This window comes from Humulus lupulus, chromosome 3 (genome assembly GCF_963169125.1).
Source record: "Humulus lupulus chromosome 3, drHumLupu1.1, whole genome shotgun sequence".
Taxonomy (NCBI): Eukaryota; Viridiplantae; Streptophyta; class Magnoliopsida; order Rosales; family Cannabaceae; genus Humulus; species Humulus lupulus.
This window is the reverse complement of record NC_084795.1, coordinates 116,013,519-116,082,617: the sequence shown is the minus strand read 5'-3', so window position 1 is coordinate 116,082,617 and position 69,099 is coordinate 116,013,519. Positions and strand designations below refer to the sequence as shown.

Sequence of the window (69,099 nt, the reverse complement as noted above, 5' to 3'; positions counted from 1 at the left end):
ACGGTTATCTCTACCCTCATAAACTGTCTATTTCGTTATTATGTATGAAAGGATATCCTTGGTATTTCTAGAATCATGTTTGGATTAAGCTATGATATTAGTAAGGTTATGTATGATTTTGTATGGCTATGTTAAACAGGAATATGAATGTGATATAAAACTTGTTTAGAAACTCTCTATTATGTGTTATATGATTGTTATGCCTATGTATTTGTTTGCATTTCCTTACTGGGCTTAGAAGCTCACTCCTTATATTTTATATATGCAGATAAAGCCAGGTAGAATGTTAGAGCACAAGTTGATTCCAAGCAGCAATGTGTGTATCAGTGAGGATCATATAGCTGATGGTGGTCAAAAGGGGCACGCGCATTTTTTTTTAGCATTTATTATTTTAAATAAGATATTAATAAATGTTTCTTCGTTTTGTATTACTTTATGCATTAAAAATTCTAAAGTACATTTTCCTTTTGACTGGGTACCCTATTGCATTGTTTATAATAAAATGGCAACATTTATTATTTTATTTTCAATGTTTAAATTATTATGTGATTTTATTGTATAAATGCGGGCGTTACAAGTGTTATCAGAGCCACGGCTATATCGATCCCGAACGTTCTCACGAGATACACACAATGGCTGGAATGAGGGTCAACTTGTTACTCTATAAGTATGTTTAAGTTTTAAACAATTCTTGTGTTGTTGGAAAATGTTAATTTTTTTTAGTTTGTTTCCGAAAAAAAAAAAAAAGGAGGAGGAATACTTTATTTCAAATGGCTTTAAATGCAAATGATATCAGGGAGATTAAATCTTTGAGGAGAATTCGGATACTAGACGACGTCACAGATCCATTAGAAAGAGTATATCTAAAGATAGTGAAGATACACACTAAGATGAGGCAACTAGTAGAGACTAGGTTGATATTGTTAAGGGCACATGAGAAATTTATGGTCTTATTGCATTTACTAGAAAATGAACCTATAGCCAGCCTTAGACTAAAAGTGATATGGCAAGAACTGGAGGATGAGGGGGTAGCAGAACATGAAGAATATTTGAGGCTGATAGCTCGTTTTGCAAGAACAATTAGATACACAGTAATGCAGAAAGTAATAACAGTTGATGCTAATGGAGAGCATGAGACACTGGAGCCCAGAGAGCTATTTCTTGTTGAAGAGTCACAGTATATATTGGTTAATAGTGTACCCACTACTCCTTGGCATATTCACGATCCAAATGGGGATTATTTGGAAATAACTTATGACATGCTGGAAGATGGGTCTGATCTGGAGGATTAAAAAAAAAAAAAAAAAAAAACTAGAATAAATCGTTATGCTTTAGTCTTAGTACAACCCTTTAAAGTTCCTTTATTTATATATATAAATAAAGATGTCTTTTCTTGGACGTTATTGTTTTTATTATTGTTATTATTATTATTATTGTAGTGGACGTTATGTAAAAAGTTACTTTTCAATATAAATAAAGATGCCTTTTTCTTTTATATATATTTTAATGTCTTTATTAATGTATGTTATAGTTTTGAGATCTTTAAGATTTATTTTTCTTTTTTAAAGAAAAAGGAAGAGATTTATGGATCCTGAGCCTAGAAGGTCAGTTCGCATTAACGGTCATGAAGTTGTTGGCCGAGGTGGGAGACCAGGAAGTAGAGGTAGAGGCAGAGGTAGAGGCAGAGGCAGGGGAACACCTGTTGCACCAAAAACTGAAGCGATTCCAGAAGTACGAGTTGAAGATCCTGCGCCTGGGCAAGTGGACCTGGAAAGAGAAAACAGGCGACTGAGGGAGGAACTCAGAAGGAGGGAGGAGGAACTGCAACACCATCGACAACCGGTTCCACACGTCCAAGAACAACAACAACTATACGGAGGACTACCTCTGGTCCCATACATGCAAATGTCAAACCACTCCTATGAGTTTGTAAGTGAACGATTTCGTAAGCAGCATCCACCAAATTTTGAAGGAAGTACAGATCCGATAGAGGCTGAAGAGTGGTTAAGATCCGTAGAGTCTATATTGGAACATATGAGGCTTAATGATGAGGACAAAGTGTCCTGTGCAACGAGTTTGTTAAAGAAGGATGCCCGCATATGGTGGGACGTAGTTAAACAAACCAGAAATGTGGCTACTATGACCTGGGCCGACTTCATTCAGGTCTTTAACAAGAAGTATTACAGTGCCGCAATACTTGCTACCCGAGTAGACGAATTCATAGCCTTAGTCCAAGGAAACTTCATAGTAACTGAATATGCCCAAAAGTTTGATCGGCTAGCGAAGTTTGCAGCAGATTTAGTGCCAACAGAGACACTCAGAATCCATAGGTTTATGAGAGGGTTGAAACCTATGATTGCTCGGGATGTGAAGATGACAAGCTTTGGGGTGACCACTTATGCTGAGACACTGGAAAGAGCCTTGGAAGCAGAACTCATGGAGGATCGCATATGGAAAGAGGGGGCCGCTCGGAGAGAAGCTAAGAAGGGAAATTCAGTACAAGGCGATAACAAAAGGAAGTTTCCCGAGAACAAGAGTAATGAAGCTGAAAAGAAAGGAAAGACGAATGCAAGTAACAGCAGTGGTCAGAAGCAGTATGTAGAGTATCCCCTGTGCCCTAAATGCAACAAGAATCATCCAGGAGAATGTAGGTACAAGTCACGTGCGTGCTACAAGTGTGGTCAGGAGGGTCACATAAAGAAAAACTGTCCACAGGTAACTGAGCAGAAGAAGGATGAAAAATTGGTTCCGGCTCGGGTATTTTCCCTAACTCGGGGAGAGGCAGAAACTAGCAACACGGTGGTAACAGGTCAGCTATCTATTTCTGGAAAGTTATGTACTATATTGTTCGATTCTGGAGCTACGCATTCTTCTGTTTCTATAAAGATGATAGATAGGTTAGATAAACCTTATGAATACTTTAGAGATAGATTTGTTAAGGAATTACCCTCAGGTGAGGTAATGATATCATCTAGAGGAGTGTGTGAGGCATCAGTCAGAATTGAAGATCGCGAGTTGCTAGCAAATTTAATAGAGTTGGATATAAAGGACTATGACGTGATCTTGGGCATGGATTGGCTCGCGAGACACGGGGCTACGATAGACTGCAAAAGCAAAATGGTAATCTTCAAGACTGAAGATGGAGGACAATTTGTTTTTATGGGAGACATGACAGGAGCTCGAGTACCGATTATCACGGCATTAGAAGCACAAAGGATGATTCGCAATGGGTGTCAGGCGTATTTAGCAAGTGTCGTCGATAAATCACGGGAAACACAACTTAGGCCAGAAAATTTTCACATAGTGTGTGAATTTCCTGAAGTGTTTCCAGAGGACCTACCCGGATTGCCTCCAAACTGAGAAATAGAATTCATTATTGAGCTAGCACCATAAACGAATTCGATTTCAAAGGCTCCTTACCGAATGGCACCAACGGAATTGAGGGAGTTAAAAACGCAGTTACAAGAATTACTTGATAAAGGGTTTATCCGACCAAGTTATTCTCCTTGGGGAGCGCCAGTACTGTTTGTCAAAAAGAAGGATGGGTCTATGCGCATGTGTATTGACTACCGGGAACTTAATAAAGTCACTATTAAGAACAAATACCCATTACCGCGAATAGACGACCTCTTTGATCAACTCCAAGGATCAACGATATTTTCAAAAATCGATCTACGGTCAGGATATCACCAATTAAGGGTGCGAGAAGAGGATATTCCCAAAACAGCTTTTCGGACTCGGTATGGACACTACGAGTTCTTGGTAATGTCATTTGGGTTAACAAATGCCCCAGCTGCATTCATGGACCTTATGAATCGGGTATTCAAATATTTTTTAGACAAGTTAGTGGTGGTATTCATAGACGACATCTTAATCTACTCAAAGACTGTGGTCAAACATGAGGAACACCTTCGGTTGGTACTAAACAAACTAAAAGAACATCACTTGTATGCGAAATTCAAGAAATGTGAATTCTGGTTGGAAAAGGTAACCTTTTTAGGTCACATAGTGTCTAAAGATGGAGTGGAAGTGGATCCTGCAAAAATCAAAGCTGTAAGGGATTGGCCAAAACCTAAGAACACAACAGAAGTAAGAAGCTTCTTGGGATTGGCGGGATATTATAGGAAGTTTGTTGAGGGATTCTCAAAGATAGCCACACCCTTAACAAATTTGACTCGAAAGCAGCAAAAGTTTGTTTGGGATGACAGATGTGAAGAGAGTTTCCAAACATTGAAGGATAAATTAATATCTGCGCCAGTGCTATGTGTACCCACCAATAAGGATAAGTTTGTGGTATATTGCGATGCATCCAAACAGGGTTTGGGGTGCGTGTTAATGCAAAATGAAAAGGTAGTAGCTTATGCCTCAAGACAGTTGAAGGACTACGAGCAGAGGTACCCCACTCATGATCTTGAATTAGCAGCGGTGGTTTTCGCGTTAAAGATTTGGAGGCACTATCTGTATGGAGAGAAGTGTGAAATCTACACGGACCACAAAAGCCTGAAGTACTTTTTCACCCAGAAGGAATTAAATATGAGGCAGAGGAGATGGTTGGAACTGGTGAAGGATTACGATTGCGAGATTTTATATCACCCAGGTAAAGCCAATGTTGTGGCAGATGCTTTAAGTAGACGAAGTTATGGAAATCTGTCTAACTTAAAAGGTATAGAATGGACATTACAGCAGGAGATTGTAAAAGCAGGAATCGAATTGGTAACAGGAAGTTTGGCGAATCTCACGTTGCAGTCAACTCTATTAGAACGGATTAAAGGAAAACAAGGTGAAGATGATGCCTTGCTCAAGCAGATGGCTTTGGTACAAGATAACAAGGATGGGGAGTTCTCAATGTCAAAAGGGGGCTTGCTTTGTTATAAAGCACGTGTGTGTGTGCCAAATGATGATGATATTAAGAGGTCTATAATGCAGGAGGCGCATACTACGCCCTATTCGTTACATCCAGGATCTACCAAGATGTATAATGATTTGAAAACTATGTACTGGTGGCCAGGAATGAAGAAAGATGTAGCGGAATATGTAGCCAAGTGCCTCACTTGTCAGCAAGTGAAAGCAGAACATCAAAGACCTGCTGGACCACTCCAACCGCTAGAAATTCCTGAATGGAAATGGGATGACATAGCTATGGATTTTGTAGTGGGGTTACCTAAAACGACAAAGCAATACGATTCAATTTGGGTGGTAATTGATAGACTCACCAAGTCAGCGCATTTTCTACCGGTACGAACCACATACACAGCTGAGAATTATGCAGAGTTATATGTCAGAGAAATAGTGCGACTACACGGGGTACCTAAGACAATAGTGTCTGATAGAGGCTCTGTTTTTACGTCAAAGTTTTGGGAAAGTATGCAACGTGCAATGGGTACACATCTTAAGTTGAGTACGGCATTTCATCCCCAGACAGATGGACAGTCGGAACGTACAATACAGATTTTAGAAGATATGTTGAGAGCCTGCGCTTTGGACTTCACAGGGTCTTGGAGTAAATATCTACCGTTGATAGAATTCTCTTATAATAATAGCTACCAATCTACTATAGGGATGGCACCTTATGAGATGTTGTACGGACGAAAATGTAGATCACCTTTACACTGGGATGAGGTTGGTGAAAGGCGATATTTAGGTCCGGAAGCAGTAAGAGAGGCTAGTAAAGCGATAGAAAAGATCAGGAAGCGAATGATAACTGCTCAGAGTCGACAAAAGAGCTATGCAGATTCCAAGCGAAGGGATATTGAGTTTGCAGTAGGTGATCAAGTGTTTTTGAAAGTATCGCCTATGAAGGGTGTTATGCGTTTTGGAAAAAAGGGTAAGCTATGTCCACGATATATAGGTCCATTTGAGATTCTGGACAGGGTTGGACAGGTGGCCTATCGATTAGCACTACCACCAGCACTAGCTGAGACACATAACGTGTACCATATTTCGATGTTAAGGAAATACGTGTCAGATCCATCTCACGTGCTGAACTATGATGTTTTAGAACTGAAGCAGGACTTGAGTTATGATGAACGGCCAGTACGCGTTCTAGAGAAGGGAACTAAGGAGTTAAGGTCCAAAAGTATCCCTCTAGTCAAAGTCTTGTGGAGTAATTGTTCAGATAGAGAAGCAACGTGGGAATTGGAGGAAGACGTAAAGGAACAATATCCTGAATTATTTTGGTAAGTTAAATTTCGAGGACGAAATTTCTTTAAGGAGGAAAGATTGTAATAACCAAGTTTTTATTTTAGTTTATTAGATAAATTAGTATTTATCTTAGTCTATAATTTATTTATTTATTTTTATTAATTTTCTTGGTGGGTGTATAGATTGTTAATAATAGTGATAATTGCCTAGAATGTAATATTGTTGACACACGTGTGTGTGGTGTTTATTTATTTATTTTTTTGAATAGATTAACTTGTTTTATTTTATGTATTAGATTATATGAAGATGATGAGTATGATAGTGCATGGTTGATTCGGTCAACTTTTGTGGGCTAAGATTTGAATGTTAGTTTTTTTTTAAGTTTTGGTTAACAAGGAAGTAGGGAATCAGGTTGTAGTGAGATAGTTAGTATTTAAGAGATAAAGCAAGAGACTTATTAGGTGAGTATTTTAATAAGAAAATAATAAGTGAATGATAGCATTAGCCGTACAAAATGGAGAGAAGCTAGGAAAAGTAGCTTTAGTCTTGTAAATTCAAAATAAGGGATATAATAATATCTTTGTGTGATATGTGTGTGGTCTGTTAAGATAGTTGTGGAACAAATAGTGTTAATTAAAATAATAAATAGCAGCCAATGATACGTGGAATGTATTTATGAAAGAGTCAAAGAAACTTAGTAGATGTTCTTTTGAAATTTGAATTTAAGGCAGACTTAACTACAGTAGGATTAGGAAATTTTGTTAGGATCTTCTCTATATATATAGACGAAATGGGTGCGGTTGAATGATCTAAGCTGCTGTACTTTTTCTTTCAAGATATTGATGCAATGAAAGAGTGAGAGTGTGAGAGAGGATTAGAGAATCATTTGGGATTGCACATTCTATCGAGGTTTCTAGTGGTGTTCTATCAAAAAGATAAGGTACTTTTGTGTTAATATGTTATGTATTAAAAATTATCTATTTAGCTCATCTTCTAATTAGGTTTTCTTTTTATGATTATGATTTAATTAAGGAAGTGATACTCTTAAGGTGGCGCTTCTGCTATAGCATTTTAAAAGTTTTAGTTCGCAATCACTCATATTCTCGGGATTTCGAGGTAAGGAAATTAGGTAGTTATTTATGTTAGAATATGCATGTGTGATATGATTGTATGGAATATGTATGGCTAACGTTACAGGGACAGGAGGGATTTTTACGTGAGGTAATGTGGCTCTAGTTTGCCTATTACGGTTATCTCTACCCTCATAAACTGTCTATTTCGTTATTATGTATGAAAGGATATCCTTGGTATTTCTAGAATCATGTTTGGATTAAGCTATGATATTAGTAAGGTTATGTATGATTTTGTATGGCTATGTTAAACAGGAATATGAATGTGATATAAAACTTGTTTAGAAACTCTCTATTATGTGTTATATGATTGTTATGCCTATTTATTTGTTTGCATTTCCTTACTGGGCTTAGAAGCTCACTCCTTATATTTTATATATGCAGATAAAGCCAGGTAGAATGTTAGAGTACAAGTTGATTCCAAGCAGCAATGTGTGTATCAGTGAGGATCATATAGCTGATGGTGGTCAAAAGGGGCACGCGCGTTTTTTTTTTAGCATTTATTATTTTAAATAAGATATTAATAAATGTTGCTTCGTTTTGTATTACTTTATGCATTAAAAATTCTAAAGTACATTTTCCTTTTGACTGGGTACCCTATTGCATTGTTTATAATAAAATGGCAACATTTATTATTTTATTTTCAATGTTTAAATTATTATGTGATTTTATTGTATAAATGCGGGCGTTACATTCTTAGACTTGCTGATATAATAACATGATTATATTTTATTTGGGTGATTCCACTTGTGAAGACTCATTTTGCTTTGCATGACTATAGTGGGCCTATTTAATTAATAACAATTAATAAAAAGAATGTTTAAATTCTTGTTTTTTGGACCTTGTATGGATGTTTGGGGGCCCTAGTAGTGGGAACGACATACTGGACCAAGCCCTCCTCCATACAAGCCCAATTGTTAAGGCTAATTTGCCTGAGTTGGTCTTAATTGTATAAGTTCATTATAATAGTTAAACCTAAATATTGATTAGCAACAAATTAATTCTAATTTAATTGAATTTGTTTCAATTTGACACTTTAGAATTAATAGAAAATTATAGGACATTGGTTTTAAAAATTTAATATTACAATTTTTTTTAGAGAACAATAGTGATTAATTTTCGAAAATTAATTATAAAAATATTTTTTTTAATTAAATAATGAACTTATTTTAAGAATTATATTTGATCTACATTGTTAGTTTAACAAGGTTGATAGTTTAATGGGGTCTCGAGATGCATTGATTCGTCCCCCTATGGAAGATGTTCATTTTGACAAGGTTAGACTTCAAAAGATAGATAATTATAGGTCAAATTCTAATAGACTCACTCCAATAGTGACTGCTATGACTAAATCTATGATTATCAAAATTGTGGGTCTAGCTCATAAAATAAGAAATTTCATTTTCTTATTTTGATCGAATTGTAGGTAGTTAATAATGGTGTCCTTTATCCAATGAGTTTAGGACACTATTTAACTAATGATATTTTCTTTTGACTCTCGCCAACCAGGACAAGAATATCATAGATTAGTTAAAAACCTAAAGAAATAGAGATATGACTATTTTTGGTAATTTTTCCATATCTTACATATGTTTTGGTATATGTTGTGTTATTTCTTGAAATTTTAGTGAATAGAAGTTTTATTGAGCAAATGTGATTGATTTCTATTTTATTGATAATTTGTAGTATTATTATCGTTATGTCTACTCCCATTCTTTCTCAACTTTCAATGGAGAAACTCACTTGGAGAAAACTTCCTTAAGTGGAAGCAGAACATCAACATAGTGTTGATTGGTGACAACTCCAAGTTCATCATTACTAAAGAATCCTGGAAGTTTCATCTGAATTAGCTTCCAAGACTATTAGAGAATTATACGAGTGTTGGCAGGCAGCTAACAACAAGGCACGTTACTACATGTTGACTAGTATGGTTGACACTCTCAAGACAAAGATGGAGAATGTCGAGACGACCTACGAAATCATTGATCAGCTCCAAGACATGTTTGGGGCAAAATCAGTGCAAACTCGTTTTGCGGCCACCAAGAAGTATGCCAATGCTCGAATGACACCATCTTAACATGTTCGCGATCACTTGATCAAAATGGCAAACTACTTTCAGGAAGTTGAACTGCACAGAGCAATAATAGATGAGGAGACTCAAGTCGAGTTAATCCTCAATAGTCTCTCTCCAGATATCCTGGCGTTCACTAACAACTATGTGATGAACAAACTCAACTATGGTCTGACGCAGCTCATGAACAAGCTTCAGACTTTCGAATCTATCATGGGTTGACCAAGTGAGGGAGGATAGAAGAAGACTACTGCTACTGTTGCTGATCCAGCTAAGGCTGAAGCTAACCTAGCTTCATATTGGAAAGCAAGAAATAAGAAGAAAGGTGGACATAACACCAACCCAGGCCTACAAAGGCTGCAAAGACGAGTGCACAACCAAGTGCACAGAGCCCTAAAGGGAAGAAAAAGAGGAACAAGAAAGGAAAAGGTAAGTGCTTTCATTGCAATGAGAAATGACATTGGAAACAGGATTGCCCCAAGTTTCTAGCAAGGAAAAACAAAGGTAATGAATTAGAAACATGTGTTTTAGAGCATGATAAATTTGTTGGGATTATTGATTTTGGAGCTTCTTGTATCGTGGGAGGAAGTGGATGAAGGCGGCTTAAAGCATAGAGTTAGGAATGGAGCATTTTTTGCGGTCCAAGCTAGAGGAATAGCTCGCCTCAAGTTCATAAATAAATATTTTATTTTGACTGATGTATTTTTTATTCAGAATTTTAGTAGAAATTTAATTTTAGTTTCCATGTTGCAATTAGAACGATTTGTTATGACTTTTCCAAGTTCTAATATATCTATTTCTTTCAATGGATCACAATTGTGTATTGCATGTTTGGAGAACGGGCTTTATATTATTCGACTTAAAGAACCCCTCGCGCTTAATAATGAATGATTCAAAGTAGTTAAACCTAGAACCAATAAACGTCAAAAGAATGATAGCGATAACATGACATATTTATGGCATTTGAGACTATGTCACATTGGCTATGATAGGATTCAAAGACATACAAAGGACGAGCCTTTGAGGGAACTCACCTTAGGTGAATTACTTGTCTATGAATCTTGTTTAGAAGCAAAATTGACCAAGCGTCCATTCTCTGCAAAGGGTGATAGGGCCATAGAACCACTTGGACTTGTTCATTATGATGTTTGTGGATCTTTGAATGTAAAAGTCAGGGGTTGTTTTGAGTATTTCATCAATTTCATCAAAAATGTCAATTTATTAGTTATAAAGTGTAAAATGAATTAAGTTTTAATTAATATTTTCATAGCGTTATTGTAATATATTTCAAAATTGAAAATATTAATTATAATTTAATTTGTGTTTAATTTTGCGGAATTTATTTCATTTAGGCATTAATAAAAAGCAAGAAGGAAAGAATTAGAACTGAAAATATAGTGAAAATTGTGGCATTTTGTGAGAAAATTGGCCTACAATTCAGCCCAAAGAACCCAGGCCCGCCTGGTTTTCCCTTCACTCCAGCTCACCACCTGGCACGCCTATGAAGTCCCACGCGTCCGCCTGAAGACCAAGTTTGACCGGCAAACCTGTGAGCAGCCCAACCCGCAGACCTGCGCCCTTGCCCGCTCGTGACTCGCGTCTGTCCGGCTGGAGCACCAGCCCCAACCTGCCTACTACCTTTCTGTTACCTTTAGCCCAGCCATCCATGTGGCTTGCTCCTATTGGTTGCAAATGCGTTAAAGCCCCAGCTGCCACCAGCCCACTTTGTGTGCCCATTGGGCCTTGGACCTTCCACTTTGAGCTTTAAAGCTCATATTTTTGTGTTGATTTAGAAAAATGGGCATGTTGACCATTCACAAGAATAACTAGGTTAATATTAATAATAAGATTTTATTTTTCAAAATCATATTTTGTGAGAATGATGAGAATAAAGGCCTAATCATTCTAGGAAGGTTAAGGATATGATTCCTTATGATAGTGATGTTATTTTCCTACTTTGATTTACTATGTTCTTAATATATAATGTATTTGAGTCATTTATGTTCTTTCGATCTTATCTTTATATTTGTTTGCAAATAATATATAGGATTAGTCATGCTCTTTCTATGTATTTCTAATTAGTAAAAGTAATATTGATACATAATTTTATGTCTAATCTTCTATTGCATTATTGCCCTTAGGTATTTTGTCATTTGTAGATTTTTCATAAATTAAAATTGTGGCCCTAAAGTAAAGAACTTTATAAGTCAAATAGACTTTTGTTAGAAAAGAATATTGACTTTAATGTTAGATTTTCCAAGTAAATGATAGGATATGAACTATTTACTTGTGTAGTTTTGTAAATAAATTAACTAATTAACTAACAAATATATGGATGATTCTTGAAACCTTTCTAATTTTCAACTCTTTATTTCACTTGACTTGTCTCATTTTATCATTTCACCAAAAAGACAAACAAAAAAAATATCAAATCTATTTTCATTTTCATTTCTATTTATTTCATGTTACTAACTTGTTATGTTACTTTTCTACTAATCTTTTGGTTTTAGGTTACCTCCTTGCGGATCGATCGCCTGACTTTACTACAGCTACTTCTTGGTGGTTGTCACAATGTGGGCGTTAAACAAATTTTGGCGCCGTTACCACTTAGTGATTTTTCAAAAACATATTTTATTATTAATGTTTCAGATTTATTTTGTAAACCCCATTTGTAGTTTAATTTCTTTTTAGCCATTTTCTTTTTCAATAAATAAGGACTTTTCTTTCACAATTGGTATGTGTACGCCCTGGTTTTCCCGCGGGCTGATTAGCAAGCCGAGCTACTGACTAATCGTAGTTATCTCATGAACTCCCCTAAGACCGGAGCTTCTGTCGTTAGCTCAAGGAATCCCAAAGGGCTCACCTCCATTGTCCAAGACTGGAGCAGGCCCCCTGAAGGCCGAAGGTCGGGTCCAGTATGCAGCTCGCGGTACGAGCTGGATATGGAGCAATGACCCCTTGAGAAGTAAACACACACAAGGTAAATGTGCATATATCAGGCATCACGTGTCTGATATCCCCATGACTTCTCGGACACGCAGCAGGAACGTGCATGATTCAGACACCCACGATTGGGTTGGGCCGTGCGGCCCATTACTTCCTTACCTATTGATTTGACCACACTTATGTGTCAGGTTTAGGAATTAATCATGAATGTCACAGAATTGATACGACAAGTAAGAAGATCACGGGATGACCTCCCTACCAACTTCCAGGTGCCTTCTCCTATAAATATGGAGACCGTGGGAGTTGATAGGGGTTGGAAAAATAATCTCTTCTAAGAAATACTTTGTAACCAAATACTCAGTATAGATCAATAATATTGACTAGTGAAGTAGAAGGATTTTAACCTTCGAACCACTTAAAAACCGTGTCTTGAGTCACCCCTTTTGTCCTCTAAGATCATATATCTATTTCGGTTCACATTTAGCACTAATCCTTTTCTCTCCTTCTCTTAATTACCTGTTGGCGAAGAAACGCGTCAACAGTTTGGTGCTTTCATTGAGAGGCATTTCAATTAGTGCTGCTGCAAACATCCAACTATGGTGACTACTCGGTCCAGGCATGGTAACGAGACAGAACAACATGATGGGAAGGAGGCTCATCATACCACCATCCCTGATGAACAAGTGCCTGAAGTCCAGCAGCGGCCAGGAAAACAGCCGGCGGGCCAGGACGATACTGGTAGTTCGGCGACTCGGCCGCCTAATCCGAACCCGTGTTATTATACTGCGGTGGAGATGGAGAACACTCAACTGAGGAGCCAATTAGCAACGGCCAGCCAGCAAATCAAGGGTATCCTGGCCTGACTACCCCCTCTCACAACCGACGTTAACGTTGGAGAGAGGCAAGGTGAGGCTCCTAAGTCTCGCCGGGGTAACCGGTCCAGGCATAGCCGGTCGGATAGACTTCCAGCAGCCAACTCCACCCCTTCATCACACCATCGAGATACAAACTTTGGGGAAATGCCTAGGACCAGACAACAACAATACAACCGTTCGGTTAGGACATCAACTCCTAGCTCTCAGCCATCCTCGAGGACGCCCAGGGGAAACTGAGGAAATTCTTGAAGAAGATCCGAGGAGGGCTCGCGACATCAGCATGTCCCCGACGACCGTCCGGTGCCTCGTCCAGATCGGCCGGCGCGGGACCAGCAGGTTGACAGGGCCGATAGGCCCCTACCGAACTTGATCCGTCCAGACGGAACTAGGATTGCCTCCCCCGTCAGGCATCCTCCATCTCCGATCAGATATCCGTCTCCACCTCGGCCCGTCCAGGACATCCCAGCCTATGGGAGTAGGAGGAACCTGCCATCAATTGGACCTTCCCGGCGTAGTAGGGCGCCAGGGGAAAGCTGAGGTCGTCACCGCCAAAGGCGGACTCCAAGCCTATCCAGCAGGAGCAACTGGACCGGCAGTCCCCAGAGTGATCTCTCTATAGTAGACCTGCGCCAGCGGTTGAGTTCGGCACAAAGTCACCAGAGCACCCAGGGAGGTGACCTGCGAGATCGCCTCAACTCTCACAGAGAAGACCGAGTTGGAAGCGGTGGCCAGGCTCGTTCAGGGAGGGTCCTTTCCGAAATACGCAATGGGGGAATGTCCCAAATAACCTATCTCAAGATAGGAGGGGCAATAACCCACCAAATGTGTACAATGGATCCAGAGCTGTTGAACAGCCCCGGAATAACCAAGGACATCAGGACCAAACCCTCGATCGCCTGACCCAGATGGAGGAGCTGATGAGGAAACTTCTATCAGAAAAAGAAAAAGACGAATATGATTCAGGGGACGAGATGGAACTCTTCGCCCCCAACATAGCAGCGACGGCATACCCGTCTGGTTTCCGTATGCCTCACCTGTCAAAGTTCAACGGGGACGGAGACCCCTCGGACCATTTAGGGATGTTCAACACCCTAATGATGGCCCATAATATTGGCCCAGAGCTGAGATGCTTGATCTTCCCCTCCACACTGACCGGACCTGCCAGACAGTGGTTCAAGCAAAGTAAAAAACAGTCAATCAGCTCTTGGAAGGCCTTCTCAGCCGACTTCAAAAGGGCATTCCGAGACTCTCAGGCCGCCCGTGTTCAGGCCGACTCCCTGGCCAACGTGAGACAGCTGCCCGGTGAGACTCTGAAGGCCTCCCTGAGTAGATTCGCAAACGTCGCTGCTTGGGCTAGAGACGCGGATGATAGCTCTAAGCTCATGGCCATGAGAACCGGAATCCTTGTCGGAGGAGACCTATGGAAGGATATACAGAGGAAGGGAGTCAACTCGGTCAACGAATTCCTTAACAGGGCTCAAGAGTGGATAAACTTGGAAGAAGCCGAGGCCTCATCTGTGGGAACCAGCCAAGTTCCTGATCAGCCCGCGGGAATAGGGGCGGAGGTTGTGGCAGCGACCCCAGACGTCACACAGAACAACCAGCCCGGTGGAGGCAAGAGAAAGGGCAATGGCGAAAACAGTCAGCACGGCCAAAAGAAGAATAAGTCTGCAGATAAGTTTAAGCCCATTTTCACGACGTATACCGAGCTCACTCAGTCCAGGGAGAGTATCTTTCTAGCCAACTCTACTCGAGTCCCCTGGAAGAGGCCGGAGCCACTGAAGCACCACAAAGGAAAGAGAGACACTTCCAAGTTTTGCCGTTTTCATAAAGATGTGGGCCACAATACCGACGATTGCAGGCACCTAAAAGATGAGATCGAGACTCTCATTCGAGCCGGTCCCTTGGCACAATACTCACGGAACAGGTCGGCTAGTCGACCTGCTCCAGAAGCCCCAGTCAGTCAGCCCGGGCCTCGGATAGATCAGGATGTTCCTCCTCCAGTGGTCGGAGGAGAGATATCCACCATCTCTGGAGGACCGCACATGGCTGGCACGAGCAGAGGCACCCAAAAGAGGTACGTGAATGAACTAAAGACTCACAATGGAGTGGAGTTCATCCCGGAGCAGCGCCAGTCAACGTAGCAGCGATTGGAAAGACAACCAATCATTTTTACGGAGGAAGATGCAGGCCATGTCCAGTTCCCTCACAATGATCCCTTGGTTGTAGCAGTCCAGCTCGCCAACCGGAGAGTGAGAAGGGTGCTAATAGACAACGGGAGTTTGGTGAACCTCCTATTGCGGTCCACCTTAGAGAAGATGGGTTTGACCGTCGCCGAGCTAAAGGCAACCTCCATGATGCTGTATGGTTTTTCGGGAGAAGGATCAGTGGCGATAGGGACGATCGAGCTGGTGATCACCCTAGGGGAAGAGTCTCGGACAGTCTCCAAGCTACTCGAGTTCGTGGTCATAGACTGCTCCGCTACTTACAACGCCATTTTGGGCTGGCCTACGCTCATAGCTTTCGAGGCCATCACTTCCATCCGACACCTCGCCATGAAGTTCCCCACTTCGACGGGAATCTGCACGATCCAGGGCGATCAGCTCGCTGCCAGGGAATGCTACAGCATTTCCATGAAGGGAAAATCTAAACCCGGGCAGCTGGCTATTGCCATTCTGAGTGAAGAGGAATCCTAGGAACCCTTGGCGGCTCCTGAGATTGAAAAACCTCAAAGCGCCAAAGGGGAAAATGTCGCCTTGAGTGAGGACATTGACCCCCGAGTAGGCGAAGACAGATCCGAGCTCCAGGCTATTGAGGAGCTTGAGGAGGTGAACCTTGATCCACAAAATCCATCACGGATGGTCAAGCTCGGGAAAAATCTCTGTAGCAAGAGGAAGGCGGAGCTGATTACGTTTCTACGGGCTAACTCAGATGTATTTTCCTGGTCCCACGGGGACATGGTGGGAATTAGCCCCGAGTGTCATCATGCACACGCTCCATCTGGATAAAAGCGTTCCTGCCAAGTCTCAAAAGCAAAGACGTTTAGGAACAACCCGGGCTGAAGCCCTAGAAGAAGAAGTAGCCCGGCTAAAAAAATGTGGCTTTATTCGTGAAGTAAAATTTCCAATTTGGGTCGCCAACCCCGTGCTAGTTCCAAAGCCCAACGGGAAGTGGCGAACCTGCATTGACTTCTCCGACCTGAATAAAGCCTGCCCCAAGGATTGTTTTCCATTACCAAGGATCGATCAGCTGGTGGATGCCACGGCGGGGCACGAGCTAATGTCCTTTATGGACGCGTACTCAGGCTACAATCAGATCGCGATGAATCCGGCGGACCAGGAACACACCAGCTTCATGACCCCGACAAATGTCTATTGCTACAAGGTCATGCCTTTCGGTCTGAAGAACGCCGGAGCTACCTACCAAAGATTAGTAAACAGAATGTTCGCGGACCAGATCGGAAAAAACATGGAAGTGTACGTTGATGACATGCTAGTCAAGTCAAAGACTGCCGACAACCATGTTTTCGACCTGGAAGAATGTTTTAAAATACTACGAGAATACGGCATGAGGCTCAATCCCCAGAAATGCACTTTTGGAGTCGCGTCAGGAAAATTCCTGGGGTTCATAGTCAATACCCGAGGAATCAAGGCAAACCCCGACGAGATCAGGTCACTAATCGAGCTACCTTCGCCCAGGTCGAGGAAAGATATCCAAGGCTTAACAGGGAGAGTGGCAGCACTGAACCAGTTTATTTCCAAGTCAACCAATAAGTGTTTGCCCTTCTACAACCTGCTCCGAGGAAACAAGAAGTTTGAATGGACAGTAGAGTGCGAAAGCGCATTCCTCGACCTGAAGGCGCACCTGGCTGAACCACCCGTGCTTTCCTAGCCCAAGGCAGGCGAGCGTCTTTTTCTCTACCTAGCTGTCACTGAGGATGCAGCTAGTGCCGTACTGGTACGAGAAGGAGACCAAGTTCAGAAGCCAGTCTATTACATCAGCAAGAGACTTCTCGGGGCAGAATCATGATACCCACTGATGGAAAAATTGGCGTTCTGCCTAATCACGGCCTCGTGAAAGCTCAGGCCGTACTTCCAATCCCACTCAGTACACGTCATGACCGATCAGCCTCTAAGGTTGGTTTTGCAAAATGGGCGGTCAAACTCAGCTAGTTCGAGATTTTCTACACTCCATGAACTGCTATAAAAAGTCAGGCCCTCGCCAATTTCGTGGCAGAGTGCACAGGATTCCAGGAGAATCCAGCAGAGGGCTCATCTCAGCTCACCTCACCCCAATCGTTGTGGAAGATCTTTGTAGATGGTTCATCCAACGAGAACGGCTCCGAGGCCGGAATCATTCTGATATCCCCCGAGGGACATAGATTCCACTCAGCGCTAAGGTTCGGGTTCAAGGCCTCCAACAACGAGGCGGAGTACGAAGCTTTGCTGGCCGGCCTGAGGATAGCCAGGGAGTTAAAGGCGAGCTCCGTCCAGTGCTTCAGTGACTCCCAGCTCGTGGTAAACCAGGTCCTGGGCGAATATCAGGGGCGGGGACCCAAGATGGTTGCCTATCTGGCAAAGGTAAATGTTGAGCTGTCCGCATTTGAGCGAGGATCGATCGAACAGATACCTCGGGAGCAGAACACTAACGCAGATGCTCTTGCCAAGCTCGCCACCACGGGAGAGACGGAGACCTTGGGATTGGTGCCGATAGAATTCTTGGAAAAACCAAGTATAGAAGGAGATCGGGCGGAGGTCGAAATGATTGACGCTAGGCCGACCTGGATGACCCCCATTCTTGAGTATCTCGTCGAGGGCAAGCTGCCTGAAGGACGTAACGACGCACGGTGAATCTTGTATCAAGCTCCGAGATATACGCTGGTCGATGGGGTGTTGTACTGACGTGGACATTCCCTACCTCTCCTCCTGTGCGTTCTTCCAAGTGAGGCAAAGGCCATCCTGCAGGAAGTTCACGAAGGATTCTGCGGAGACCACACTGGGGGGCAAAGCCTAGCCTTAAAGGTTCTCAGGCAAGGGTATTACTGGCCGACTCTGTCCAAAGACTCGATCTCATACGTGAAGAAGTGCGACAAGTGCCAGCGATTCGCTGCAGTTACCCGAGCTCCTCCAGTAGAGCTGAAAATGATCTCGGCCCCTTGGCCGTTTGCCATTTGGGGAATAGACTTAGTAGGCGCCCTGGCCACTGGAAAGGGTGGGGTCCGTTACGCCGTGGTAGCCATCGACTACTTTACCAAGTGGGCTGAGGCAGAGCCGTTGGCAACAATCACGTCTAAAAAGGTGCTTGACTTCGTGGTTAAAAGCATCATCTGTCGCTTCGGCCTGCCCAAGAAGATCGTCTCCGATAACGGCACTCAGTTCGACAGCGACCTGTTCATCGAGTTCTGTGAAAGACATGGGATTGTGAAAAGTTTCTCCTCCATGGCCTATCCTCAGGCTAATGGCCAGGTCGAGGCTGTCAACAAGACCTTAAAGGCGAGCCTCAAGAAAAGATTAGATGAAGCGAAGGGGGTCTGGCCAGAATAGCTCCCCCAGGTCCTATGGGCATACCGGACCTCGCATCGGAGTCCTACGGGTCATACTCCCTTTACTTTAACTTTTGGGAGTGAGGCAGTCCTCCCCGTGGAGATAAAGGTTCTTTCGCATAGAGTCCAATCTTACGACCAAGATCGAAACCACGAGCTCTTGTGCCATTACCTCGATCTGGTTGAGGAAAGGCGGGAGGATTTGCAACTCCAGCTCGCCCATTATCAGCAGAAAATAGCCTGCTACTTCAACACCAAGGTTAAAAAACGCACCTTTAGCGTAGGCGACTTGGTCCTGAGAAGAGTTTTCCTCGCCGGAAAAGATCCCAAAGATGGAGTTTTGGGACCGAACTGGGAAGGACCATACAAGGTCATCGAAGTCATCAAGGAGGGAACTTATAAGCTAGCTCGACTTGATGGAGGGGCGGTCCCGCGAACTTGGAACGCCGTCCACTTAAAGAGATATTACCAATGATTTACTTGTAAGGCCTGGAAGGCCACTTCTTATGTATTAATGAAAATCAACTTTTTATGCATATTTGCAAGTGTAATATAAAGTAACCACGAAAGACCCTTTCCCAGTTACTTGGGGGGCATATGGTACCTGGATATAACCAGGTCTCCTTAACGACTTAGATGTTGATTCTTATCGATTGATCGTTGTCTTCTTAAAAACGCGAGATATTGATAAAGGTTAACGCTAACTAAGTCCTATCCTGGTTTTAACCGGGTCATAAAACTTAGAAGTTGATTTAAATCTATTGATCGTTGTTCTTCTTAAAGAGCTCGAGATATGGATAAAAGTTAACACGAACTAAGTTTTCAAATTAAGTTCCTGGTTTTAACCAGGTCATAAAACTTAGAAGTTGATTTAAATCTATTGATCATTGTTCTTCTTAAAGAGCTCGAGATATGGATAAAAGTTAACACGAACTAAGTTTTCAAATTAAGTTCCTGGTTTTAACCGGGTCATAAAACTTAGAAGTTGATTTAAATCTGTTGATCGTTGTTCTTCTTAAAGAGCTCGAGATATGGATAAAAGTTAACACGGACTAAGTTTTCAAATTAAGTTCCTGGTTTTAACTGGGTCATAAAACTTAGAAGTTGATTTAAATCTATTGATCGTTGTTCTTCTTAAAGAGCTCGAGATATGGATAAAAGTTAACACGAACAAAGTTTTCAAATTAAGTTCCTGGTTTTAACAGGGTCATAAAACTTAGAAGTTGATTTAAATCTATTGATTGTTGTTCTTCTTAAAGAGCTCGAGATATGGATAAAAGTTAACACGAACAAAGTTTTCAAATTAAGTTCCTGGTTTTAACAGGGTCATAAAACTTAGAAGTTGATTTAAATCTATTGATCGTTGTTCTCCTTCAAGAGGTCGAAATATGGGGTAAAGTTAACGTGAACTAGGTTTTTCAATAAATTATAACCGAAATGCTTAAAAGCATAAAAGAGCGTAAATTAAAAACGTCAAGGAAAATTGTCTCGAGGTGAAAACACCTCATGTAAAGGTTACAAAAAAAAATATACTTAAAAATGTTCAAAGGCAACAAGGAAGGAACGCCCTAAGCTCCGTCAGATGGCCCCATGGAGGTCGCTGTCTCACCCTGCTCCGCCGCGCCAGAGGCTTCCCCAGTCTCCGAAGGCGGTGCCTCTTTCTCAAGGCGAGCTTGGAACTTCACCAGCAAGCGCGCCCAAAGGCTCGGTGACATGAAGGAGAAGTCAGCCTCCGGATTGTAAGCCCAACAGTGATAGAACAGATCCTGCATGGACTGCTCCGAAGTGGTCCGTTCGACCTCTAGGGCGACCTGGGCGGCCTGGATCTCAGCCTTTGCGGCCTCGAGGTCCGTCCGCGAGGTGGCAATGGAGGCTTCGAGCTCCTGAACCTTCGAGAGGGATTTCTCCAACTCGGCCTTCGCGGTCGCCAAGGCATCTTCAGTCGCCTTAGCCTCCTGAAGGGAAGCCTGATGCTCAGCTCTCATATCCCCGAGCTGAGTCTTAGCCCTGATGATGATCCGGTGGAGAGCGACGACGTCCTGCGAGAAATGAACGATAAAATTGCCTTAGAGGAAAGACAGGGCAAAGTGTAAGGGTAAGAGCTTTACAGAGAAAACATGGCAGCTTACCGTTAGGGTCATGCTCATTGAAGACTCCATCACCCCAACCGGGCTCAGTGTCTCAATGGCCCGAAGTTCCTTCTCGGTGAACTTATAGATATGGTTGACGACGTCCTTCGCCGACTCGTACACCGTTCCCCGGAATGCCTCTGGTATCTTCTCCAGGTCCTGAGGATTGACTGGGATGTGCACATCGGAAGCCACCACGACCGGAGTCCCAAGCTCCGTTCCTACGTCCTGAATAGCAGCTGGAGCTCGTGGAGGTGGTGGAGGCATTTGGCCTGCTCCTGCGGCAGGAAAAATTGCTCCCGTGTCCTGGGCTACCGGGGTTTTCTCCTTCTCCTTTCCCGAACACTTGGCGGAGGCCCCAGTGACGCTCTTGGACCCCCGGAGCCTTTTTAGTCTTGGCCCAGCCGAGGGGTTTCCCCCGAAGACTGCGCCTCGCAAACTATCCTCGGGCTGAGACATCTCTTCTGTCACAACAAAAACATGGTTAGTACAAGTTAGCAACCATACAGACAAGGACAAAGGGTTAAATATAAAAAGTGTGCGAATACTAAGGGAGCCCTACCCCCCGAGCTGGAAGAGCCTAAGACGATTATTTCCCGAACTAGTGCAAGTTCTGGGTCCAGTTCTGACTCAGGGCTAGATTCTTCTACATACTGCCTAAGCCCCGGAGCATAGATACCCCTCTGGAGTGATGGCCATGTGCGTAGGTTGGTCCCATACTCCTCAAGTAGGATCGACCTAAAGGCTAGGGTGTTATCTACTACTATGGTACCCCTAGGCCGGCTCTCTTGGTGATCCAACACGAGCCGATCCACACAATGGAGCAGGAGTGTGTTCAGGTCCGGATCGCTTCGGTGATGATGGACGAGCTGCTTAGGATTGAACCTAGCCAGCCGGGGGTCTGCAATGGCCTTATCTAGACTCCTAAACAAGTAAGGGTTACCTTGGCCAGAAGGACCCGCGGCTGCTCCGGATTGGATCCTCTCCTCGTCCATCCTCTGGGCGACCTCCAAGGTCTTCTTCCTGTTCCTCACGAGCAGAACTTCGGCCACCTCCTCCTCCTCGTCTTAATCTCCCGCGACCTCCTCCACGGTGATAGGTCTGGTGTCCCGAGCTGGGGGCGGCCCCCGGGGCCTCTTTAGGTTCAGGGTCTGATTTGGAAAAATCAGCTTGCAGAACACCATCGTCTCGTCCGTCACAAGCACGCGGTAATCCTTCTCACTGGGGGGCAAGCCCGCCAGTGTTTCGTATTGGGCCCCGAGGGTCACAGATCTCTCTGTCCTCGCGAAGATGGCTGCAAGATTAGCCTGAGTCTAAATGGGGTACGGGAGGAGCTAAAATAACACTTAAAATGCGAGCTAAGGACGGGAGAAACTTATGAGGACGATTGAAATAATGGTGCTCGCATTTCCGGAAACCAGTTGACATGAAGAACTGGTCCTTAAAGTCATTGGGATGGCTGGGCAGCTCGATAATCGCCGCCGTATTGGGAAACTGGGTTAAGTAGTAGAACCCGTCACCTCGCCCCCGCTGGTCCGGGCTGGCTTTGAGGCAGAAGAAGTATAAAATGTCTGTAGGAGTGGGGACCTCCCACTCGTGCTTCTAGAACAAATACCTCAACCCTGCCAGCAGACGGTAGGAATTGGGGGGGAGTTGAAATGGGGCCAACCCCACATAGTTAAGAAAATCAGCAAAGTACTGATCCAGTGGAAGGAAGGCCCCTGCCTTAAAATGTTCACCACTCCAGGTCGCGAACGACTCGTCGAGCGGCGCGTAGCTCCGCTCACCTTCTGAAGCAGGTCGGGCCACTACGGACGCTTTCCCCAGGGCGATGTTGTGGGAAAGGAAGATTTTGTTCATCTTCACCTGGTCGGTTATCTTCGAGACGATCCTTTCCACCTCAAAGAAGGCATCAAGGGCCACCTCGACCTCCTTCTCCACTGTCGGCCCGAAGCGGGGGATCGAGGAGCTAGGCATCGCCGCCTTCCCTTTGTCCTGCTGGGAGGCCGAGCTGCTGATGTTCTTCTATGGGAGATTTCTCTTTGGAGCCATCTAGTCGCCTAACGAACAAAAGAAAACATTTCAAAAAAGGCGACCCAAGCATGAGGAAAAAGCAATTATTATTTACACGAGCTGAGGTAAGCCCAGCCCGTGGAGAGTGGGACCACGCGGTTCGATGAACACGCGCCTGTGCTCCCAACCGATCCCCGATTACTCGGGATTCGTGTGTCAGGAGGGTCAGGATAGAATTTTCCTTGGGGGCAAATGTTCGGTAGGCAGAAAATTGCAAAACCGCTTGTGAGGCATGTTCCCTAAGCTACCCAGTTTTGCACCCAAAATTCCCAAAACTCCTACCCAGAAATTTTCCCCAGAAAAAGCATCCTGAGACCCATATTCTAAAGCGATTTCCTACAACAAATATACCCTAACCTAAAAAGGGTGTCACCCTCCATATCCACAAAACCCAGCAAACCCTTGCATGCGGCAACAGTAAATTTTTTTACCTAAGCTACAGTAACATATTTTCAAAACACACAGGGTCAGGAAACTTACAGTGTGTGGCTGGAAGGTAGACGAAGGTGTTGCGTTGGTAAGAGCTACGTCGGTGTAATAACTTCTGAAGTTTCGGAGAAATCCGTGCGCCTAAGCTTCTTGAACGCTGAAAGTGGCAGTAGCAGGGTCGAGGGTTTCGTTCTTCTGGAGATATAGAGAGAAGAAGAAGAGGAGCTTGAAGATTGAAAAATTTCAAATGAAAGGGTGGCCCATGCGTAGGGTGGCCACCCCTTTTTATATGCGTAAAGGATCACGTATAGAGGGCCGTTGGATGGCCTTGATGGGGGATCCGAGGCCCTCCACTCGAAATACGAAACGACGGCTGAGCATAGGCTAGGCCATTAAATGCGGTTCTCGTAAGACATACCATCACCACCCACGATGTTCCACGTATCAGACGCCTGCATAAAAGGTGGAATGCGAAGAGTTCATGGGGAAGTCCAAAAGCCCCTACTGTGGTCTTATATACGACGTGGTATACCACGAGCAGGAGCTTGGGGGGCAGATGTACGCCCTGGTTTTCCCGCGGGCTGATTAGCAAGCCGAGTTGCTGACTAATCGTAGTTATCTCATGAAGTCCCCTAAGACCGGAGCTTCTGTCGTTAGCTCGAGGATTCCCAAAGGTCTCGCCTCCATTGTCCAAGACTGGAGCAGGCCCCCTGAAGGCCGAAGGTCGGGCCCAGTATGCAGCTCGCGGTACGAGCTGGATATGGAGCTATGACCCCTTGAGAAGTAAACACACGCAAGGTAAACGTGCATATATCAGGCATCACGTGTTTGATATCCCCCTGACTTCTCGGACACGCAGCAGGAACGTGCATAATTCAGACACCCACGATTGGGTTGGGCCGTGCGGCCCATTACTTCCTTACCTATTGATTTGACCACACTTATGTGTCAGGTTTAGGAATTAATCATGAATGTCACAGAATTGATACGACAATTAAGAAGGTCACGGGATGACCTCCCTACCAACTTCCAGGTGCCTTCTCCTATAAATATGGAGACCCTGGGAGTTGATAGGGGTTGGAAAAATAATCTCTTGTAGGAAATACTTTGTGACCAAATACTCAGTATAGATCAATAATATTGACTAGTGGAGTAAAAGGATTTTAACCTTCGAACCACTTAAAAACCGTGTCTTGAGTCAACCCTTTTGTCCTCTAAGATCATATATCTATTTCGGTTCACATTTAGCACTAATCATTTTCTCTCCTTCTCTTAATTACCTGTTGGCGAAGAACCGCGTCAACAATATGTTATTTTTAGATATAAGAAACTATATCAAAATTTCTACTCACTTTCTTCTTAGAATTTTGTGAGAATGATGAGTATAATGGCCTAATCTTACATGATTCTATATGCTAGTGATGTTATTTTGCTACTTTGATTTACTATGTTCTTAATATAATATATTTGAGTTATTTATGTTCTTTCAATCTCATTTTTTCTTTGCTATCTTTATTTCCTTTCGCTAATAATATATAAGATTAGTCATGCTCTTTCTATGTGTTTGTAATTAGTAAAATTAATATTGATACATAATTTTATGTCTAATCTTCTATTGCATTATTGCCCTTGGGTATTTTTCCACTTTTAGATTTTTTTTCATAAATTAGCATTGTTCTCCTAATGTAAATAACTTTATAACTCAAATTTACTTTTCTTAGAAAATAATACGGACCTTAATTTTAGATTTTCCATGTAAATGTTAGGATGTAAACTATTTACTTGTGTAGTTTTGTAAATCAAGTAACTAAGTAACTAAACAAGCATGTGGATGATTCTTGCAACCTTTCTATTTTTCAACTCTTGATTACATCTTATTTATATTTCACTTATCTTGTCCCAGTTTATTATTTTACAAAATAAGACAAACAAAAAAATCTCAAATCTATTTTCATTTCTATTTATTTCATGTTGCTAACTTTTTGTGTTGCTTTTCTACTAATCTTTTGAATTTAGGTTACCTCCTTTGGGTGTTAAAATTTTTTTAGCGCCGTTGCCATGGATGTACTTTTTCTAAAGTTTTAGAAGAATTTTTACCAAGATTTAAGTAACATTATTTGTAATTTTGTTTGTTTTAATATTGTGTTAGTATAGTGTTCTTTCATTTGTATATTGTATTCTTTTTATTTACTATCTTTTAGTTAATTTGAATATTGTAAAAAAAAAACCAAAAAAAATTATTTATATATTTTTTTTCTTTTTCGGTAAAACAATAATTTTTTTATATATATACTAATATACATATATATAAATAAAAAACAAAAAAAAAAAGAGAAAAACGTAAAAAAAATATATATTTATTTTTATTTTTCTTTTCCTTTCTTTTTTGTTACATAAAAAAATTATATATATATATATATAATTTTTTTTTCATTTTAGTTAACTTTAATTTCATTTCCCTTTCTTAATTTGTTTTATTTTTATTTTATTTTTTTAGTTTAATAAATATTTGTAAAAAAAAAGACTAAGCTTATTATTTTATCTTCACTTCAATTCTCTATACTTTGTTTTTGTGATTGACTATTTTGTTGCTTTAGGTTTTTTAGTTTAGACATTTAATTCTATTTTGCCTTAGTCTTCCTTTGAATTTAGTTATTCCTTGAAAAAAAAGCATAAAATTATTCATAAAATTTCAATCATAAAACTCTTAGTATTGGGAATAATTCTGTAATATTACAAATGGTAAAAACGGATATTATTCTGTCTAGAAAGATTGGTTGTTAAATAAGGTTTGTGATAGCGCTACACCCCACACATACCTGGGAACCTCGGGGAGTTCTGTCTAAGCAAGTGTGGGTCCTTGGCAACCTTCCCCATTGACATGGGAACATTTCGAGCATATACTTTTGCACTAATACATTTTCGAACTTATTACTATAAGAAAACAATGCTTGTTCTGTCAAAATAAGCAATTTTACTCCGCTTAAAGGTTGTTTGGTCGAAAAGATTTAACTCGTGATCCATCATACTTACTCAGTATCCTCGGGGAGCTCTAGTAAGGAGTTGGAGATCACCCTAAAACCTCCAAATCAACCTGAGAACAAGTTTAACAAAAAAAAAAATTATATATATAAAAAAAAAATTTAATTCTGATTTCTGAAATGTAATGAGTCATCACGAAAATTCTAGGGAAACTTATTCCAATTCATCCACCACTCCTTCCGAAACTCTTTCCACCATTCCTGCTTCTCCACAACCTTTATTTGATAATAATCCACTTGCAACCAACCAAGATCTCTCAATGACTACCTACATCCTACTGGCACTTCCACACATTCATGCATTATATTCCCTTCGAATATGCTCGAGTTAGACTTTAAACCTGGCATGATTCAACTCTTGCCCACATTTCATGGAATGGAAAATGAAAGCCCATATGTGCATATTAGAGAATTCGAGGAAGTAGTAGCCACGTTCTTTAACCGAGCTGAAAATGTCGATTCTGTGCGATTAAAGTTTTTCCCCTTCTCCTTGAAGGACAAAGCCAAACGCTGGTTATACTCTTTGAGACCTAGGTCTATTGAAACATGGGAGGAAATGACCAAATCTTTCTTTTTGAAACACTTCCCTCGCCATAATAATAATAGTTTAAAATAAAAAATTTCCACATTTTCCAAAAAGGACAATGAAACGTTCTATTAAGTCTGGGAAAGATTCAAGGATATGTTAAATTAGTGCTCGCACCATGGCTATGAGAACTAGCATTTGGTCAGTTACTTCTATGATGGCCTCACAAGTCATGAACGCCAATTTGTAGAAATGCTATGCAATGGTGAATTCCTTGAAAAAGGGTCAGACGATGCTCTTGAATATCTCGAAGAAACTACGAAATAATCTCACACATGGATTGGTCCAAGTATTGCTGATAGTACCAACCGACTTAAACAATCTGGGACCTATCAACTTCGAGAAGAGGATAGTGTTAAGGCCTAACTTGAAGCTTTGAAAACTTAGTTTGAGGTCTTAATGACAAAAAGTGGCCAAAAACTACATATGATTGTTCAAGCGGAACCCCAAGAACCTTTCTTTGTTTGTGGAGGGACAGAGCATTTAGCTAAGGACTGTTTAGCTTTTAATGAAATGAAGGGGGTTTATGATGAGCAATGCAATGCTTTAGCAATGCAATGCCTTAGGGGCGTATAATAAATGATGGAAGAAATCAAGGAAATGAAATGTCAATTCTCAAAATTGACTAAATCCTTGGCCATTCAAGAAAAAGGCAAACTTCCTTCCCAACCTAAATTCAATGTGCAAGGCCAAAATATGGGCCAATCCTTAAATTCCAATGATCCAAATGTTAAGGAAGTAAATGCCATCACAACTAGGTGTGTTAAAACTTTGCATGAACCATCCATAAAAACCACCTCTCCCTGCACTCTAAAAGGTAATCCTGAGAATGCACCACTCAATGCTTCTCCAAAAGTACCATTTCCCCAGGCTTCGAAACCTATTGGGAAACTTCCTGATAACCGAGCAGAAATCCTTGAGCACTTGACTGTGCCAGCTTATGCCAAAATCATCAAGGATCTATGTACTGAAAAAAGGAAGCACCATGTCAAGAAGATTGCTTTATTGACTGAGCAAGCGAGTGCGGTGATTGAACAAAAGACACCATTGAAATACAAAGATCCCGGTTGTCCCACCATCTTGCCAAATTGGGACTCATGAAGTCATCCAAGCTTTACTTGATCTTGGCGCAAGTGTAAATCTCATGACTTACTCTATGTACTCGCAACTCGGTCTTGGAGAAATGAAGCAAACATCTGTTGTGCTACAGCTTGCTGACCGGTCCACCAAAAATCCTAGGGGTATTGTTGAGGATGTTTTAGGTCAAATTGAAAAGTTCTATTACCCCGTGGACTTTCTTATTTTTGATACCCAATCTGTGGTAAACATGGAGTCAAAAATTCCTATTATCCTCGGACGACCATTCCTTGCTACTGCAAATGCTTTAATCAATTGTCAGAATGACCTAATGAAGATATCGTTTGGAAATATGACTCTTGAATTCAATATCTTTCGCATCAGGAAACAACACTGAGAAGATGATGAATGTTATCAAAAATTCATGATTGACACTTTAATTCCCGAGGAGGTTCAATTGCGAAGCAACTTCAACAATCTTGATGAACTCCTCCTTCTGTCTGACAATGAAAGTCCTGGTTCTATTGAGTCTACTCTTGTAATATCAAATCACATAGACTAAGGCAATAGAAGGACTAAGATTTGGCAATCTTGCTTTGAAGAGCTACCTTGTGTGAGGGCATACCCGAAGAATTTAGCTGAAGAGGTTCCATGAGGAATTTGGAGTTGAGACCTTTATACTTTTGAGATTTTTCAATACTATTTATGTTATGACATGCGATATAAAAGAATATGGTTTGGTGCACACACACAACTCTGGAATTGAAATTGAAGTAGCTTAGACAGTAATTTCTGATTTCTTGCTGATATTTTGGAAATGCTTAGATTGTTTTTCTTGATATGACTTGATTATTCAACTTGATAATTTTTTTTTTCTCTTGAATTGCTAGGGACTAGCAATATGCTAGTTGGGGGTTGTGATAAACGCTCAAAAATGTCAATTTATTAGTTTTAAAGTGTCAAACAAATTAATTTTAAATTAATATTTTCATGGAGTTATTGTAATATATTTTATAATTGAAAATACTAATTTTAATTTAATTTGTGTTTAATTTTTAGGAAATAATTTCATTTGGGCATTAATAAAAATCAAGAAGGAAATAAATAGAACTGAAAATATAGTCAAAATTGTGGAATTTTTTAATAAAATTGGTTCACAATTCGGCCAAAAGACCCAAGGCCTACCTGGTTTTCCCTTCACCCCAGCGCGCCACCTGGCGCACCCCTAAAGTACCATGTGTCAGCCTGAAGTCCCAATTTGACCCGCGAACCTGTGAGCAGCCTAACCTGTAGACCCACGCCCCTACCCGCTCGTGACCCGCGCTTGTCCGCCTGGAGCCCCAGCCCCGACCCACCTGCTACCTTTTCCTTGCCTTTAGCCCAACCGTCCGCGTGGCTTTCTCCTATTGGTTGCGAATGGGTCCAAGCCCGAGCTGCCACCACCCACTTTCCAGCCGACTTTGTGTGCTCTTTGGGCCTTGGACCTTCCATTTTGAGTTGTAAAGCTCACATTTTGTGTTGATTTAGAAAAAATATGCATGTTTACCATTCACTAAAATAGCTAGGTTAACATTAATAATAAGATTTAATTTTTCAAAATCTTATTTTATTATTAATGTTTCAGATTTATTTTTTAAATACCATTTGTGTTTTAATTTCTTTTTAGCCCTTTTCTTCTTCTATAAATAGAGACTCTTCTTTCACATTTGGTATGTAATTTTAAGAGTAAAGAAACTATGGAAAAAATTTTACTCCTTTCTTCTCATACTTTCATCTTAGAATTTTGTGAGAATGATGAGCATAATGGCCTAACCTTCATAGGAAGGTTAGGGATGATTTCATATGCTAGTGATGTCATTTTGATACTTTGATTTACTATGTTCTTAATATAATATATTTGAGTTATTTATGTTCTTTCAATCTCATTTTTATCATTTTACCAAAAAAGACAAACAAAAAAATCTCAAATCTATTTTCATTTTCATTTCTATTTATTTCATGTTGCTAACTTTTTGTGTTGCATTTCTACTAATCTTTTGGATTTAGGTTACCTCCTTGCGGATTCACTGCCTGACTTTGGCTACAACTACCGCTTAGTGGTTGTCATAATTTGGGGGTTAACCATTGACGATTACTCCAGATACTCATGTCTTTATCTAATCCATAGGAAATCAGAAAAATTCTCAAACAAGGTGTTGATGGAAGTGGATCTACAAGAAGAAACGAGGTGTTGATGGAAAGATCAAACCTTATAAAGCTTGATTAATGGAAAAGGGTTATACCAAAAGAGAAGGCGTGGACTATGAGGAAAATTTTAGTCCAATAGTCATGCTCAAGTTCATTCGCATCCTCCCATCCATAACAATCGCTCTCGACTATGAGATTTGACAAATGGAGGTCAAGTCAGATTTTCTTAATGGGTAGCTTGACGAAGTCATTTATATGGATCAGCTAGAAGGATTTAAAGTACCTGGAAAAGAAGGAAAAGTTTGCAAGTTGAATGGGTCCATTTATGGACTTAAGCAAGCTTCTCGATCCTAGAACCTTAGGTTTGATGAGATAATCAAAACCTATGGCTTTGAACAAAATATTGATGAGCCTTGTTTACAAACTGAAGGAAAATTAAATTGTAGTATTCCTGGTTCTTTATGTAGATGATATCTTACTCGTTGGAAACAATGTTAAGAATTGGCTGAGCACTTAATTCCAGATGAAGGATTTGGGTGAAGTGAGTTATGTTCTAGGTATCAAGATTATTAAGGATAGAAAGAAAAAACTCTTAGCTCTATCTTAAGTAGCTTACATTGATAAAGTACTTGAAAGGAAGTCTTTTCTCATTACATTGATAAAGTGCTTGAAAGGAATTCCAAGAAAGAACAAACTCTTAGCTCTATCTCAATGACGAATTCCAAGAAAGGAAATCTCCCTTAACTCATGAAGAGGAAGATGCAATGAAAATAGGTTTGTACACATCTATAGTTTGAATACTGATGAATGCCATGTTGTGTACTAGACCAGATATCTGCTATGCAGTGGGAGTAGTGAGCAAGTATCAGTCAAACCCAAGATCGGAACATTGGATAACAGTTAAGCATATCCTAAAGTATTTAAAGCGGACTTGGGAATATATGTTAGTCAACAAGGGTTGTGTTTTGAACCCTGTAGGCTATGCTAATTCAAATTTTCAGACTGATGTCAATTACAAGAAGTCTACTTCTGGAATGGTGTTTACTCTTAAGGGTGGAGCTGTGATATGGAGAAGCGTAAAGTAGTCTGCGATCTCAGATTCCACCTTGGAGGCTGAGTACATAGTTGCATCTAAAGCAGCTAAGGAAATAGTCTGGCTAAAGAAGTTCTTATTCATACCTTGGTCTTATTCCAAATATGGATAAACCGCATGTGTTGTTTTGTGAGAACACAAGATCGATGACCAACTTGAAAGAACCTCGAAGTCACAAGAGGAATAAGCATATAGAAAGGAAGTATCACATAATTCAAGAATATGTGGCCAGAGGAGATGAAAAGGTTATGAAGATGGCAACTGAAGACAATCTTGTAGATCCATTTCCAAAGACATTGCTAGAAGCTACATTTGATAAACATATAAAGGAAATATGATTAGTAGAATAAAGGCATTAGTTTAAATTAGTGCAAGTGGGAGTTTGTTAGGATTTTATGCCTTAATTAAAACCCAATTTCTTTGTAATCTTATTTTATTATCAATAAAAGAATAGAAATCATTTTTTTCTTGGTCAATTGCTTTGGTCACATGTTTTATTTTCATGATTATTCGTTTAATTTAAACTTCTATTAAATCCCGAGCATATAGTTAACCATATATATAGTGACGTTATTACAGTTGAATATAAATATGATATATGTTCAAAAATAAGTTAGTCCTAAGATTAGTTAGTGCACAAGATTTACACTGTCTTGCCAATCTACGATATGATCTACTTACACATTGTAGTGTTAAGTTCTTTCTATAACATTAGCAAAGTAGATAACATCAGATGTAGTAGTTACATTTGGCTGGACCGATATTGATAGCAGATAAGATAAATAAACATATCATTGTTATATATTTTAGTCATATCATATAGTTTACCATAGGTCAATTCAATCTAAATTCTTAGTGGTTAACATTCTAATTGATTGTATTATTGGAGTTCTTTGACTTGTTCGTTACTAGCTTACCATACACACTAGCCCATACTTACATTTTCCAACTCGGTTGTATAATTGAGTGAGAGTGTTAATCATAGATATGAACATCTCTAACTTTTGGTGAAGAAGTAAAATAATGTTTTCCTTTTAGTTTGGTTGGAGGTACTAAATGATAGAGATCTCATTTCAATAATTAATATTAGTTTACTAAAATATCATTTACAATGAACTAAGTGTTTTAAGGATAAAATACAATGAGGGCTAAAATGATATTTTAGTCCCATCTCTTTATAGACCGTCTATAGATGATTGAGTGATAATTATGGTTTTAACAATGGATAACTAATAACATATCTATATTTTTTATAAAGCGTTCTATGAATTCAAGAGTGTAATTTCGAGCTTTTAGTGGAGTCACGAAGAATTAATAAGTTGGTAAATTTATTTGTTAAATTTATCATAATATATTGGAGATTGATTTCATAAGCCCATGGTCCCCACAATACCTTGGATAAAATCATCTAGATAGTCTCAATTAATTTGTTTAATTATCAATAAGACTTATTAAAGTTGACCAACTCAATTTTGGATAATATCACAGAGTTATGCAATTTAGAGTAGAAAAGAGATTTTAGGGCAGATTTATTAATTAAGACAAATTGGTGTCTAAATTAATAAATAAGTTTGAATATAGATTCAAATCATAAATAATTAATTTGATAAAGGATATAAATAATTATTTAAATAATTAATCAATAGAATATAATATGGGCCTTGAATTTAAGTCCAACGGACTTATAATTGAATGGGAAATTTTACGAGCCTATAACCCATGAGAATTTTGACGAAAGGGATGTATTTACCTATTATTTTATTGATTTTTCAATTAAATAAGTGACCTAATTGAGCCTATAAAAGGATTGCTAAGTCAAAGTTGAAAACAAGAGAATAGAACATCTAGTTTTGATTTACATGAAGGAAGGACTTATTCATTTCGCAACATATAATGTAAGTGTTCTTATCATTATCTCTGTTTAAATAATTCTTGTATGAGTAATTTCCAATAGGTTGAGAAATGTTTTCTTATATTAATTTGTTTAATATATGATTTACATGAAAATAAATAAGATCCTGTACAAGTAATTCCCAACGAGTTACTATCGGAAGTTCATCGATGGTTTCTCTAATATCACCACACCCTTGACCAACTTAACCCGCAAACACCAAAAGTTCACATGGACTGAGAAGTGTGAAGAAAGCTTTCAGACTATGAAGGATAAGTTCATCTCTGCACCTATCTTTTGTGGTTCCACAGAGGGCAGGGAGTTCATGGTCTACTGTGATGCATCTAACAGACTACGAGGTTCTTCTTGGTATAAATTGGTTGGTTAAGTATGAAGCAACCGTCGACTGTCACAAGAAGGCAGTGAAGTTTAAGCTAGACAACAAGGAGAAGTTCACCTTTGTGGGTGACACAGCAGGACTTCATACACCGATAATCTCGTCCTTAAATGCACACAACAAGCCTCACAGCGGATGCCAAGCATATCTCACAAACGTAGTGGATAAGAGAAAAGAAACTGAGCTAAGGCCTGAGGACGTTCGCGTGGTGTGTGAATTCGTGGAGGTTTTTCCAGAGGACTTACCCAGCCTACCACTAGATAGGGCAATTGAATTTGTGTTTGATTTGATTCCTTAGACTGCACCCATATCAAAGGCACCCTAAAGAATGGCACCGACGGAGCTAAAGGTACTGAAACTACAACTATATGAGTTGTTGGACAAAGGTTTCATAAGACCAAGTTATTCCCCATGGGGCTCTCCAATGTTGTTTGTTAAGAAGAAGGAAGGGAGCATGAGGATGTGTATTGATTATAGAGAACTTAACAAAGTCACAGTCATGAACAAGTACCTACAACTGCGAATCGATGACCTCTTCAACCAACTTCAGGGAGTGGTAGTATTTTCTAAAATTGACTTGAGGTCGGGGTACCATTAGTTGAAAGCGATGGTATGGGTATTACGAATTTTTGTTAATGTCTTTTGGACTCATAAATGCTCCAACAGCTTTCATGGATTTGATGAATCGATTCTTCAAGAACTTTCTGGATAAATTTGTGGTAATGTTTATTGATGACATTTTAATCTACTCTATATCTAAGGTGGAACATTAATAACACGTGAGATTGATACTAAGGAGGCTTCAAGAGTACCAATTGTATGCAAAGTTTAAGAAGTATGAATTCTAGTTAGAGAAGGTGGGATTTTTGGGCCTTATAGTGTCTAAGGTGGGAGTAGCAGTAAACCCAGCTATGATCGAGGCTATTCGAGATTGGCCTCATGTTGGGGTTTTATGCCCTAATTAAAACCCAAATTCTTTGTAATCTCATTTTATTATCAATAAAATAATAGAAATCATTTTTTGACTTGGTCAATCACTTTGCTCACATGTATTATTTTCATGATTATTTGTTTAATATAAACTTCTATTAAATCCCGAGCATATAGCTAATCTTATTTATATTGACGTAATCACAGTGGAATATAAATATGATTATATGTTCAAAATAAGTTAGTCCTAAGATTAGTCAGTGAACAGGATTTTCATTGACTTGCCAATCTACGATATGATCTACTTACACATTAGAGTGATATGTTCTTTCCAGAACATTAGCAAAGTAGATAAGATCGGATGTATTTGTTACATAGGACAGCACCAATATTGACAGTTGATAAGATAAGTAAACATATCGTTATTATTGTTATCCAAAGAATAGGAATGGATGACGTGGCAGACATTTTTAACACGTGGCTGACACTTGGCAAAGGTTCTGTTTGTCTATCGACAAGGGAGGTTCCCCTAGCTTAACATTTGGACTTTATATACAACCAGCTTGGTCGTATACTCCGTATATTTTGAGAAGATCTTATGCAATTATAACGATATCCAAGATTATCTCCCATAATTCCTGAGTATCCGATTATTTAGGAAATAATATCTGTAACAAATTTATGTAATCCTCCTTAAGCCTATAAATAGAGAAGAAATAGCTCAAGGAGGGGACTTTTGGGCTGATTTAAGTTTATGCTTTAGAAGAGAATTAGGGCTAATATCTTACGATTGTATTATTCATCCTTCTAAGGCTTGTGAAACTCAAAGAACCCTAGTCTTTGATCACTCCTTTGAGAACTAATATCAATAATAGCTTAAGTGGACGTAGGTCATTACCAATTCATGGTGCCGAACAACTATAATTTGTTGTGTCATTTATTGTTCTTTCCATTAGATCTATTTCAACACCTTCCATCACATCAAGCATTTGACTCTATGTAAGTTGACCAAAACGAGGGTCAACATTCTGGTGCTTTCATTGAGAGCTTGAGATGAGGTTGTTGAAGTACTAATGTCAAAGACAACCAAGAAGACTGGGCAGACGGCTGGCGCTGCCCCATCCCAACCTCCTCCTCCGAATGTGGCTAAGGATGAGCCACACTTGGAGTTTGATGAGGAGGAACTGGACTCCGAAACGCTGAGAAATGCTCTGGGAGTATTGCAAGATGAATTGGTCAATCTGAGGGCCAGTCAATAAAGTGCTGCGGAGACTATGGCGCGACAGCAGTAAGAAATAGAGCGTCAGCGCCAAGAGCTGATTGAAAGACAGGCGGAGATGGACCATCGTCAGAGGGAGGCAATGGCAGCCCTCGAAGTAGCCTTGCAATTGGCTAGGAATCAGGCTGCACCTGCCTTGTAGCCTGCCAACCCTCGAATGGGCTACCTCAAAAGGGTCCCAATCCTAGCCCTCCAATCCAGCCAACGAGCCCTCAAAGGCTAGAGCAGCCACCAATGCCTCAGGATGATGTCCTACCTAGGGATCCTGAGATGCAACCTACATCCAGGCTAGTCAAGGCAATCCCCCATAGCCAAGGTAGAATAGGGCCGGGCAGTAGCCCCGCAGTCCTAGACGCTAAGGGGGTGAAGAGTCGCACCGACCAAGTAGGGGATAGCGTCCTTCTAGCAACAGAAGGAACTTGGAGATAAGCTCTGCGGTCAGGGGCCCTCCATGGCATGATAATGCACAGGGACCTACCGACCAGCGCAGGCCTCCCTCTAATGCTCGGGAAGTTCCAACCCGAGGAGGCAACTGAGGGGACAGTCGGTCCCACCATAGCCAATCGAGGTTTAGAGATGGCCATGGGTATAATGAGGTCGACTCAGGCAAAGGGAATGTCAGTCGGAGGAATGAAGAGAGAGGTGGAGGCAGAAGCCCACCACCTAGAGAAGACCAACAAGTGAGACGTAACGCTGGGGGGCAGCCCAGACAAAACAACGTCTTTAACCAGCTCGGAGCAAGTGAGCAATGGAGAAGAGACGCCGACTTAAGGGATGTACTCAATGACCGCTGAGAATGGCATGACGAGTACATTCCCTTGGCACCAGAGGCCCGACAATTACTGAAGCCATTCAGGCCCAGATAGATGCCCTGAACCAAGCATTACAACAGCTGGTCGGGGGAAGAATGTCTCACATTGAGTACGACAGGAGAAGGGGCACTCCTTTCAACCAAAGGATTGCTGTGGCAGAAACTCCAAGCAAGTTTAAAATGCCCACACTTCCAAACTTTGACGAGTATGGTGACCCGGTATCTCATGTTAACAAGTTTGAGATACAGATGGACATTCAAAAGGTGTCCGAAGGCACTCGGTGCAGGATCTTCCCTGCAACACTTTTTGACGCTGCACAGGAGTGGTTCTTTAAATTCCCTCCTACAAGTATTGTATCTTGGGAGATGTTTGTAAAGGAATTTTATGGACAATTCTATGCGGGCCGTGTGCACCCAACTCAGGCAAACCATCTGGTCGAGATACACCAGCAAGAAGGAGAACCATTGAAAGACTACGTCTAGTGTTTTATGCGAGCAGCTGCTGGAGCCAAAACAGTGGGAGACGAAGGCAAAATGATGGCCCTAACTGCAGGAGTTAGGCGTCGTACGCCTCTTTGGAGTAGCCTCAGGAAGCATGGGGTTAAAACTACCCAAGAATTCTTGGATCGAGTTGATCGATACATCAAGCTCGAGGATGCCATTGCCAGAGAGGGAAAGACCCCAAACAAAGATAAGGGGATTAAGACCCCGCCAAAACCGCCAATGGGTCAAAACCCAATGGCAATGGTAAAGGCAACGGGAATGGCAATGGCGAAAATGGGGGGAAGAGACCCCACAACGAACCTTCTACCTCTGAGAGTAAGCGTGCTAAGGGCAACCGTTATGAGCCACGGTTCACTAACTACACTGCCCTCGTCAGGTCTCGAGCAGAGGTGTATCAGTCAACAAGTTCCAGTGTGGCTTACAAAAGACCCGCTACCATTCGAAAGGTTATTTCGAAAAGGGATACCACCAAGTTCTGTCGTTTTCATAACGACTACGGACACGATACGAATGAGTGCAACCAACTGAAAGATGAAATCGAGTTCCTTATTAGACAAAGACACTTGAGGAGATACGTACGGGGCTCGGGGGCTTCCCAACGAGAGACTCCAGGTGGCAACGAGTAGGCGCCTCCACGCCAACGCTCGCCACCTTTGCAGCCTGACCCCGTGGCTGGCACTTTACTCACCATCTACGGAGGCCCGCACCATGCGGGAATCAGAGGAAAGGCAATGGAATGATATGCTCGGACCCTACGCCACGACCAGGATATCGAGATGATGATTGTGGAGGACCGGGCATCAAAGAAGGCTCGGTCAGAGGACGGTGAAATAACCTTCTCTAATCGAGACGCCCAACATGTCCGGTTCCCACATTCCGATCCGCTGGTCGTGGATGTTCAAATTACCAACATGATGGTGAAGAGAGTGCTAGTCGATACAGGAAGTTCAGTTAACTTCCTGTATAAATCTTTGCTGGAACGAATGAAGTTGTCCGTCAAGGACTTGGAGCCCTGCAACCAAATAATTTACGATTTCTCTGGTGAGGGACTCGCTCCAACAGGGTCAATCAGGCTTCTGGTAACAGTAGGTACAACGCTACCAGGACATTACTCACTACTTTCATAGTGGTCGATTGTCCTTCGGCTTACAATGCTGTAATTGGAAGACCCATACTGGTTGACCTTCGGGCCGTCACCTCAATATGGCACCTGGCCATGAAATTCCCAACAGACTCAGGGGTAGGACGCGTGTTGGGAAACCAGAGGGAAGCAAGGGAGTGCTATAATGCCTCAATTACTAAGGCCAAGAAGGGAATATCGAGGAGCGCTCCCCCAGAGAGGTTGCAGATGGCCATTGATATACAAGCCCAATCAGGTGATGAAGTCACCAAATAGGGTGTTGCCCAAAGTGAGGATAAAGACTTAGATCCTCTCTTTGGGGATTTTGAGGAGTCCCTAGACCTGATCAAGGAGAAGCGAGAAAAAGCCCAACTCCGAGTAGCTGCGTACCAGCAAAAGGTCACTCGATATTTTAACTCCAAAGTAAAAGAAAGAAAGTTCAATGTCAGAGACTTAGTGCTTCGAAGAGTTTTCTTAAACAATCGCGACCCAGCTGCTGGAGTACTCGGACCAAACTGGGAAGGACCTTACTAGATTGAAGAAGTCCTTCATCCTGGCACCTATATACTTGCACGCTTAAACAGAGATCTCGTTCCACGTTATTGGAATGGAGAACACCTGCGCAAGTACTATCAATAAACAATCCTTCTTAAAGGACTGGCTGGTATTAATTTTTACTTTTTACAAGTTCTGAAAAACGGTTAGCCATGTTATATGGCTAATCGCTTATACGTGTAAGATCTTTTTAAAGATCACTCGTAAAGACATGTTTAGTCCATTTAATACGCGAATTATAAGGGACTGTGTGCAGCCAGTCATTCTTGCCAAACTTTGTAATTTTTTACAAGTATTTGTTCATTACATGTGTTGTTTTGCTGTATTATAAGTTTTACATTTTATACCAAGCAGTAATGTTCGTACAGGTTTTGGTTAAGGCAAGTGACCAAGGACCTAAAGCTCCTCAGTCACTTGGGGGGCATATAAGGTACATCGATCGCAAAGCATACCAATAGGTATGTAAACACATGAACAAAATAAGTGAAAGCATACTACGGTACAAAGAGTATTTTTCAAAATTTATATTTTGAAAAATCAAGCCAAAGTACTATGCTAGGTTCGATCATGCAAACATATGTTATAATAAAGTAGAAATATTATAATGTCAAAGGAATCCTTTTACACCGCGAGCAGTACTGCTCGGATGTAATTGTTCAAGTAAAAGTAAAAGCTGCCCGTGCAGCAAAACCAAAGAAAAAATTAAATTGTCTTTACAACACGACCTGTGGGTCGTGTAGTTGAGATTAAAAAAAAAGATTAAGGAGCTGGAGGGTCTTGAGGAGCGCCTTGGTCGACGGCTGGGCCAGCTTCTGCATCAGCACCATCTATCCCTGCTGCTAGGGAAATCTCTGGGGAAGTAGGCACTTCAGCCTTCTCTTCTTCTTCCAGACGAATGGCACACTGCGTCATTAGAGTCCTCCTCAAGCGTTCTAACAGGTAACTGAAGTTAGCCTCCCGGTTGTGCTTCCAGAACTCGTAGAAGCAAAGATACGTGGCTTCCTTGTACTTCTCCAAATTCTTGGCTCCAGCCTCCTCAAGCTCCTGCACTCATTTTCTGAGTTCCTCCACCTCCTGTCTGCTGGCGATCAGATCAAGCTCGAGCTGTACAGCTTGTTGAAAGTTGAGCTTGGCACTTTCCTTGAACTTTTCCCTAGATTCGTTGGCCTTCTTCATGGTGTCCCGGATTTCCAGTAGCTCCTTGGTCAGAGTAGCTTTGTCCTCGAGCAGCTCATCTTTCTGCTTGGACAGCTCCGTCTTCTTCACAAGAAACTCGCCATTCTGTATGGTAAGGTCGTTGTTCGTAGCTACGAGTGCTTTCTTGGCCTCGACAAGTATGGCTTCAAAGTTCCTGCCCCAAGACACCAACTCCCCAGCACAACGCCAGCCAGCGGTTATGGTCAGCAATCCCTAGAGACAGATTGAAAAAGATAAAGTAAAGGCAGGGAATCAAAAATAAATGTTACATCAGCAGGAGTTGACTTATGCTAACTATCTCATTCAGCCCTCTATTGAGAATTTGATCAGCCTCCATAGAAGTGGTTTCGGTAATAGCTGCCTGGCTGCGTCTATGCTTGGAGAGCTTGTATATTCTCCCTAGCAGAGCTGACCACGAGGCTGGGCAGGGAGCCTTCAGACGGAGTGCGCAATGTATGGCTGCTAGGAGCCTTAGACGAAGGCTGCTGGTCAGCGGAAGTTGAGGTCGGCTGCTCGGGGGGTGTTGGAGGTGGTGAGTTCTCCTTCGAATGGGCGGTAGCCGGAGGGTTGTTAGTTCGTGCCTTCTTTGAGGCAGTCTTGCTGCTCTCCCCTCGATCCCTCTTGTTGTCCTTATTTTGGCCAGAAGAGGCAGCGGCTGCCCTGTAATGCTTGAACACATCCTCGGAGTCCATATCAGCACAAAAGGAAATAATGCAAACAGTAAGACGAGATGGTCACACAGGGCCAAAAAATAAAAGTCTAAAGATTACAAGTAAAGTACCTGCGCTACAACTATTGGTCGCTACATTATATACCGAACTACCTACTGCCTGGAAGAAATCTGAATTTAAGATGGGAGCATTCTTAAAGTTGCCATCCCTGTCAAACATATGACAGGGAATTGGCAAATGGTTTAAAAGTGAAATTACTGTACCATTATCATCCGACGAGTCGTCAGAGAGTTTGGTAGGCTCGGTGGCTTTTTGCTTTCCTTTTCCCTTGGGAGCCAAGGGCCTCTCCGCTCGGTGAGTGTCGGCAGGTTCCCTGATCGTAACCCCAGTGGGTCTCCTCCGCGGAGGAGACTCTTGGGGTTACTGCTCGGGTTCCACTTCGGCACGAGCATCCCCCGCCGAAGGCCCACTCGTAGTTGGTTGAGGGTCCTAGAGGCCAGCCAGCCTAAGGTTCGCCTCTGTAACTAAATTTTTGACACTCTTCTCAACATCTGACATGCTGGCTAAGAGTGCCGCCCATGACTCCATCCCTGGAGTTGGGTTTGGTCGCAACCATGGGCTTGAACACATTGAAAGTTCAAGACATTGTGGTAGAAAAACACTAAGTGAAGAAGCCAACGATGTGAAAATCTTACCTCCTCGCATGAAAGCCAAGTTGTCTGCGACCAGGTCAGGCATAAGGAAGTACTCCTGGTAGTACCTCCCCACGTTGGAGATATGGGTGGTATCAATCAGGAAAGTACGCCCGGTTTCCTGATGACAAAGATGGAAAAACCCCGTGCGTTCTTGGTTGGGGTTAGATTTGAGGTCGAACAGGTAGTTGACCTCATGTGGCGATGGCGCGGGCCATTTTTTTTGGCTACATAGGATATAGAGTGCAGTGAGCATTCTATATCCGTTTGGGGTAATTTGGAAGGGGGCAACTCCGAAGTAATTGGCCACCCCCTGAAAGAATGCATGAAGAGGCAAAGTGGCTCCTGCCTCAACATGAAAGCGCAACCAGGCACTGTAAGCACCCCCAGGCAGATTAGCCCTTTGGTCGGGGTTAGGTTTGACTAGGGTCACCCCTGTCAGATTGTATTTATTTAAGTAGTTGGCGATCATCCTGATCGTCACCCTACTCTCAGCGACAACATGCCACTCGACATCCGGCTGAATAGCGTGTCGAGGGCGGGCATGCCTTTCCACATTTGGGTCAGGAATATTTTCGTCTCGACCACTGGTCAAGGGAATATCAGAAGTAGGCTGATAAGAAGTGTTGGGAGTTTTTCCTTTTCGAGCTTTAGTTTTGGTGCGAGCCATGTTTTGGGTCGGAACTGGGGAAGTGTATAGGTTAAGGCGGGAAAAAGGAATATCTGATATTAGAGTCGAAGGTTGTTCTTCGTCTTCAAGCAGTTGAACTAAGAGATCATCGTCGATGGGTCTTTCTCCTCCCCATGGGTCTTGCATATGAACTGCAAACAGACAAAGGAGGAGATAAGACGCAGAGCCTGGGAACTTATGTTGAAAGTTGGAATAACGTTGCTCGCGTCTATCGACCAACAACATTCTAACCGAACACACTAAGTTTTATGCTAGCAGTTTGAAAAACGGATAAAAAAGGAAAGTAAAAGGTTTTCTAAAAAGAAGCTTTTTCAACTCTTAAGGGGCGGGAAAAACCCAGTTTTTCAACTAGCCTGAAAATCAAATTTTTACGCCCTAAACCTATGATCCTGACTATCAAACTAATTCCTAACTTATATAGATGAAAAGTACACTGCCCAATCAAGCATCAACAGTATATATAAAATCCTCACATATCTCTACTCAAGAACACGAAAAGTCTCAGAACTCAAAAGCAGTATGCATGGCATCTGAAAGAGTTTAAAAGACTAAGAAAATTACCTAGATGAAGGTAGGAGATACTGAAAAATAGAAGCTTTGGGTCTGTAGGATCCTCGGCAAGGCGTCTGAGACCTTCGAAGCTCTGAGTTCTGGGAAGGAGTTCTTGAGAGTTCTTGGCAGAAAATGGTGAGTAAAAGATTATAAGGTGAATGAGGGGGTTGCTTATAGAAGCCGAAGTGTGACAAAAAGTAGCAATCATGACTTTCCCTTTTTCGAAGCATGGGGGAGTGTAACAGCCGTCGGAGTGGTTTCTTAGAAACTGAAGAGGCTTGATTATACGTGATTAGGTTACGGTTTCCAAAAATGCACGAGGGCTCTGACAGATTTCATGGGGCACATGAAAGGTTGTTTTCCTAAGTTTACTTATTGCTGGTCACAATAAATAAAGTTGGGGGGCAAATGTTATCGAAAGAATAGGCGTGGATGACGTGGCAGACATTTTTAACACATGGCTGACACCTGGCAAAGGTTTTGTTCGACTATCAACCAGGGAGGTTCCCCTAGCGTAACATTTGGACTTTATATACGACCATCTTGGTCGTATACTCCGTATATTTTGAGAAGATCTTATGCAATTATAACGATAACCGACATTATCTCCCATAATTCCTGAGTATCCGATTATTTAGGAAATAATATCTGTAACAAATTTATGTAATCTTCCTTGAGCCTATAAATAGAGAAGAAATAGCTCAAGGAGGGGACTTTTGGGTTGATTTAAGTTTATGCTTTACAAGAGAATTAGGGCTATTATCTTTGATTGTATTATTCATCCTTCTAAGGCTTGTGAAACTCAGAGAACCCTAGTTCTTTGATCACTCCTTTGAGAACTAATATCAATAATAGCTTAAGTGGACGTAGGTCATTACCAATTCGTGGGGCCGAACCATTATAATTTGTTGTGTCGTTTACTGTTCTTTCCATTAGATCTATTTCAACACCTTCCATCACATCAAGCATTTGACTCCGTGTCAGTTGACCAAAACAAGGGTCAACAATTATCTATTCTAGTCATATCATATAGTTGACCATAGGTCAATTCAATCTCAATTCTGAGTGGTTAGTATTCTAACTAATTGTATCGTTTGAGTTCTTTGACTTGTTCGTTACCATCTTGTTATAGAGCGTTCTATGAATTTAAGAGTGCAATTCCGAGTCTATAGTGGAGTCACGAGGAATTAATAAGTTAGTAAATTTATTTGTTAGATTTATGATAACTTATTGGAGCTTGATTTCATAGGCCCATGGTCCCCATTGTACCTTCGATAAAATCATCTAGATAGTTTCAATTAATTGATTTAATTATCAATTATACTTATCAAAGTTGACCAGGTAAATTTTTGATAGTTTCACAGAGTTGTGTAATTTTGAGAAGAAAAGAGAAATTATGGCAGATTTATTAATTAAGATAAATTGGTATCTAAATTAATAAATAAGTTTAATTCAAGGATTAAATTATAAATAATTAATTTGATAAATGATTTAAATAAATGTTTAATTAATTAAATCAATAGAAAATAATATAGGCCTTGATTTTAAGTCCAATGGGCTTATAATGAAATGGGAAATTTAACGGGCCTAAAGCCCATGATAATTTCGACCTAGGGCTTTAAAATGGCTATTATTTTATTGATTTTTTAATTAAATTAAATGGCCTAATTATGTCTATAAAAGGAGTGCTTAGAGAGAAGTCAAGACAGACGATGGAAAAGTTTAATCACTGGTTTTCTAATAGTTTTAGATTCTCTCTAAACACAAGTCCTTTTCCAAGCCTATTTGTTATTTTCCCTTCTTCTCTCTAATGGTTTTCATGTTTTTATGAAACATATTTATTTTATGTGAACATTAGCAATTTTTAGGTTATTTTTGTAGTGTTTTCAATGCTATTAATTTTTATATATGCTTTATTTTATGTAAGACATGTTAAAAATTAATTAGAAAATGGTTTTGGTTTGAAAAATTGCAAAAGAAAATTTCAAAATTTTTTTGCACTAGTTGCCATGACACGCGCACACTGTGCGCACCAACACGCGCACGCGTGCGCCCTGCCTGGGCACTGCACGCACCCTTGCAGCCACGCACGCACGCCCAGCCATCTGCACGCAATGAACAATACCACGTGGTATTGTTCATCAAAAAATATATTTTTTTTTAAATTAAAGAAAAATAAAATTTGTGGAAATAAATTATTTATAATCAAAACCAAAAAAAAATATCTTCTTTGTTTTATCATTTCATTTTTTTTTTAAAATAAGATATTTTTGTTAGTTTGGATTTAAATAATAAGATTGTAACGCCCTGGATAACTAAGACCGTTACACCGTGTGTTTACAAAGTGCTGGACTTGCTAATCAAGTCATTTAATTAAAAACGAGCTATTGAAACTATAAAGGAACTAGGGTTAAAATGTTTTGGTCTCAAAAGTCACATTTTTCATTAAGAAACGTTATCTGTTTGGACGGGATCCCAAAAATAATAAGTTTAAAGACCATTTACAAAAGTCATAAGGTTTAGATACAACAACAAGCCATATTAAGGCAAAACAGACAGTTAGGCAATCCTTGTCCTGATCCACTCCTCGACCATGGTGATCGAACAGCTGGCTATGTACATTGCACCCCGAAGCTCTCCATCTCAGGCTTGGTACAGCTTGCCTTTGCCTCTACCTGCACCACGTAGCACCCGTGAGCCAAGGCCCAGCAAGAAAACACAACAACAGAGCATAAGCAATCAACAGACAAATCAACACCTCATACTACATCACATAATTTCAACCATATAATCATTCAGTATAATCAAGTAGTCAACATGCTAAACACATCAACTCATATCACATATCAGATCACAAGTGATAACTAGGGCTAGCGCTCTCAGGCTGCTCCCTCCGTTATCCCACTGACTCTGACCCGCTTAAACCGAGCTCAGTGAATGTTAAGCTATCCTCGGCTACCAGTGGCCAAGCCGCGCCCTGTTCGCTAATATTATGTACGACACTCTTAGGCCGCTTTCACATGTCCCATGGAATAATACCATCACTGACACGATACAAGTATCGAGAGCACTTAGTCCCATCACAAACATATAACCGGGTGCAGTTTTCTTACCTTTCAATTCACTAGCTTTGACCCCTCGACTCCTTGAGCACGATCCCCCTCGAGCCTTAGCGCTTACCTAAACACAACCATAGGCCAAAGTCATCATCAATCCTCAAGTCCAAAACCTAACCTCGGGGCCAATCCCGAGCCCCCGGGAAGTCCTAGTTCCACCAAACAAGGTGGTGGAATCAAAGCCTAAACCCTTGGTCAAAAACCCTTGCAAATAACCCTGAAATCCTCTTCAGAAGGCAGGGTAGTGCTACATCGCTCATGGGAGGGTGCTACAGTGCTACAAACAGAAGCAAAATCCCCTCAACAAGCTTGGCCTAGCGCTACAGCGCCCAAAGGCTAGAGCTGTAGCGCTAGTCACAGACAGGCTAGCACCAGTTTTTCCTTCCTGTGATTTCCTCGAACCAACCTCAACCAAAACTCTTCCAAATCTTTCCCAACCTCAAAATTAACCTTATGAACATACTCCACTCATCCCAAGCACCCCAAATACCTAGAACTCAAGCACATGCATCCCCAAACTCAAAATTCACCATAGCCACTCCTAAACACTAAAACTCAGCAGAAACCAGTTGAATAACAAAGTTTAGAGTTTAGAATTTATACCTTTGGTGTAATTTCGACCTCAAGGTACCTCTAGACTTCCTTGGCTTGCTCTTCCTCAACTCTTGGCTCCAACTTTCCTAAAATTTCCCCATCAACACAGCTTAGATAACTTAGCTAGGAACCAAAACCAGAGCTGAAGAAACTTACAGAATTTTACCTCAAGAGTTGATGAACTCTTGCTAAACTTCTGCCAATTTCTCAATCCTAGATTAGGATTCTTGATGCTTAGCTTAGCCCAGCTCTCCTTTGAGCTTTGCTCCAAAAATCCTCAAGGAACTGATGAAGGAAGCTTAAATCGACCTTAGAAAACTCTCTCTGTTTTTCTCCCTTCCTTTTACTTCCTTTTGCTTCTTTTTCAGACTTCTACACTTCTCTACAATTTCCACTAACATAAAGTCTCAGTAATTCACATATTTAGAAAGCCAAATGACCCTAATGCCCTCCCCTTTATTTCTAATCCTTTAGTCCACTTAAGGGCATTCTAGTCATTTTACCCAATTCCCGCTAACTCCTTGAGTGTCTCTAATATTTCCCGCTTAACTCCCGGTACCTAATTAATCACCAATAATATTCCTCAATGTCAAGATAGACCCCAGTATATTCACTAAATTCACATTTATACCCCTAGACTCACCCCGAGCCAGGTATAAATCCCCGCCACGACTTTTTCGCTACTTTGCTCACTAGGATCGTCTCGAGTCACAGATCACAGATATATCAACATAATAATGTGGTCTCGACAATTATCACATATACCAATACAGTTATGCCCATAATGGCCAAAATTACGATTGTGCCCTTCTAACCTAATCAAGGCCTACATGCATACTAATACACATAGTCATGCATCTCAAATATTCAAATAATCATATAACATGCTTTAAATCATAATCATGCATCTTAATCAGTAAAGTCACACGTAATTCCCATTATGCCCTCCAGGCACGCTAATCAAGGCCCTTAAGCCTTATTAGCAAATTTGGGTCGTTACAAAGATATTTTCTACAAAGATTCAAATTCAAATTTAAAAATAGACTAACAACTTAATTTTAAATCTTTTAATATATTACAATATTAGAATTATAATATAAGATATTTAAGATATTTTCATTTAAATGGGATTTGAATTAACTTTGGTTAATTGTTGATAAATCCTATTTAAATTAAATTAATAATTTTTTTTTCAAATTAATCTAAAACCAAGTTGATTGTTGATAAATGAAATTTAAATTAACTATTGTTAGTTGTTGATAAATTTCATTTAAATTGACTTATTGTTTGTAAAATTTTAATTAATTTGAATTTTTTGATAAATTCTAGATAATTAATCGTGGTATTTTTGCAAATGAGATAAATTGTGGTATTTTTGCATAAATTCATAGAATTGCTCATACAGTAACATGATTAGGCCCATCCAATTATAACATGTCTGTTTGCACTATGTGTGGTATTTTTGCAATTGGGCTTAGATGCATATAGTGGCCCATATGTTTGTTAAATATATGGTTTTTTGCCAAATAAAATATTCATAAAATGATAGGTTTTATTTGGGCCCATTAGAAAATGTAAAGTTTAAATTCCTCTCTTGTGGGTGATTCCACTTGTGAAGGCCCATTTGTTTTGCATGACTATAGTGGGCCTAATCAATTAATAACAATTAATAAAACGAAGGTTTAAATTCTTGTCTTTTGGACCTTGTATGGAAGATAGGGGGCCTTTGTAGTGGGAACGACATACTGGACCTAGCCCTCCTCCATACAAGCCCAATTGTTAAGGCCCATTTACCTGAGTTGGACTTAATTGTATATGTTCATTATATTAGTTAAACCTAAATATTGATTAGCAACAAATTAATTCTAAATTAATTGAAATTGTTTCAATGTGACACTTTAGAATTAATAGGAAATTATATGACTTTGATTTTACAAATTTTAGTCTGTTTAATTTTTTTTGGGAAAACCATAGTCATTAATTTTCTAAAAATAAATAATAAAAATACTATTTTTAATTTTATAATGAGCTTCTTTTAAGAATTTTATTCGATCTCCACCGTTGATTTAACATAGTCAATAGCTTAATGGGGCCTCGAGGCGCTTTGATTCGTCCCCCTATGGAAGGTGTTCCTTAGTTATTTTGAGAAGGTTAGATCTCTAAAGATAGATAATTATAGGTCAAATTCTACTGGACTCACCCCTCTGGTGACTATTAGGACTAAATCTATGATTATCGAAACCGTGGGTCTAGATCATAAAATAAGAGATTTTGTTTTCTTATTTTGATCGAATAGTAGGTTATTAATAGTGGTGTCCATTATTAAATGAGTTTACAACTCTATTTAACTAGTGGTATTTTTGACTCTCGCCAACTGGGACAAGGATATCATAGATTAGTTAAAAACCTAAAGAAATAGAGATATGATTGTTTTTGGTATTTTTTCTCATATCTTACATATTTTTGGTATATGTTGTGCTATTTCTTGAAATATGTGTGAATAGAAGTTTTATTGAGCAAATGTGATTGATTTCTATTTTATTGGTAATTTTAAGTTAAGTAGTGTCTGTGTCTACTCCCATCCTTTCTCAACTTTCAATGGAGAAACTCATGGGAGAAAACTTCCATAATTGGAAGCAGAATATCAACATAGAGTTGATAGGTGACAACTTCGAGTTCGCCATGATTGACGAATCCCCAGAACGAGCATTGTGTCCGCAAGTTCGTGATGGCACCGTCAATGCTCGTGATAGCACCGTAAATTCTTGGATAACACCGTCTCCACGCGTACATGATGGCACTGTGAATTCTCGGATGGCACCATGTCTGCATGTTCGTGATCAACTCAACTATGGTTTGACGCAACTCATGAACGAGCTTCAGACTTTTGAGCCTATCATGGGTGGACCTAGTAAAGGAGGAGAAAATAAGACTATTGATGTTGCTGCTAATCTAGCTAAGGCTGAAGCTAACCCAGCTTCGTCTTCGAAAGCTGGAAACAAGAGGAAAGGTGGACAAATAAACAACCCCAAGTCTACAAAGGCTGCAAAGACGAGTGCACAACCATACACACAGACGCCTAAGGGGAAGAACAAGAAAAACAAGAAAGGTAAAGATAAGTGCTTTCACTGCAAAGAGAAGGGGCATTGGAAACGAGATTGCCCTATGTTTCTAGCAACGAAAAACAAAGGTAATGATTATATTTCATTTATCTCAGAAACATGTGTTTTAGAGAATGAAAAATCTGCTTGGATTATTGATTCTGGATCTACAAACCATGTTTGCAACTGTTTACAGCTTCTTAAATCGTGGGAGGAAGTGGAGGAAGGTGGCTTAAAGCTTAGAGTTGGGAACGGAGCGTTCGTTGCTGTCCAAGCTAGAGGAAAAGCTCGTCTGAAGTTTAGAAATAAATACTTAATTTTAAAAGATGTATTTTTTATTCTGAATTTTAGTAGAAATTTAATTTCAGTTTCCATGTTGTAATTAGAACGATTTGTTATGACTTTCACAAGTTTTAATATATCTATTTCTTTCAATGGATCACAATTGTGTAATGCATGTTTGGAAAACGTGCTTTATATTCTGCGACCTAACGAACCCCTCGCTCTTAATAATGATTTATTCAAAGCAGCTAAACCGAGGACCAATAAACGTCAAAAGACCTATAACGATAATATGACGTATTTATGGCACTTGAGACTAGGTCACATTGGCTATAATAGGATTCAAAGACTTACAAAGGAGGGACCTTTGAGGGAACTCACCTTAGGTGAATTACCTGTCTGTGAATCTTGTCTAGAAGGCAAACTGACCAAGTGTCCATTCTCTTCAAAGGGTGATAGGGCCAAAGAACTACTTGGTCTTGTGCATTCAGATGTTTGTGGACCTTTGAATGTACAAACCGGGGGTGGTTTTGAGTATTTCGTCACTTTCATTGACGATTACTCTAAATAATCATGTCTTTACCTAATGCATAGGAAATCAGAAACATTTTCAAAGTTTCAGGAATTCCTAGCAATGGCTCAGAACCAATTAGGTAAAACGTTAAAGATCTTGCGATCTGATAGGGGTGGAGAATATTTGGATATGCAGTTCCAAGATCATTTAACTGAACTTGGGATTTTATCACAACTTACTGCCCGTACTCCGCAACAAAATGGTGTAGCAGAACGCCAAAATAGAACTTTATTGGAAATGGTTAGATGCATGCTTAGTTACTCAACTCTACCAACTTCGTTCTGGGGACATGCAATTAAAACTGCGAACGACATTCTCAATGTCATGCCTCAATCCCCAAAACACCTTTAGAACGCTGGAATGGTCGTGATCCTAGTTTACGCCATTGTAGAATCTGGGGGTGTCCCGCCCATGTCCTGAGGAAAAATGAGGGAAAGCTAGAACCGCGAACTGAAGTTTGCATGTTTGTTGGCTAACCTAAATGTACACGGGGTGGACTTTTCTATAGTCATTCAAAAAAGAAAGTGTTTACTTCTATAAATGTTACTTTTCTCGAAAATGACTATGTCCAGAACTTTAAACCTCGCAGCAAAGTAGTCTTAGAGGAGATGGTTAAAGAATTGACTCCAACCAATGTTCCATCATCATCAAGGCCAGTTGATGATGAAATTCCCACTCTTCATGTCCAACCGATGCAAGTCGATTTAAATGAAGAAAGTACCACTATTCCTGAGCAAACAGTCACGGAGCCTCGTCATAGTTGGAGGGTTTCAAGGAACCCAATTCGCTATGGTTTGGATAGTGAAACCAATATGGTTGTTGGTGACTCTAGTGATGATGATTCGTTGTCTTTCAAACAGGCAATGGATAGCCTTGAAAAAGAACAATGGTTCGAAGCCATGAAACTGGAAATGGAGTCCATGTACTCAAATTTCGTCTGGGATCTTGTGGAAGCACCTAGTGACTTTAGGGCCATTGGGTGCAAATGGATGTACAAGAAGAAACGAGGTGTTGATGGAAATATCGAGACATATAAAGCATGATTAGTGGGAAAGGGTTATACCCAAAGAGAAGGCGTGGACTATGAGGAATCTTTTAGTTTGGTGGCCATGCTCAAATCCATTCGCATCCTCCGATCTATAGCAGCCGCTCTCGACTATGAGATTTGGAAAATGGACGTCAAGACAACTTTTCTTAATGGAAAGCTTGACGAAGTCATTTATATGGATCATCCAAAAGGATTTAAAGTATCTAAACAACAAGGAAAAGTTTGCAAGTTGAATAGGTCCATCTATGGACTTAAGCAAGCTTCATGTTCCTAGAATCTTAGGTTTGATGAAATAATCAAGACCTATGGCTTTGAACAAAATATTGATGAGCCCTATGTTTACCAACTGAAGGCAAATCAAATGGTGGTATTCCTCGTTCTTTATGTAGATGATATCTTACTAATTGGAAACAATGTTAAGAAATTATCAGATGTGAAGAATTGGTTGAGCACTCAATTCTAGATGAAGGATTTGGGTGAAGCAAGTTATGTTCTAGTTATCCTGATGATCAGGGATAGAAAGAATAGACTCTTAGCTCTATCTTAAGTAGCTTACATAGATAAAGTGCATGAATGTTTCTCAATGAAAAATTACAAGAAAGGGCGTCTACAGTCTTGCCATGGAATTTATCTTTCTAAGAAGTGGTCTCCCCAGATTCCTGAAGAGGAAGATGCAATGAGAAAAGTTCCTTATACATCTGCAGTTGGAAGTCTGATGTATGCCATGTTGTGTACTAGACTAGAAATCTGCTATGTAGTTGGAGTAGTGACCAGGTATCAGTCAAACCCAGGACCAGAACATTGGATAGTACTTAAGCATATCCTGAAGTATTTAAGGCAGACTAGGGATTATATGTTAGTCTACAAGGGTGGTGTTCTGAACCCTGTCGGCTACACCGATTCAGCTTTTTAGACTGATGTCGATGACAAGAAGTCTACTTCTGGAATGGTGTTTACTCTTGGGGGTGGAATAATGTGGAGAAGCGTAAAGCTGTCTGCAATCTCAGATTCCACCATGGAGGCTGAGTACATAACCGCGTCAGAAGCAACTAAGGAAATAGTCTGGCTAAAGAAGTTCTATTCAGATTTTGGTGTTATTCCAGAAATGGATAAACCGCTTGTGTTGTTTTGTGACAATATAGGAGCGATAGCCAACTCAAAAGAACCACAAAGTCACAAGAGGAGTAAGCATATAGAAAGGAAATATCACATTATTCGAGAATATGTGGCTAGGGGAGATGTGAAGGTTATGAAGATTGCAACTGAAGACAATCTTGCGGATCCGTTTACAAAGACACTACCAGAAGCTACATTTGATAAGCATATCAAGGAAATGGGATTAGTAGAAATAAGGCATTAGTTTCAATTAGTGCAAGTGGGAGGTTGTTGGGATTTTATTCCCAAATTAAAACCCAAATTCTTTGTAATCTCATTTTATTATCAATAAAATAATAGAAATCATTTTTTGACTTGGTCAATTGCTTTGGTCACATGTTTTATTTTCATGATTATTTGTTTAATATAAACTTCTATTAAATCCCGAGCATATAGGTAATCTTATTTATAGTGACGTAATCACAGTGGAATATAAATATGATTATATGTTCAAAATAAGTTACTCCTAAGATTAGTCAGTGCACAGGATTTACATTGACTTGCCAATCTACGATATGATCTACTTACACATTAGAGTGATATGTTCTTTCCAGAACATTAGCAAAGTAGATAAGATCGGACGTATTTGTTACATCGGACTGGACCGATATTGACAGTTGATAAGATAAGTATACATACCGTTATTATCTATTCTAGTCATATCATATAGTTGACCATAGGTCAATTCAATCTCAATTCTGAGTGGTTAGTATTCTAACTGATTGTATTATTTGAGTTCTTTGAATTGTTCGTTACCAGCTTACCCTACGGACTAGCCCATACTTACATCTTGGGAACTCGGTAGTATAATTGAGTTATAGTGTTAATCATAGATATGAGAATCTATAGCTTGTGATGAAGAAGTGAAATGATTGTTTCCTTTTAGTTTGGTTCAAGGTGTTAAATGATAGAGATCTCATATGAGTAATTAAATTAGTTTATTGAAATATCATTTACAAGGAACTAAGTGTTTTAAGGATAAAATACAATGAGGGGTAAAATGGTATTTTAGTCCTATCTCATTTTAGACCGTCTGTAGAGGATTGAGTGACAATTATGGTTGTAATAATGGATAATTAATAGCATATCTATATTTGTTATAGAGCATTCTATGAATTCAAGAGTGCGATTCCGAGTCTATAGTGGAGTCACGAGGAATTAATAAGTTAGTAAATTTATTTGTTAGATTTATGATAACTTATTGGAGCTTGATTTCATAGGCCCATGGTCCCCATTGTACCTTGGATAAAATCATCTAGATAATCTCAATTAATTTATTTAATTATCAATTAGACTTATCAAAGTTGACCAGGTCAATTTTGGATAGTTTCACAGAGTTGTGTAATTTTGAGAAGAAAAGAGAAATTATGGCAGAATTATTAATTAAGATAATTTGGTATCTAAATTAATAAATAAGTTTAATTCAAGGATTAAATTATAAATAATTAATTTGATAAAGGATTTAAATAAATGTTTAATTAATTAAATCAATAGAAAATAATACAGGCCTTGATTTTAAGTCCAATGGGCTTTTAATCAAATGGGAAATTTAACGGGCCTAAAGCCAATGATAATTTTGACCTAGGGCTTTAAAATGGCTATTATTTTATTGATTTTTTAATTAAATTAAATGACCTAATTGAGTCTATAAAAGGAGTGCTTAGAGAGAAGTCAAGACAGACGACAGAGAAGTTTAATCATTGGTTTTCTGATAGTCTTAGATTCTCTCTAAACACAAGTCCTTTTCTAAGCCTCTTTGTTATTTTCTCTCATGTGTTGAGAATTGCCCACACTAGTCTAGGTGATTCTAAGGATACATTGGAAGAATGTGAAGAAAATAGAAGATTGGTTCAGTTTCTTTATAATACTCTACGACAGAGAGGATACAAGAGTTAGAGAAACTGAAGGAACGACTCTGTCATTCCACTGCGTATACTGTAAGTATTCTATTCATTGTTTCTCTTTGAATTCAATTTTAGAAACATGTTTTAGGCTATCTCATATTAATTTGTTTAATATTAGATATACATGAAAATAAATAAAGATCTTGTATAAGTTTTCCCAACACCTCAACCTAAGAATGCAACAGAGGTTAGAAGCTTCTTAGGATTGGCGGGGTATTACAAAAAAGTTGTTGAAGGTTTTTCTAAGATTGTTGCACCCCTAACCAACTTGACCAGAAAGAATCATAAATATACTTGGACTAAATAGTGTGAAAAGAGCTTTCAGACCATGAAGAATAAGCTTATATCAGTGCCAGTGTTGTGTGTACCAATTGAAGAAGGGAAGTTTGTAGTATACTGTGATGCTTCCAAGAATTGCTTGGGATGTGTATTGATGCAAGATGACAAAGTAGTGGCTTATGCCTCAAAAAATTTGAATGAATAGGAATAGAGATACCCTACCCATGATTTAGAGTTGGATGCGGTAATAGTTGCATTTAAGATATAGAGGCAGCACCTTTACGAAGAGAAATGCGAGATATACATAGACCATAACAGCTTAAAGTATTTCTTCACTCAAAAGGAGTTGAATATGAGGCAAAGAATGCGGTTGGAGTTAGTAAAGGACTATGACTGCAAGATCCTTTATCACCTAGGCAAGGAAAATGTTGTAGCAGATGCCTTCACTAGAAGCAGTTATTAGACTCTCTCAGCACTAAGTTCAATACAGGCACCACTCCAGAAAGGAATAGTGGTAGTTGGAATTGAATTAGTTATTGGGAGCTTTTCAAGCTTATCTCTGCAATCATCCTTACTTGAGCAAATAAAGGAGAAGCAAAAGTTAGACGAGGCTTCGGTTAGGCAGGAAGTACTAATCAAGGAAGGGAGTGACAACAACTTAATTAAGTCCAAGGGTGGATTGTTGCGGTATAAGGATCGAATTTGTGTGCCAGCAGATAAGGAACTGAAAGAGATCATCATGTCAGAGGCTCACACTACCCTTTATTCCCTACATCCAGGTTCTACAAAGATGTATAATGACTTAAAAGCATTGTACCGGTAGCCAGGAATGAAGCGTGACATAATAGAGTATGTGATTCGATGTCTCACTTGTCAGCAGGTTAAAGTAGAGCACCAGAGACCAGCAGGTTTGCTCCAACCCATCAGTATCCCTGAATGGAAATGGGAAGACATATGTAACATCCCAAGTTTGTTAATCGAGCTTAGTGCCTTGATTAGTATGTCGGGAGAGCATAAATGAATATTATGTGATTATATATGTATGATTATGTGAATTACATGAGTGATATTATGATATGACTGTTTATGCATGTTTAAGTGTATTAAATATCCATGTGGGCATGTTTCTTATTAGAAGGGTATTCTTGTAATTTTGACATGTTGAGGGTGTATTTGTAAATATATGTGATTTGTTATTGAGACCACAATATTATGTGGATATATTTCAGTTATTCGGCATGAGACGATTCTAGGGAGAAAGTTAGCGGTTTAGTCATAACAAGGTCCAATACCCGACTCGGGGTGAGCCTATGGATATTTTAGTAATTTAGTACATACGGAGATTTATCAAGTAATGGGAAGTTATTTGGTAATTACTTGGAGATATTAGAATAAATTGAAAAACTATGGTGTTATTTGAGAATAGTGAAGTGGTTGCAAAGGACTATTTTTCCCTAGAGGGCATTGAAGAGTAAGTTAATGGGCAAGGGGAACTTTAGTCATTTACTTGCCTAAAGGAGTAGGACACTCATCAAACTTAGAACCTAGTATAATATAAACATAAACGCTCAGCTCCCCCAAACTGTCTCTCGTTTCTTTCTCTCTCTCTCTCTCTTAAATAACACTTGCGGGAAACTTTTGAATTTTTAGGAAGAAAAGCATGGAAATTGGAGGGTTGAAGCTGAAATTGGAGTAGGAGGCAGCTTAGGGTCACGATTATTCATTGAGGTAAGATTGTGCCCTTGTTTTTGGTGAAATTCTAATGTGGTTTAAGTTTTAGTTAAGTTTTAAACTTATTGTTGGGTTTTGATTTGGGTTAAGGACATGCGTCGCGGCTCAACCAAAGGGGTGCCGCGACCCGCCCTTCTTCCTGGCCCCCCATCTATACTAGAGGATTGCAGCTCAATAAAAATAGAGTTGCGGCCCAATCCCTTTGAACCCAGAAAAATCCTTATTTCAACAACCAAAACCCAGCCAATTTAACTCAAAATCACTCGAACAACACAATTTAACCATCACAGTAGTTCTAGAATTGTCCCAGCAACAAAACCCAACAAAAAGCTAGCTTAAAACCTCATCAAATCCCCAATTCAATCTTTAAATTCAAAGACCCAAGAACACTAAAACTCATCCAAGAGCTATAGAATTTAATGGCTAAAATCATAATTCAAAGCTTACCTCAATCTCTGTGTTGAGTTCACATGCTGATATTGAGATAATCTTCAAGTCTACAAGTCCAATTCCTTATTTTAGCCTCAATGGTTCCCTTGGAAAGGTATAGAGAGAACAAGAGTGAGAGAGAAGGAAGATAAGGTCGGTTTTGGGCAAAGTTCTAAGTGTTTCCATATTTTATCTTATCTAACTTAAGATAGGGTCGGGACGATATGTTTCCTTGAGGGAAAAATGGTAAATTTCCTTAATATTCCCTCCTCGACGCTCGAACTTCAAATATATCTCCAAATATTTATTTTCATAACCTGATAACTCAATTAAATGTCTATTGCCCAAAATACCCCTTAACTCGCCCCGAGTCGGGTATCGGGTCCCATTGTGACTTCCTAGCTAAACCACTCCCTAGGACTGTCTCGTATCATGCATCACAAATATATCACCACTCACCCGTGGTAAAGATCACAATATACACAAATATTGCATTTATGCCCTCAACGGGATAAAATTACAAACATGCCCCTAATAAGCAAATGGGGCCCACATGCATATTTAATTCACCTAAACATGCATTTCTAATCACATACTCATCAAATTCACATATTAACATAATAAATCACTTATCCAGGCACGCTAATCAAGGCCCCTAAGCCTTATTAGAAAATTTGGGACGCTACACTGAGATTAATTGGGAATTTATAGGATAATTTGAGGAATTAGCGGGAAACATGGAAAATGAAGGTATCGCCCGTAGGGGAATTAAAGATTATGACTTGGAGTTTTTGCCACTTAAGTCCTTTGGGGTTAAGCATAGACTTAGACCATTTTGAGAAACCACCAGAAATACAAACACTTGGTCTCCCTCTCTCTCTTAAGTTCTCTTTCTCTCCCACTCTCTCATAGCCTTGGTTGGAGTCTTGGAAAATTGTGGGAAAGGTTGAGATTTTCTAAAGGATTTAAGCTGGGATTTGGATCCAAAGATTGTTTGGGGTTGAAAAAATTACTGAGGTAAGATTTTCAACCTGTTTTCTTTGCCAATTTTTAGGATAATATAGGTTTGTATTGAGTTTTGTTGGTGGTTTTGGGGGTTAGATTGGGGTAAGATTGCTGTTGGTTTTTGGGGTAATTATAATGCCTATGTTGTGTGATTAGGAGTTCTAGAATTAATTATGGGTTTAGATGTTGTTTTGGGTAAATTCTGCTGGGTTTGGCTTGGGCAAAACGCAGGAAAATTGTTGGAGTTTCTAAGTTTGCGAGGTCGCATCGTGACGTTGTGACCTGCATAAACATAGAGGCCTAAGGCGGTTCACTGAACTGCCTTAGCGCCGCGGCGCTAGGCAAGGCGCGTGTCCAAATAAATGCCTTAGGATGCTCTCAGATTTGTAGTGGGCCACAGCGCCTCTGAGGAGTGTCATGACTCAAATAGAGAATGTTGGCCAATTAGGGGTTTTAAGCTTGGAAACTCAAACCTAAAGGCTCGGGAAGGATTCTACTACCCTGTTTAGTAGAATTCGAGGTCTTGAAGGCTAGTATGTTATTTCGAAGCTTTTAATTAGTTTAGGTCTTGATGATTAATGTTATTGCGTTGTGACTAGGTTATACCGCAAAGGCTCTGGAACATGAATCGTGCTCAGGATTGCCGTATACTTTCTGCTCGGGACTCGAGTTATGAAAACTGCACCTGGGTTGTGATCAGGGCTTGGACCCCTGTTAACGAGTATGATTATGACTATGATTATACGTGAAAGTATGATTATATTTGTGTTTGAGAATATTTGGTTAGGCATTCTTGTTTATGCTACAACTGATTGCGTGTTCTGCAATTTATTTGTTTGTTTATGCTTGATCTGAATGTCCGACCTAAGGGAGTTGGGGCTGACGATAAGCATGTGGAATGCAGCCCAACTTAAGCATTTCAGGGTCAGCTATATGACAAGAGGACTCGGCCTAAGGGCGTCGGGCCTAAACGTCACTAAAATAAAAACAAGTGTCGTTTGCACTTAACTAACTGTATTAAATGCTGAGATTGAATTATGTATTGGAATGAGCAGATTACTAATGCCTAGTTCATTAATTATCTCCTGATACTATTTGAGTTTAACTATTTAAGTCTACTGTTTATATATTGTTGTTCATTTGTGTTTGTGATTTAAGTTTTCTTGCCGAGCCTTGACTCACGGGTGCTATGTGATGACGATAAGGAAAGGGAAAGTTGGACCAACCATGAGTTAGAGATTTTTGGTGGCAGCATGTACATTTGCAGCTGCTCGACCGCCACGGCCGAGGGATCAATAGGGATTAGGGCCAACTTAATTTTGTTGCTTAGGCCGATCTACCATGTATTTATTTTGAAGTTGTATATGCTTTGTAAACACTTATTTTTGGGATCCCCTGTACAAACTCAAATTTTTAAATGAAAACATCTATTTCTACGATCAATTTTTTTTAACCCTAATCCATTAATTAACCTTAGTAACACATTTATATCCAAATCAGTTGATTATCAAGTCCAGAACTAATTAAAATACATAGTGTAATTGTCATGGCTATCGAAGGCATTACAACTTAGTATCAGAGTAGTTTAGGTTTCGGGGTTCGTGAAGAATGGCTTGGCATGTACACACGCCACTAAAGACAAGCTCGACTCAGGGTTTGGTAACTGTTTATGTTATTATATGTTTGATTGTTCAAATGAAATATGAATTCCTTTTCTGCCTATTTACTATGAAGCATGAGATATACTGATATGGTCTGGCCCTTGACTGCTATGTGCATATGATAAGGCATGCTTATTAACATTGCTACTGTATGTGGATAATGATTGAAATGCCTATTAGCATTTTGATTGCATATTGTTGCTTGATTATTGGCATTAGACAATGGGGTGATTTTAAAAACTTGTTATCATTGCCTAATCAACGGAGTCATTGATTGCAGATACACTTGGAGAGTTATGCCTCCAAGGAGATTAGTTCAACTAGCCATCGCTGAGACCGAGGATAGAGATGATAACCAGGGTCAGAACCCTCCACCAATCACTGAGAACTAGTAGGAAATGGTTGCTGACATGTAAGTAGACTTCATAGTCAAGAGGAAGAGATTCACCTTCTGAGACAACAGCTTCCGTCAGGGAACGCTGCTGTAACGACCCAAATTTTCTAATCAAGCTTAGGGCCTTGATTAGTGTGCCTAGAGGGCAATAAGTGGTTTAGATATGCTTATATGTGAATCTATGTATATATATAATTATGATGCATGTTAATTGAGTTAAATGTGATAAATGAAATATATGTTGTATATGTGTGATATGTCTGTACAGCACGATCTGAGACAGTCCTGGGGAGCAGTGGGCCAGGGAGTCACAACGGGGTTGAGATTCGGACTCGGGTTGAGTCGAGGGGTTATTCTGGTATTAGTTGAGTTATGGGGTTATCGGGACATAGAAATAAATATTTGGAGATATATTTGAGGATAGAATGTCTAGGCGGGAATATTTGGGGAAATTACCATTTCTGCCCTCGGGGACGTTTTGGTACCCCGAGCCTTGAGGTAACCTTTAGACTTAAGTCATATAAAACAAATAAATAAAATAGAATTGTACAGAAACTGAGGGAAACCGAGTCATATCTTCCTTGAGCTGAGAAATAACTTTTGTCTCTCTCTTTCACTCTCTCTAAGGCAAAACTTGAAGAAACGTAAAGGAATTGCTCAGGAAATTGAAGGGGTTCGGCTGGGAAACTCTAGGGGCTTGAAGCTTTGGGATTGAGGATCATAATTCTGGGATTAAGCTCTGCAAGGTAAGCTTTAAACACTAAGGTCTAGTCTTTAATTTTCTGCTGGTTTAGAGGTTTGCATGTAGTTAAGTTTGCTTGATCTTTGGGTGTTTTAGCTAAGTTTTGGAGCATGCTTTGGTGAGGTTTTGATGTTGTTTCTGTGCTGGAGTAATGGTGTTGAATATTTAGGAGTCTTAGTTTGGTTTTGGTGATAATTGTCTTGAAGAAGGGATGAAAATTTTATGGAAATTCTGGGTTTGCTGTTAGTGCCGCGGCCCTAGGAGGGGTGTGCCGCGGCCCGCATGCGCGCACAGCCGTGGGAGGCTGAAGGAATTCGGGCAGGCCGCGGCGCTTGCAGGGCGTGCAGCGGCCCGCGTGTTGGTCAGTGGAGAGCTAGCCTCTGTTTTGAGGCTAGCCGCGGCTCTAGGGGGAGGGGCCGCGGCCCTTAGTGTCAGTGAGGAATTTAATGATATTTTTGACTTGGGAACTTTAAGGGGAAGGCTCGAGATGGATTTTATCACTCGGAGTGATAGAATTCAAGATCCAGGAGGTTAGGGTTACGGTTCGAGGTTATTTGTTGGGTTGGAATTTGATGGTCGGATATTGTTATGTGTTGTGACTAGGGTTCCGGCAAGGCTCACGTTAGCGGACTGTGCTCGGGGCATCGGTGCTCAGGTAGCTCGGAACTCAGGTAAGAAAACCCCTGTTTCCATAGAGCTTATGTGCAGGACTGAGCCCAATATATTGAATGGAAATGGTATGCAGGGCCGAGCCCTATATACTAGAGTTGTAGAGCATGGCTCTTTATTTGTTTATGCTTGAATTATGTGCTTGTTGCTATACTGTGTTTGATATTATATGTGTGATCGGCAAGAGTCGGGAACGGTGTAGACCGGGAACGGCATCAGGCACGTTGAGTGCAAGGCCGAGAACGGCAAAGGGCCGGGAGCAGCGTTGAGCACGAGGGGTGCGAGTTGCCAGGGCGAGTCTCTAAAAGGATACCTGGGATATCCTCACGGAGTGGTCCGCGAACCCAGGGCTTGGTAAACGCCTGGGACGGCTAGGCCGTATGTGTTTAGCCGTTGGTGGCCTGCTTATGTGTTTGATCCATGTATTGCATATGTTATCTGTTTTGGGTTTTCTTGCTGGGCTTCGGCTCACAGATGCTCTGTGGTGCAGATAAGGGTAAAGAGAAGATCAACCAACCATGAGGATAGCTGGTGTGAGGCGGCGTGTACATGTCCGGCCAGCCTGGCTGCCACAGCTAGGGGATTTTGGGAGATGTTTGTAAGGGAACCTAGGTTTTGTCGTCTAGTCGACTCTGATCAGTTTTGTGTTGTAAATATTTTTTAAACTTTGTTTTGGGATCCCAAGTGTAAACTTTTATGATTAGCAATGAAATCTATTTTCTCTAATGTTTTCTTTTTAATTATGGCTTAGTTACACGTTTTTGATTTAAAACCTCGATTAGCGAGTTGAGGCACGATTTTAAACACACTTAGTAACGGCTCTAAGGGAGTAGGGCGTTACAACTTGGTATCAGAGCGAGCCAAGGTTATTGGTTCTGGAGATTGACCGAACATGTACACACGCAGTCAGTGGCAGGCTTAACTCAGGGTTGGTTGGTAAGATTGGTTGGTATGCTTGAATACGTGTTTAAATGCCCTGTATGCCTGTATGTTTTGTATAGAGCATGATGAATTAGTTAACATATGCATGATGTTAGGGCATGGACCGTTGTGTGTTATATGCTATATGAGCTGCTTTGTGTGGATTTCTGATGTGCCTGGGAGGTGGTTTTGTATGTTGTCGTCTTGCCTAATGAGCGGCGTCGATGGTTGCAGGCATATTTGTTGAGATGCCTCGTCAATCAGCTAGACTCCGCGGCAGTAGGGCCGAGGATGACAACCAGGGTCAGGACCCTCCGCCTACCCCACAGAATTGGCAACAGATTATGGCCGAAATGGAGGCTAGACTGCAGAGAACAGAGGAAGAGCTGCGACAGATGAGGCAGCAGGCCCCGCCTCAGGTTACTGGGCTGCCAATGCAGCAGGCTGCAGTGCCAGTGCCTGTTCAGTCTACTCTGGAGAATAGGTTGGAACCATTGTATGAAAGGTTCAGGAAGTAGCAACCTCCTACTTTTGAGGGTGGTTCGGACCCATTGCTGGCAGAGCAGTGGATGAACTTGATCTCTGTGGTTTTGGATTTTATGAGGGTCGAAGGACATGACAGGGTTGACTGTGCAAGCTATATGCTCAGGGCTGATGCTCGCACCTGGTGGGATGTGGTGAGCCAGCGGAGGGATGTTGCGGTTATGACATGGGAGGAGTTTAAAAGTGTTTTTAATGAGAAATATTACAGTGTGGCAGTGTGAGCTGCGAAGGTTGATGAGTTTGTCAACCTAACTCAGAATCGATTGACTGTAACAGATTATGCAATCAAGTTTGATAGATTGGCGAAGTTTGCGCCAGATTTAGTGCCGACAGATGCGGCTAGGAGGGATAGGTTTGTGCGGGGGTTGAATGTTATGATTGCCCGCGATGTGAACATTACCTTGGATCCAGCGACTACCACTTATGGCTAAGCGGTGGATAAGGCCCTTACTGCTGAGAGGGCTGAGGATCAAATATGGAAGGACAGCGCTGTTAGGCGCGATGCCAGGAGGACAGTGCCTCCTTTTGTTGGGTCCAGTCGGGGCAGTGGCCCCAGTGAGCAGAAAAGGAGAGTTCCAGATTCATTTACTTCTCCTGGTTCTGATAGGAGAGTGCGGGGTGCTACCACCGGCCGTCAAGGTGGCAGTGATAGTTGGAGGAGTTTTCCTATGTGACCACGGTGCAGGCGTCGACACCAGGGTGAGTGCTGGATCAGGGCCTGCTTTGTTTGTGGAAGTGCCGGTCATTTGAAGAGGGATTTCCCTCAAGTAAAGAAGGAGGAGCAGAAGCAAAGTGATAGTCTAGCTCCTGCCAGGGTGTTCACTTTGACACAGACTGAGGCGGAGGCTAACCCCTCAGTGGTGACAGGTCAGATTTCTAGTGCTGGTTCTTTGTATTCTACATTGTTTGATTCTGGGGCTACCCATTCGTTTGTATCTGCTAGGGTGATAAATCAACTTTGTAGACCTAGTGGTGTGTATGCTAGAGGATTCCAGACTTTGTTGCCAACAGGGGAGTTGGTAGTCTCTAGGAAGTCGATTAGAGCATTACCTGTGGAGGTAGATGGTAGGGAATTGTTTGTTGATTTGATTGAGTTGGAGATGGATGATTTTGACATAATCTTGGGAATGGATTGGCTATCCAAGTATGGGGCAACGATAGACTGCAGGCGCAGGATGGTGACTTTTGAACCGGAAGGGGAGGTACCCTTTGTGTTTGTGGGGACAGTTAGTGGACCGCGTGTACCGACGATTTCAGCCTTACGGGCTAGGGACCTGATGCGGGAAGGTTGCATAGGATTCCTGGCGAGCGTTGTGGATACTTCTAGGGTGGTGCCGGTTGGACCGGGTGAGACAAGGGTGGTGTGTGAGTTTCTGGAGTTGTTTCCAGCGGATTTGCCAGGGTTGCCGCCTCAGAGGGAGATTGACTTTGTCATAGAATTGATACCAGGAGCGGATCCAGTATCCAGGACACCTTATAGAATGGCTCCAGCGGAGTTAAAGGAGTTGAAGATTCAGTTGCAGGAGTTACTTGATTTAGGATTCATTAGACCGAGTTTCTCGCCATGGGGTGCTCCGGTATTGTTCGTTAAGAAGAAGGATGGATCCCTCAGGATGTGTATTGATTACAGAGAACTGAATAAGTTAACCATCAAGAATAAGTATTAATTGCCTAGGATCGACGATTTGTTTGATCAGCTACAAGGTAGAACATTGTTCTCCAAGATAGATCTCCGATCAGGTTATCATCAGTTAAGGATCAAAGAGGAGGACATACCAAAGACTGCTTTCCGAACGAGGTATGGACACTATGAATTCCTGGTTATGTCCTTTGGATTAACCAATGCCCCAGCAGCTTTTATGGACATGATGAATAGGGTTTTCAAGGACTATCTGGACAAGTTTGTGATTGTGTTCATCGACGATATCTTGGTGTACTCTCAGACAGAGATGGAACACGAGCAGCATTTGCGATTGGTACTACAACGGTTGAGGGAACATAAGTTGTACGCTAAGTTTAGCAAGTGTGAGTTCTGGTTGCCACAAGTTACATTTCTGGGCCATATCGTTAGTAAGGAGGGGATTCTGGTTGACCCAAGTAAGATTGAGGCGGTCAGAGATTGGCCTAGACCGAGTAATGTTCCTGAGGTGAGAAGCTTTCTGGGTTTGGCAGGGTACTATCGGCGATTTGTTGAGGGGTTCTCCAGAATAGCTACACCATTGACAGTGTTGACAAAGAAGAAGACCAGGTATGTTTGGACGGACAGATGTGAGAACAGTTTTAAGGAACTTAAGTGGCGATTGATTACTGCGCCAGTACTTAGCTTGCCGACAGAGAATGAAAAGTTTGTGGTTTATTGTGATGCGTCTAGGCAAGGTTTGGGGTGTGTGTTGATGCAGGCTGGCAAGGTGATAGCCTATGCATCAAGGCAGTTAAAGGAGTATGAGCAGAGGTATCCTACACATGACCTAGAATTGGCAACAGTGGTGTTTGCACTTAAGATTTGGAGGCACTATCTTTATGGTGAGAAGTGTGAGATTTACACTGACCATAAGAGCCTAAAGTATTTCTTTACTCAGAAGGACTTGAATATGCGTCAGAGGCGGTGGCTGGAGTTAGTTAAGGATTATGATTGTGATATCCTTTACCATCCTAGGAAGGCTAATGTTGTGGCAGATGCTTTGAGTCGGAGAGGCCCAGGACAGTTGTTTAACTTGAGGAAGATATCCGGTAAGTTAGCTGAGGAGATGACCAGAGCTGGTATAGAGTTGGTGGTTGGTCAGTTAGCCAACATCACTCTTCAGTCTACACTCCTTGAGTGAATCAAGGAAGCGCAGGAGAAGGATTCTCTGTTGCGTGGTCATAGAGAGAGTGCTTTAGTCGGAGCGACAAAGGACTTCTCCATTTCAGAGATGGGATTACTGAAGTATAGGGGTCGGATCTGTGTTCCGATGGATTCTGATCTTCGGCGAGAGATCTTGGATGAATCGCATACCACTCCCTATTCTTTGCACCCGGGTACGACGAAGATGTACCAGGACTTAAAAGCTTTATATTGGTGGTCGGGTATGAAGAGGGACGTGGTAGATTATGTGGCTAAGTGTTTAACTTGTCAGCAGGTCAAGGCTGAGCACCAGAGGCCAGCGGGATTGTTGCAGCCTTTGGGGATCCCGGAGGGGAAGTGGGAAGATATTACTATGGATTTTGTGGTTGGTTTACCGAGAACTGTGGGACAGCATGACTCTGTGTGGGTGATTGTGGATAGGTATACTAAATCCACCCACTTCTTGCCTGTTAGGACAACTTATACTGTGGAGCAGTACGCTAAGTTGTATGTAAAGGAGATTGTTCGACTTCATGGAGCTCCGAGGTCAATAGTATCGGAAAGAGACCCCACCTTCACTTCCAAGTTCTGGGAGAGTTTGCAGAAGGCCATGGGCACGCGATTACGGTTTAGTACCGCTTATCATCCTCAGACGGATGGGCAGTCTGAGAGGACGATCCAGATATTGGAGGATCTGTTGCGGGCCTGTGTGCTTGACTTTGGGGGATCGTGGAGTAGGTATCTTCCCTTAATCGAATTCTCGTACAACAATAGTTATCAAGCGACTATTGGTGTGGCTCCGTACGAGATGCTTTATGGAAGAAAGTGTCGATCACCTATTCATTGGGATGAAACAGGTGAGAGAAGGTATTTGGGTCCAGAGATGGTTCAGAGGACCAATGAGGCAGTTGAGAAGATTAGAGCACGTATGCTTGCCTCCCAGAGTCGACAGAAAAGTTATTCAGACCTGAGACGCAGGAGCATGGAGTTTCAGGTGGGTGATCATGTGTTCCTTAGGGTTTCACCCATGAGGGGTGTGAAACGATTTGGTGTTCGGGGTAAGTTGAGCCCCAGGTTTGTTGGCCCCTTCGAGATACTGGAACGAGTTGGTGAGGTGGCTTACAGATTAGCGATGCCTCCAGCTCTATCGGGGGTTCATGATGTATTTCACATATATATGCTCCGGAAGTATATGTCGAATTCAACGCATGTCTTAAGTTTTGAGAATTTGGAGCTTGATCAGGATTTGAGCTACGAAGAGAAGCCGGTTCAGATTCTTGACCAAAAAGATAAGGTTTTGAGGAACAAAACCATCGCCTTAGTGAAAGTGCTGTGGAGGAACAACAAAGTTGATGAGGCGACGTGGGAACTTGAGTCAGAGATGAGGGAACGGTACCCCGAATTGTTCAGGTAATTTCGAGGACGAAATTTCTATAAGGAGGAGATAGTTGTAACGACCCGAATTTGCTAATCAGGCTTAGGGCCTTGATTAGTGTGCCTGGAGGGCAATAAGTGGTTTAGATATGCTTATATGTGAATCTATGTATATATATAATTATGATGCATGTTAATTGAGTTAAATATGATAAATGAAATATATGTTGTATATGTGTGATATGTCTGTACAGCACGATCCGAGACAGTCCTGGGGAGCAGTGGGCCAGGGAGTCACAACAGGGTTGAGATTCGGACTCGGGTTGAGTCGAGGGGTTATTCTGGTATTAGTTGAGTTATGGGGTTATCAGGACATAGAAATAAATATTTGGAGATATATTTGAGGATAGAATGTCTAGGCGGGAATATTTGGGGAAATTACCATTTTTTCCCTCGGGGACGTTTTGGTACCCCGAGCCGTGAGGTAACCTTTAGAATTAAGTCATATAAAACAAATAAATAAAATAGAACTGTACAGAAACTGAGGGAAACCGACTCATATCTTCCTTGAGCTGAGAAATAACTTTTGTCTCTCTCTTTCACTCTCTCTAAGGCAAAACTTGAAGAAACTTAAAGGAATTGCTCAGGAAATTGAAGGGGTTCGGCTGAGAAACTCTAGGGGCTTGAAGCTTTGGGATTGAGGATCATAATTCTGGGATTAAGCTCTGCAAGTTAAGCTTTAAACACTAAGGTCTAGTCTTTAATTTTCTGTTGGTTTAGAGGTTTGCATGTAGTTAAGTTTGCTTGATCTTTGGATATTTTAGCTAAGTTTTGGAGCATGCTTTGGTGAGGTTTTGATGTTGTTTCTGTGCTGGAGTAATGGTGTTGAATATTTAGGAGTCTTAGTTTGGTTTTGGTGATAATTGTCTTGAAGAAGGGATGAAAAGTTTATGGATATTCTGGGTTTACTGTTAGTGCTGCGGCCCGCATACGCGCACAGCCGTGGGAGGCTGAAGGAATTCGGGTGCGCCGCGGCCCGCGTGTTGGTCAGTGGAGAGCTAGCCTCTGTTTTGAGGCTAGCCGTGGCTCTAGGGGGAGGGGCCGCGGCCCTTAGTGTCAGTGAGGAATTTAATGATATTTTTGACTTGGGAACTTTAAGGGGAAGGCTCGGGATGGATTTTATCACTCGGAGTGATAGAATTCAAGATCCCGGAGGTTAGGGTTACGGTTCGAGGTTATTTGTTGGGTTGGAATTTGATGGTCGGATATTGTTATGTGTTGTGACTAGGGTTCCGGCAAGGCTCACGTTAGCGGACTGTGCTCGGGGCATCGGTGCTCAGGTAGCTCGGAACTCAGGTAAGAAAACCCCTGTTTCCATAGAGCTTATGTGCAGGGCTGAGCCCAATATATTGAATGGAAATGGCATGCAGGGCCGAGCCCTATATACTAGAGTTGTAGAGCATGGCTCTTTATTTGTTTATGCTTGAATTATGTGCTTGTTGCTATACTGTGTTTGATATTATATGTGTGATCGGCAAGAGTCGGGAACGGTGTAGACCGGGAACGGCGTGGGGCCGGGAACGGCACCAGGCACGTTGAGTGTAAGGCCGAGAACGGCATCAGGTTGGAGCTATTGTACGAGAGATTCAGGAAGTAACATCCTCCAATATTTGAGGGAAGACTAGATCAACTTAAGGATGAACAATGGATGAGCTTGACCACCTCCATCATGGACTTCATGAGAGTGTTAGGTAATGATAGGGTGGTCTGTACCACTTACACGTTTCCAGATGATGCCAACATTTGGTGGGAGATGGCATCCGAGACTCGAGATGTTTCTATCATGGGTTGGGATGACTTCAGACAGATTTTCAACCAGAAGTACTATAGTAATGTCATTAGGTCAGCGAAGGTAAATGAGTTCACTAGTTTGGTACATGGCAGCATGATAGTTATTGAGTATGCCATGAAATTTGATACGTTGGTTAAGTTTACACCTTATCTAGTGCCTACAGATGACACCAGGAAAGATAGGTTCATTCAGGGGATGAATGCTATGATAGCCCAGGATGTGTGGATTACCTTAGTACCTAGGGAGACTACTTATGCCCAGGTGGTTGAGAAGCCCCTTACAGCTGAGGAG

General features: G+C 41.0%; 1 non-coding gene across 1 annotated transcript; it reads right to left on the bottom strand.

The window, feature by feature from the left end:
• Positions 1-26,980: 26,980 nt before the first annotated feature.
• Positions 26,981-27,088, bottom strand: LOC133828254 (small nucleolar RNA R71). The gene has a single exon (XR_009890883.1). It is a non-coding gene; the product is annotated as a small nucleolar RNA R71 (small nucleolar RNA).
• Between the last annotated feature and the right edge of the window lie 42,011 nt (positions 27,089-69,099).